At 53.5% G+C, this 60,097-nt stretch overlaps 1 protein-coding gene and 1 long non-coding RNA gene across 4 annotated transcripts; both read left to right on the forward strand.

Moving 5' to 3' along the window:
• The first annotated feature begins 1,366 nt into the window (after window positions 1-1,366).
• On the forward strand, window positions 1,367-3,548 carry LOC106043456 (uncharacterized). Its single transcript, XR_001211691.3, has 4 exons — window positions 1,367-1,672; window positions 1,806-1,903; window positions 2,860-3,149; window positions 3,415-3,548. It is a non-coding gene; the product is annotated as an uncharacterized lncRNA (long non-coding RNA).
• Window positions 3,549-6,830: 3,282 nt separating this feature from the next.
• Window positions 6,831-51,963, forward strand: CREB3L1 (cAMP responsive element binding protein 3 like 1). 3 transcript variants are annotated; one of them, XM_048065190.2, is made up of 12 exons: window positions 6,831-7,212; window positions 30,249-30,477; window positions 35,182-35,342; window positions 37,042-37,120; window positions 38,053-38,213; window positions 38,730-38,879; window positions 39,724-39,782; window positions 41,995-42,063; window positions 44,416-44,515; window positions 48,478-48,592; window positions 49,024-49,270; window positions 49,687-51,963. In XM_048065190.2, the coding sequence occupies exons 1-12, from the start codon at window positions 7,105-7,107 to the stop codon at window positions 49,721-49,723; spliced, it is 1,515 nt and encodes a 504-aa protein (XP_047921147.1). In that variant the 5' UTR covers window positions 6,831-7,104; the 3' UTR covers window positions 49,724-51,963. The 3 variants fall into 3 exon arrangements, with proteins under 3 accessions (XP_047921147.1, XP_047921146.1, XP_047921145.1); XM_048065189.2 differs by having other exon boundaries at window positions 6,832-7,212; window positions 38,056-38,213; window positions 48,478-48,598; XM_048065188.2 differs by having other exon boundaries at window positions 6,833-7,212; window positions 48,478-48,598.
• Window positions 51,964-60,097: the final 8,134 nt, after the last annotated feature.

Raw genomic sequence — 60,097 nt, forward strand, 5'->3', positions numbered from 1 at the left:
CCCTGCCACCAGCTCTCCAAGCTTTCACCACAGTTCAGCACTTCCCCTTCCCAAACCACTGTCTGGCCATGAAAGGGATTTATTTTTAATCGGAGGCCAGCAGCGGCTGCAGGGGTCTTTACTTTGTGACCTTCAATTCTGTTTCTAGGAGGAGACAGTGGGTTTCAGTACCTTCTTGCTGTGGCCGTCCCTGGGTCAGCCCTTCCCAGAACAAATGCCACTGATGCAGGAGGGCTCGCTGCCTCCCCTTTATTTAAGTGCTGGTTACATAGCTCCGCCAGGATCCGTTGCAGTCGTAAACCACGCTCCAGGGATGAGCAATTTAGGGTTTGGAGTCATTGTGGACCAGCCCTGGAGACCTCATGCAATTGTTTTTCATCTTTCTTACACCCACAGATTTGCTAGAGGAGAGTTGCAGCAGAACCCAGAGAGTTTCTGACTTGAATTTGAGTTGGGAAAGACACACAAAAGAAAGGAATTTGTGTTGTAAATTAGATTTCTCAAATTTCAGTGATTTGTCATGGAAATGTGGTTCAATCTATGCAGTCATAAAAAACATTTCACATGTTCAGCCCCTTCTTGTGCTATTAACTTCCCCAGTGTGGCATGGTACAGTGACTGTAGGAGGTAAGGTTACTTTCAAATCGGCTGTGGCAGAACACAGACTCAGCACCCCAGCTGGGGAAGCATTAAACCTGCAAAATGAGGATTAACCTAGAAAACATTCCTCGGGTCTACTGATCTATGCTGGAGGACTGGATTTTTGGCTTGAGTTGTTTTCTGCCCCTTCCGAAGTTTCCAGTGGGGCACAAGCCTCTGCTGCTCTGGTTTGCTCCTGGCTGCTCCCCCTGCAATTGCTGCTCCGGAGTCGAAATGACTGCCCCAGCTGGAACCTGCAGCCCTGGCGTGACTACGCCTTGGCGGGGGCAAGGCTGACCGAAAGCCTTCCCGCTGCACTGCGCCCCAAAGCGAGATCTGCCATTCACGGCCCAGGCCGTGGGGGTGGTCTGAAAATAACAGTGTTGAAAACGGTGAGCGGGGATTTCGTGCATCTGCCTGCGTCGTGGCTGGGAGCGCACCTTCAGCCGGGTCTCTGCAACCATCAGAAGTGGCCTAAGGGAAGAGCGGGGAAGGTGAGGAGCTCCCACACTGCCAGGCCTCCATGTGCTCACCCCTTAGGAAATGCACTGGATGTCCCGCGACTCCCAGAGAAGGCAAAAGATCTGTGGATGCCGTTATCCCTGTTCGCCACCTGGCCCCGAACCTCTCGTTTCTCTGCCTTTGCCGGCGCAGCTGCCCTTGGGTGTGCTTGTGCATCGCATTCGGGCTTTTTGGAGGCGAGGCCAGCGCGGAGAGGGGCAGGGGAGCTGGCTGCTCCCAGCGACATTTCTGCGCGCCCGCCCGCATCTGTCGCCATGGCAATGCGCGTCTGGGGCTGAGCAGAGCGCGTCTTCCCTCAAGTTGTGAGTGGAGCTCAGCGTTATTTATTTAAAGCCAGCCGTAACGAGCGATAGAGAGCGGAGAGGCACGTTACAAATCCCCTTGCGCAGGCCGTCGCCAAATGAGTCAGAGGCACCGCAGGCTGTAATCAGCCCACCTGACGTCAAAGCTCTCCATCAGAGGAAAAGTGCCGCCTGGAAATGTCAACATGCCCAAGTGGGAAGGCCAGAAGGTAAATCTTTTCCTGTGCTCACTCACCGAGTGGGAAAGAACAATTAAAATCCAGCCAGGTCCCCAGACGCATCTGAGCAGCAATCTGATTGAAGGCTTTTCTTCTCCCCTTCCTCCCTCGTCCCTGCCTTTAGCCGTGTGGGACGGGGCTCTCAGTTTATAGGACCTTGCTGACACAAGCCCCAGGCCTGGCCAGAACGAGGTGTCACCACCAGGAACAGAGGCTCTTCAGGTAAACTCCTGCTACCGAAACCAGCCCTCCCATGCACACTGAGGCCAGCATGCCACCACGCGCAGCCACAAGCTCACGTGTGGATGCCCAGGGGCGAGGACAGGAACTTTGTTTGCATCCGTGTCCCTCACTGACAGCAAGTACAAGGGAGGAGGAGGAGGAAAGCAGCAGGAAGGAGACTGCATTTGCCACAGAAGGTGTCAGCCCCCCGCGGAGAGCTGCGCCACAGCAATGGGCACAGCCGTGCGCCGTGGCAGAAGGGATGTCCTGCGCAGGAGTAAATGCCTTCCTAGCAGAGCTGCCTGTGGTACAGGGAAGACAAAGTGAGAAGGAGCCCTCATCTCTGGATTCTGGAAGCCTGCTCTTCTGCACGTGTCCTAACCACAGCTTAGGTGTGCAAAGGGAGGGGGCTCGGCCACGGATGCCATCAACTGGCCTGCCCCTCCCGAGGAGAGCCATCCCTAGGGGCCCCATCCCTTCCTCGCCCGCTGGTGATTGCCAGGGGTGACAAAGGGACACGCACAGGCAGCCGGGGACACAAGCGAAGTAGGAAGGAAGGAAGAACATCAGATGCAAGCCACAGTGCTTAAAACGAGGGTGGCTCGCCAGTTTCGCCAAAGCGCTCCCCGCGCCTGGCGCTGTGCAGCAGCCAGCACAGTGGGCTTCTAATCTTCCCAAATCACTTAACACTTCTCCCCCTTTTATTTTTGTGCTAAATGTAAGCATTCTGCTTTGGTGGCTGATCCTGGCATCGTGCCCCAGACATTACTCTGGGCTTGCTTTTGCTCTGGGAGATAAGCCTGTAATGAAGGTTTCCTCCACCATGTCTCTCGTTCCCCCGTTAGTGAAAGTCTGTAATTACCAGCGAGGGGCGAGGCAGACAGGACTAAAACAATGTCATTTGAACTGGGGTGAGACATGCCCGAATTGCTGGTTTGTGCTTTTCTCCTCTGCAGTGCTGCCTGTGGATCCAGACCTCGCTGTTAACCCCTGGCCCCCCGCTCCTGCAGACCCCTGCGTGCCCGCTCTGCTGGCCGGATCCTCTTCTGCTGTCCTGAGTTTCTCACGCACCCAAATTTCCTGAAGGGAGGTTATTTAGAGCATTCTGATAACGGGTTTTGCCTTCGGCTGCCAGCAGACTGCTGGAGGAGATGCCCACACGCCAAAGTTACCCTTCCCTCAGTTGTCACCCTGAAAGTTGTGTGGTGCTCCAGCAATGAAACGGGAAAGCTGAGCTACAGACCAGGTGAGGCAGAGGGCTGCTCTTACTCCACCATGGAGAACTGAAGGAGGTACAAACCAATTCCTCCCCTTCATCGATTACCTCCAAAGTAGCAAGTTTTCAGTCCCCACCCTCCGCTATTCACCCCTTAACCATCTGGGGGCTTTGCTTTCTGGCCTGCCTGATCCTGCCACCGGCAGCTCAGCTGCCTTCATGAGGGGCTGAGGGGCTCTGTGCTGGAGCAAGCCTGGGCTCTCTGGTCTCATGTTCAAGGCTTTCCTTTCCCCAGGTCTTGGACTCCCTGCTTCCTTGCCTGCTGGCCCAGAAGACTGATGGGGACCTCTCCGAGAGCCCAAAGTTCACCCCAGGAAGAATAATAATTGCGGCACCGAGCTCTGCGGCTTCCCTTTCATTCCCCACATAGCACCAGGGTGCTCACTGAAACCACAGCATTCATGGATCCCTGCCATATGCAAACATGCAATTAATACGCTCTTCACTTTCCCCTGCACTTCCCAGGCGAGGGGGGAAAGAAAGCACGAGCTGTGCTGTACGTTCCCTTCACACACGCGCGCATGCGTGTGTTTGCGCCTCGCTCGAGTGCTCCGGCACGTCTTGCACCTAGCTGGGCTCAGCAGTTCCCCGTGAAATGTGTCTGCTCGCAGGCAGAGCTTCGCTTTGGTGCAGCACCCGCTCTGTGCAGCTGCACGCAAGGCAAGGCGAGCGACGCGACCTGCTCCCTCTCGGCACAGCGGCAGCAGGTTCACAATTTCACGGGTCTCCCCCCGGGGTGGAAAATAGCGGAGCTAGGTGTGATTTCCTCCCTGCTGGCAGCAGGAGCAGGTGCTCCGGTACCTGCCTGGGAGGCAGGGAATAGGGAGCAGCTGGAGGGAAAAGTGTCTAAACACACCGCTGGAAGGAAATCAAAACGGAGCCGGATTTCCCGGATGAGGCGGGGCTGTTGAACACAGGGCAGAGAGCGACTCTGGCATCTGCAAGTCCTTCCTCGAAAGTTGCCTCATGCTAGAAGATGATTCTTCTAGACTCCTCACCCCCTGCCGACACTTTTTCACAGGTTTTGAATTGTTCCCACAAAAACTACATGAAGTCACAGCCTGAGAGCTGGGTCTAGAACTACTCGTGTCCTCACACACCGTCCCAAGGGACCGCCTGGGGACTGCCGTGCCTCTTCCGTGGACGAGGCCAGGTCCTGTTTCCATCCTCACCATGTTCTCCACGAGAACCCCGGCCAGAGGATCCCTCCTGTAGCACAGCGGTGCGCATGCAGCAAACCAAAAACCACTGACGTATGCAGTTCGCCCCACATTCCTCAAGAAACACTCATCTACGAGTTTGTGAAACCTCCTGGCTCGCTCCGGGGGAAACAAAAGCTCCAGCTTTGCAGGCTGCACGGTGCCCTGGATTGCTGCACACGTGTCCCAGCCCAGAGCCCGGTCCCCTTGCCTCGTGCAACAAGGGACTTGCACTACCCACACTCTCCCCACAGCCGTGAAGGTGTGCAGAGGCAACAAGACAGGGCAGAGCAGAGTAAGAGAGAGCTGGATGCTTTTGTCATGAGAACGGGGCTGAGTATTCCCTTATCAGCAATGATAAAATGATCTTGGGCATCCATGTGCATCCGCAGCATCAAACGCTGCACGGCCAGGAAGGCTTATCTGCTGTCGGTTTGAGACTTGATCAGTCTCAGCACACTCAGCTGCTGTTTCAGTCCTGTGCTGCAATCAGATTGCAAATAAATCTAAATATAAGATCAGAGACAATAGAGCTGAAAAGGAATTTGAGCCATCACGTGGTGCCGCCCCTACCCAAAGGCTGGCTCCAGATCAGCCTTATATGTGTCCCAAGAGAAGTCTGCAGGACTTGCTTGTAAAGATGCTCCGGTGAGGGAGACATTGCCGCTTCCCAGACACCTCGTAGTACCTTTGTGTCAGTTTTTCTGGGACCTGATCTAAAGTTTTCTTACTAAGGAGTGGGTCTGTTACCGCTCAGCCCCCCAGCGTGGTGATAGAGAGAGACGATGGTCCTCCTGCCTCCCGCAGCTGTCCGAGTGCCTGCAGACTGCAGGCACAGGAGCTTTCCTCCTACGCCAAAGCAGCCCAATTCCCTCCGTCCATTTTTAGGGCCCCTTTTTCTCCACTGCCTGTCATTCTCTCTGCCCTCCTCTGGCCTCTGCCCTGATATCCCCATCTTGCTCCAGGTGTGGCACCCCCGATGGGTATGGCATTTTGGCTATTCCACACCGGTCCTCAGCAGAGCAGAAGGGGACGTGTTAAAGGTTTTGCAGGAGGATCCCTACATTTATACCCCAGCGTGCCACTTGTCTTTTTCACAGCCGCGCTTTTGGCTCCCGAGGATCAACAGCAACACTCAGGGAGGTGACGTTTGCACTGCCCAATTTCGGTGTTTAGAGATCTTTTAATCTTCAGAACAGACCTTACAATTCCTGTCCGAATGCGTCAAAGCGTTTTTCCCTTCGGGCGCTGACAAACGAGCGAGGTTTTCTTTGCTTGACCTTTGGGCCTGCCCGTGCTGCGCACGCAGCAGCCGCAGCTCACAGCACCTCGTCCTGCCGGCCTCGCGCCGAGGGCAAACACAGCGCGTGTCCCGAGAGGAGGCTGCCTTGCGCTCGTGTGGGCGAGGCGTGGAACCAAACATCCGTGTTTGGCCACGGATTTTACCATTCCTGTACTGTTAAGGAGCAAGCACAGCCCTCGTCTCCATGCGCAGGGAGTGTGCACCCGTGTGGGGTTCACCCTGCGGGGACGGGGCAGCCCGGAGAGGTGCTCGTCCTCGGTGGGAGAGCTCTGAGGTGGCCCTGTGCCGCAGCCCATGGTTTGTTCCCAGTTTGTTACCACCACCACGGGATACAAATGCCACTCTGTGGGAACAGCGAGCATCTCACCTGTTTAGACGATGATTTCCAAATGCCGTTCCTCCCTCGCATAAGTAAGAAATTAAAAGACTTTGCGGGAACAGCAGCGCGACTCCATCTTGGCTGAATTTATGTCTTTGACCCTTTCACCCAAAGGCTCTTTACACTTGACTGAAACATGAGGTAAAAGTAAATGTGACTGAAAGAGCCCATTGTGTGTGCAAGCATAAAGGCTTTTGTGTGCAGGAGGCAGCGTGCGGCCGGTTGCGCGAGGAGCAGCCCAGGAGTGCCGGGGTTGTGCTGTCAGTGCTGGGACCCGCGGGGAGCACGGAGCACGAGCCTGTGGTGGCCGTGCAGAAGGAACCCCAGGCCTTGGCCGGGGGATTTTCAAATGTGGGTCTGGCCTTGGGACGCCGGCCTGTTCTCCGCAGAGCCATGGAGCCGGGACACACTGAGGCAGCACCGGGGCTCCTTCGGCGGGATCGCTATAAGTGGTTTTCCCGCCGGTGGTGGGAGCAAGGCTCAGAGGGGACGGGGATCCATAATCCCATTTACCTGAGGCCACCTAATCTGCCCGAAGCGCTTTACCGGTGCCCGACTCCCTAATCACACAGCAGCCCGGGGGCTGCCTCAGCCGGGCCCTGCCCGCGGCGCCTCGCGGCCTGGGGTCGCCGCTCTGCCCCGGGGGGCTACCGAGGGGTGCCGGGGGGCTACGGGGCCGGGCGGGGACGGCGTGAGGGGGGAGCCCCGGCGCCTCCGGGCCGCCTGAAGGGGGTGTCGGCGCGCTAGGGCCCGCCCGCCGCTTCCCCAGCACGGGGCGGGGGCGGGCCGCCGCCGGCCGCCGGCGCTGCCCGCCCGGCCCCTGCGCAGCGGGGCACTGACAGCTGCCCCGAGCGGGGCACCGGCACGGCTCGGCTCGGCTCGGCGCTCCCCTGGGCGGCAGGAGGCTCGCCGCCCGCCCCGGGCCCCGCCGCCCCATGGACCGCCGGCGCCTGGGCGGCGGGACCGAGCCGCCGCTGTGAGCCCGGCCGGCGGGGAGCGGCGGAGCCCCCTCGGCGAGCGCCGAGCCCCCGGCCCCCGGGCACCATGGACAGTATCCTGGAGCCCTTCCCCGCCGAGCGGCTCTTCCCCGCCGCCGGACCCGGCTTCCTCGACCTCGGCGACTTCAGCGAGGCGGATTTCCTCAGCAATGTGGTAAGGGGCGACCCCGGGGGTGTGTGTGTGTGTGTGTGTGCGCGCTGCGGCAGCCCCTCGATGCCTGCCCGGCACCCCGAGGTGCCCGCCCCGCTGCTTTGCCTTCGCTTCTTTTTTTATTTTTTTTTTTTTTTTTCCCTTTGCAATGGGAGCACAGTGCGGTGGGACAGCGGCGGGGGCACGGCCGGGTGGCAGCGGGACCCCAGGGACTTGGGGCTCCCCCCCCCCCCCCGTGCGCCCCTAACCCCCGCGCAGGGTGGCGGCCGGGCACGGAGCATCCTCCCCTCATCCACCTCGGAGCGCAGTGACTCGGGAGGGAAGGGTGCTGCCAGCCCCGAGAAACCAAAGGGGCATTGTTCACCTCCGAGGAAGCTGCCCGGCCTCTCCGAGGAGTCGGGCGAGTCCCGCGTCTGGCAGCTCCCTCTGCGTGCACGGGCTCCTGTCCTGCCCCAGCACCGCGAGCCGGGCTCTCAGGGAGCGTTGGTGCTGCAAACCCTGCCTGCCCCTCTGCCCTGGTGCAGGAGGGCCCCACCTCACAGGTGGCTGAGCCAAAGGTAGGCGAGCGTCCCATCCGTGCCCCCATCCCACCCCAGCACCTCCTGTGCTCCCGGCGTGGCAATGTGGGCACCTCCGAGCACCGTCCTTGTGGCAGGAGCAGGAGTGATGCCAGCAGCACGACACCAGAGCAGGAGACAGGGAGAGGAAGGCTGTAGCTGTTAAGTGCCTGGTAAAGCCACTTCTTCATGCAAGATACCCAAAGATACCCAAGATACTGTTTTGCGCTGCCTCCGGTGTGGAGGAGAAAGTAGAGATGGAGAATTTGCATTTATGCTGGGTGCACCGTGCTTGGTGTGTGGAGGCACGTTGGCTCTGGGAAAGAGATTATTCGGGCGGTCCCATGCCTCAGACATCTCACCAGCTCCTGCTCTCCGGGATACTGCTGTGCCTCAGGGACCGGCCGCGGCCGGGCACTGCAGGAGGCAGCGGAGCCCGGCTGTGTGCTCGCAGCTCCCACTGGTGACTGCAGGGCCTCAGCTGCTCCGAGACCCATCGCAGGGAGCCTTGCGTTTCCCCTCCTTCCTTATATGCCCTGCATGGATGCAGCTGTGCTGCTACAGAAGTGCTGTATGCCAGGACCATTTATTCTCCTACCTGTGAGGAAATACTATGTCTCGGCATCCCCACTTTGACCTAGTTGCAACAGGGGCTGCAGTCAGAAGTCAGGAAAACCCTTGTCTATATAGGTGGTACCTCCTTATAGTTTAAATACAACTTCTGCCTGCAAACAGAGCATGAGAAAAAGAAGCTTTTGTGTAAGAGTGCCATCTGGTGCCACCTGCCAGGACAGTGTGTTCAAAATGTGCGGTGACCAGGGGTAGGCTGCCGCCAGGTTGGGGTGACTCTGGCATCGTTGTCCTCCGCTTCCAATTAGAAAAAGAAGTACTGTGTGGATTTTCCCCTAGCTGCCTGCACCACAAACTTCTGTGGGAGTGTGCGAGTCAAACTGATGCCTTCTCTTCCCAGATACGATAAACAGAGGAGGTTCTGTATCTGCTTCCCACCTTCCAAATCTGTTGATGATACGTGCCCCAGAACATAATACATCAGCCTCTTTGTTCTCTTGATGCATGACAACACGGGGGGAAGGAATATACTTACATTTTCCTACGAAATCCAGCAAACCTCCTGGGGTCTGGAGATGTGCTGAGAAGTTCTTTTTACACAGAACTGTGTGAAGCATCACCGTGCACAATAGATTGCAAAGTTGCCAGTGCCTTTGCTTCAAAGATGGGCAAACTTTTCCAGATATTGTTCAGCAAGTATTTTTCTTAGAATAGGCCGGGAATTTTGGCTATAAAATGCCAGTATGAAACTTTTTTTTTTTTTTTCTGAGGATGACTTCTTCTGTTCAGAACAGAAGCGGAAAGAAAGGATGGGTGAACCTTACTGCAGAGGCTGTGCTCCTCTGGGGCAAGAATTACGTGGCTCTGAACTGCTCGCCTTTCCTGAACCGTCACTCCTCATTAGTCATCTTGTTCTTTTGAAAATGGCTCTCTGCATTGTTCATCTAAAGCTGTGAGAAAGGAGTAAGGACAGTACCTCTGTAGATGCGTCCTCAAGGAAGTCTGTGTGCTTGAAACAGAGAAAAAAAATATTGACTGGGGGGGCTGCCGTTCAGAAGAGCCTAGGCAGGTTGTAGGAATGGCTCAACAGGAGCCTCAAGAGATGCAGCGAGGGCAAAAAGCGACTCCTGCACCCTTCCTGGGGCTGGCTGGGAGAAGTGCCGCAAAGGTCCTGGGGGTCCTGGGTGGCAGCAGCTGCGTGCGAGCCAGGGGTGTGCAAAGAAGGCTTGGAGCTGCCATGGAAGTGTGGCTGTAAGGGAGAGAGGGAAGCGATCGCCCCCTTTTCCATCTAAAATGTGGTGTCTGGTTTTGTACGTGGGATATTTTGGACATTGATAAATGTGCAGCCCCCCTGCACCCGTGAGGAACTTGCTGAGAAGAGGGAGACAGGCTCTGTACATCAGTGCATGGCAGGAGGATGAGAGACAGTGCTCATAAATCGGAACAGGGAAGGCAGAGACTTGGTATGAGGAAAGGATTTCTCACTGTGAGGACACTTAGGAGTAGGAAGAGGCTGCCCAGAGGCGTTGTGGAAGCTCCAGCCTCGGAGGTTCCCAAGACCAGTCTGGATAAAGCCCTGAGCAATGTGGTCTGCATTTAGCGTTGGCCCTGCTCTGAGCAGGGGCTTGGATTAGAGACCTCCTGAGCTCCCTCCTAACCTGCACAGGTCTTGTGTGGTTATATGATTTCTGTTTGGTTTGTTTGTTTGTTTGTAAATATTAAGGAGAGTGGTGTCTGCTTCATACTTGGAGTGGAAATCTCTGGGGGATACAAACTGCTTCTTTTACTTCACTTACTCTCTGCTAACCCGACTTATATACGATGACTTCTAAAAACACCACCAGCTCCTCTTGCTCGGGAGGCTGCCTACTGCTTTTAAACCGAGACAACTTTGTTCATCTTTTTCTACCAGAAAGGACCCACTGTAAATGAGACTAATCCGTCATGCGGTGATTGCTTATCGATTCCACCTGTCCGACCCCTGTCCAGCCCAGCACTTCTGGTTGTTCCCATCTATCCACTTACCATCTATTATGGCTGCACTCGCAGGGCTCTTACTCTCTCCGCTCTTATCGGTGTTGTGAAACTCTTCAAAGGGCTTATCTTCTGAGTCAGATCCACCACTGTGCTTCACTGGGTCTGCGACACTGATGTCAGAACGAAGCCAGAATAAACCAGCCAAACAGGAGGCATGTGTTCCTTTTTAACCTAGTACCCCAGAGGGTTTGTTTCTTCCTTGTGCTTCTGTATTTTATGGTATGAAAAATACCTTCAGAGATGACTCTGGAGGTTGGATGTTCGTGTAAACACAGCTCTGTTTTGACTCTGTGCTTTTCAAAGCATATTCTGTGTCTCCTTCTGAAAGGGAGATATCAAGGCAAAAAAAATAACCTACAAGTTAGTTGAGGTCTGCACTGTTAGAAGCTTGTTAGAAGCAAAATGGCAGTTCAGACTGTCTCCGCAGTGTTCACCCAGCTGCGTTGGAGGATGCACAATAGCGTGCTCTGTCACTGTGTGACCTGATGATGTTCCTGGGCAAGGTGACGAGCGGTACCTGCTGGAGCCCGCTGCGATGCCACAGAATGGGAGGGGAACCACTTGTCTCTGCAGGTTGCTCCTTGAGTGCAAACTGGGTTTTGTGCCTCCCGTTTGCTCTTTTCTTCGGCATTGTCACAGCCTGCAGAAAGGAGGAAAGCGGCAGAACTGTACATAGTGAGAAAGCCAAGAGCAGTGCTGGTGCAACTCAAAGGGGAGCTTCCTCTGAAGATAAACACAGGCTACTCACCAGGGATGACCGTCACTCCCATGAGAATCCTGTACACATTTCTGTTCCTCCTATGCCTGCTAGAGGGACATAAATAGCACTTAAGTGTTGCTTAGGTCCTGGACTGGTCTTTGGTCTGGGAGAGTTTCATGCTGTGTAGGCTCCCTCCCACCACCTCAGCACGCAGTGAAGACGAAGAGCTCAGCAGGTTCGGTCATCCGTCGTCCAGTGGGTAGCAAAGGGAGCTCCTGTGCCGGGAGGCTGGGTCTGACACTGCTGGTAGTCCTGCACAGGGACACATGCACAGAGCATTTTGGCCCTCTTGTCCCTGTGCATGGTAAAATTTGGTCAGTGGTGCATCCCTGGTTGTGCAAGGCAGGACTTTTTTCTTTAAATTTTGCTTGGAACTTGCTGGTCAGAGATTCCTGTGCGATCTGGAGCACAGATACAGATAGACCTGATGGGGCTATCAGATCTGTTCTGATGGAAATAAATCTCAAAATAGTAGTCCCCAGATCTTCCTTATCTCATTAGTCTCTTTGGATCCATCTCACGGCTCCTCCACTTCATGCCCATGCTGGTCCTCGCTGTCTCACAGCTGGACTTGCACCTGCAGAGGTGCTAGCCGCAGGGTGAAACCACAGCTGAACACAACAGCTCGTGGGCCTCTGAACCTACAGCATCATCACTGCAGAGTCATCACCAGGAAACATATTTCCATTTCAGTAACGAAGAGGGGGAGAGATGTGAGCTCCCTTTGGAAGACTAGGAGAGCACTTCCTCCGCAGAGACTTGGGGATCACCTGCGCGTCCTTCCACACCAGAAAGAAACTGAGAGACATTTGGGATACTCTTCCAAAATAAAAAAACGTTCATCTGTAGGACAGCTGGCAGCACATGCTGGGGATCCACCGGCCAAAATGAAAATCTCTGACGAAGTGGGAGAACCCTTTAGCCACGCAGGTAGGCCGGGGCTAGGAGAGAGGCTGTAACTCAGAGCAGGAGTGCAGGAAGGCATCTGTCCGAAACAGGGTTAAACAGCAGAGACAGAGCCACCGTCTTGGTGGGGAGAAGCAGGAAGGACGTCAGTGAAGTGCTTGCAGAGCAAACAAAGGGCGTGCTGGCAGGGGCTGGAAGCACATCTGTGCCTCCTGTGCGCTCCCACTGAGGGAGGGCATCAGCAGCACCAGCTGGGAGGTGACACCCACAGCTCTGACAGGTGATCCCCGTCCCCTCTGGCATTAGGCAGTCATTGGTGCTGCCATCACTTTCTGAGATGCGGAAACCCAGGGGTCACACCTGTATGGACCAGACTGTAGAAAGCCTGAGGTGGTCTGTGCTCCATTGCATCTGCTTCTGGTCCCAGTATGAGTCCCTAGGCATGGCTTGGTTTGACTGGAACAACTAGGGAACATCTCTCAGCATTGCCTGCCCCCTCCCATAGCCCAGAAGCAAGGTTGTCCTCCATGCCCAATGCAGGAGGCACAGCAAATGTGGTGGTAGGGGGCCAGGCTTGGTGGCCTGCCAGCCCCTGGAAGCGCAGTGAGGTCCTGCCACGCCACGGAGAAGGAGCAAACAAGCTGCAGAGAGGTTTGGAGGCGAGAAAATGCACACCCATCATTTGGCCTTCCACAGGAAACTTGGATCTCTTAGGAGATTTTAGCAGTGTTCCCAGTCGTTGTTATCAGAAGGCAGGTCCTGAGGGGCGGCAGCACACCGGGATGTATCGTAGTGTCTAGTGGCTTCTTCATCCTGCGACAAGCACTGGCTTCATCAGGGTAAAGTGCCTCCTGCTGCCCAGGATGGCCCCATCCAGCGCTGCCCTTGTCTCCTCCAGCCCCGCGCTGGCCCCATCCGGCATCGTGCTGGTTCGCTGAAGCCTGGGATGGAGCTGTCTCTGGTAGGGAGGGGAATTTCCTTGTGCTCACATATGGGGAAAGAAGACCTTGTTTTGAAGCAGTGCCTTAAAGGGAAGTATTACAAAGAGTGACTTCGCAGCCACAGTCCCGCTATTCAAAACAGAGCCGTGCTGACACCTCTGCAATGTACTCCCATGTTTCCTCTGAGAAAGGTCTAGTCCTGGGATCACTCTGTTTTTTTCTCAGCACTTCTCTGTAAGTTTTAAGACCGTAGGATTTAGTTAGCATATAATATATTAATTATTTGTTATTTAAAAATTCTCAGTGTTAAAGGAAGGGAATGAAAACATTCCACTGAGTTGTCTCTGTGATGGCCACATGGCAGGTTCTCTTCTCATAGCCACACATTGCTTGCTATGAAGATTTGATTCCCAAGATTGACTCATATCAGCGCATTTTAGGGAAGGGATGAGTCCCCAGTGTGTCCTTTGACTTGTTGTGGATGGTCCACTGCAGGACACCAGATGGGAACAAAACCCCGTCAGTGTCCTTGCTGCAGTTGCAGGGCAGCAGGTAGGGCCTAGGGGTGAAGCGGACCATTACAGCTCCACTAAGAAATGGCCAGGAGCTGTCTCTTGGCCTGATTTGACCAGGAGACTTCCCAGGGAAGTGCCAGCTCTGTGCTGCAAGGTGAGGTGCAGTCACCAGCGCCTGACAGGCTTCTTTGTGCCAGCTTTGTTCCTCTGCAGGGGAGGCATCTGTTGTAGGCCAACTGAGTCAGTCTTCACTGCAGGCCAGTCTCCGTCTGGGGTTTACTACATCCCACAGACCTCAGCTTTCTGCTGGGGACTTTATTTTTCCTTCTTTGCTCATCTGAGCCTCTGGGACTTTGTGTCTCCACACGGAAATGAGAAGTGAGAGCGGAACCAAAGCCACGTTTCTCGGTGGGCTCCCTTGCTGGCATCAGGGCTGTCCCACTGAGAGGAGGTGACTTCTGCACTAATGTCGTTTGGTGTCCTCTGGCTGAAGTCATCGATCATGTTTTCAGTCTGGTCTTCTGTGGGTTTGCACGTTCTGCATCACCCCTCCGAGGAGAAACAGCTGAAGGGGCGTGAGGAGCCGAGGGCAAGGCCAGAGCAGCAGGGGGCTGCAGGTAGCGTGCTGAAAGGCAGGCTGTGTCTTTCAACCCCGGTGCTCCCCACAGATGCCGTGCAGTGTTTACATCTGTCTAACTTATTCCCAGCTGCTTGAGAAAACAAATGTTTGCTTCTGCTTTCCTGTAGGGTCACGTCGTTTTAAGGAAGATTTTCCTTTTCTGCAGTCACCCGAGCCTACCTGAACACCCCAGCCCTTCCCCTGTCACCCATCCCTTTCTGACTAATTTATCCACCATTTTTTCTCTTTCCTTGCGTGTCTCCTTTTATTCATTTTTTGTTAAATCTTTCCAGGTCTGTCTGCCTCCAAGTCATTTGGAGCTGCTCTGGTCAGTGTCCAAGCGATAGGTGCTTGACACTGATCTTGACACGCTGTTCAGCCAGAACAAGGTCCCGTGAAGGTTGTAACTGCACCATCCCACATACTCTTTCACTCCTTCCTTTCTACTGCATGTAGAGGCACATCCTATTTCATCTTCTCACTCCCTGGGATTGCAGAAATTCTTTGTACGGGATGGAAGCAATGTGCATGGCTATTCTCACTGAAACTAGTATGTAATTTAAAGCAGTGCTGGGTTGGATGGGGCTAATCAGTACCATCTTTAGGGATCTAAGGTGATGCTGTATATGCGGTCATTCATTATGATCACTGTCCAGCCTGTTTCAGAGGACGCTCACCCTTGACTACCTCTGCAAAGTTGCTTTTGGCTTCCTCACACTGTGACTTTGTCTTGATCAGGAAAAGCGTTCGTTTAGGTTGGTCTGGCTGGCCCGAGTTAGCAAACCTGCTCAAAACTCAGCTATCAGTTTTCCTAGAATAGATGCAGAGTAACATGTTCAGCTCAGCGAGCTGTGTCAGGAGTTCCCATGCAATAGGAATATCAGGTCTCCCTTGGGAGGAATCTGGCAGCTGGAGCTGGAGGAGGAATACAGTTTGGGCCAGCTACCAAGCATGTTACACAGGAGGGAGCTGGATACAACATCCACTTTGGGCACTGATAGTTGGACTGTCAGCATCCCCCCTGCGGGCAAACTTCCTTAGGCCAGTGCCCAAAGAAACTTCGTCGTGCCGAGCTTCCCCACCCCAGGCTGCTGGCTTCTTCTCAGGGTGCCACGGAGAGTCCGGGTGGGAGCACCGCGCTCAGGAGCAGCACATCTCTGCTGGACGAGGGGAAGGGGTCTCGCCTTGCAAATACGCTCCTCACCCTGCAGTGCTTGTGATGGTCCCACCCAGAGGGGTGGCTGAGGCACAGGGAGAGAAGGATGAAGAAGAGGACCCGGGTCCGGAGCCTTGGTAGTTAATTGCTGCGTGTCAGAACAGCTCAATGCTGTTGCCATAAATTCATGACAGTTGAAGGAAGGTGCTGGGCAGGTGCTTTTGGCTGAGCTCGCTGCTGCCTCAGGGGAGGGACTGCAAGCCAGGCAGCTCAGGGAGGAGGAAGCTATCGCTGACATTTGTGAAGGCTGCTGATGGAAGGTTTCTTTCAAAGCCTTTTCAGTCTCTCGATCTGAGAGCTCTTTGCCCAGGGAGTGCTGGAAATCTGGCTCTTCTTTCTGAGGAAATGTGCAGACTGTGAGAGTTGATGAGGTGCCGTTGAGCCACAAATACTGAATTGCCAATCGAATGATGCTGAGTTTGTTAGTTTGTTCTTGGTTGTTGTTTTTTTTTTTTTTCCATATGGGCAGTGATGCAGCGACTGGGCATGAGGTTGTCAGGAATGGGAGAACGCTAGTCCCAGCTCTGCCTGTTGCTTAGCATGCTATCTTCAGGGTGTCTCTTGGTACGACACAGCTTCTGAGGTCTAAAAATTAACGCACAGCCTTATTCTCACTTGCACGGTACAATGCCATCAGTGGGTGAAGCAGACCCATGACAAGTTAGGCTGGGGCGGTGGGGTTGTTTGCAGGTACCTGCCAGGAATGGTCTGTAGGAGCTCTTACTTTGTTTCCCCGGTTAGTCTCTTTGAATTCCTTTGCAGCTATAGATGATATTTGTGACATTTTCAGTTTGGCAGCTCCATCCTCCACTGACGTCCCAGCTATCCATTGCCCTTCTCCCGTTCATGCCACCTATGGACTGTGGATGGCTGATTTTGACCTCAGACACTTAAGGTTAATCCAGAGTAATCTTTCAGTGTCAGTCTGGATGACTAAGTCGGTCAGCGTCAGGATTTAAACTGAAGTACTTGGCCCATACTGTTGCTGGCCTGGCTTCCTTGGGCCATACTGAAAACCAAACAATTTGTGCTTTATAAATCCAGTGAATGGGCTGTACTCATACCTCATCCTCCACTGAACAACCAGATCCTGGCCGAGCTGCAAAACTTAACTTCACCCTGGGTTTGGGCAACTTGCTGAGAGCACCCCATTACATTTCTGCCCAAAACTGCTGCTTGGTTAGGGCTGTGCCGAGTTCCCAGGCTCCCAAAGTATGTGTGGACTGGTTTTTGTCTGAGGAGATCACGAGCTGAGAGTACCAGAGTGCCATGGCTTTGTCAGCCCGCTAACAGGGCGTTAAAGACCCGTGGCAGTCCCTCTCGGTCACTCCTGCTGCTCAGTGCATGGTTTTGTGCTTTCCCTTTCTCCTTGGAGGTGCCCTTTCCCCTCAGAAAGTCTGCCTGAACTGCTTAAAGTTAGGGTTGCTATTGCGCACTGGGAAGAGCAATGCTAAGGTTGTTTTCCCGATCTCTGCTGCCTCTCCTGCTCTTCAGGATTTGTCAAAGATAATTGGCAGTGGTCCGACAGCTGGATTAGCATTAAATAACAAGCAAATGGCCTGCAGCCCTTTTTCAGGCCCGGCAGAGCGCACACCTTTAATTCCTTCCTTACATGTCTTCGAGCCCTGTTTTTATCCCACTGGGAGACAGCCGGGGAGCAGCGCTGGCCTGGTCAGCTCCGGGCACAGAACACAGGGTGCTGCGCTCGTTTCCTTGTCACTAATTAGTGCCTGGGTGGCAGCTAGCAGCTGCAAACTCCGACAGCAAAACTGCTTTCTCCCTGCCCCTGGTGCTGCAGTCACGGCGAGCAGTCCGTGGCAGCTGCGAGCAGCTGGGGTACGCTGCAGCAGAGCGGCAGCAATGCTCATTTCTTCATGCTCCTGCGTGCTCCAGGCTCCAGGGGAGCTGCCCTGGCAGCATCCTCCCTTGCAGCCAGGGGCTGAAGTCCCCGGTGAGATGAAGGCTCACATCACTGTGTCAGCCCCAGCGTGGTGCAGTCATCCAGCAGCATGGGCATCGACGAGCAGGAGCCAGAGACCCATGCCCTGAGTAGTGCCCATCCACCGTTCTCAGATGCCTTTCTGATATTTGATGAAATTGGATTATGTAGAGTTGCCAGAGTTTTTACTTATTTATTCTGGGAAAGGGAAGAGGGAAAGAGGCCAGGAGGGATGGGGAATAGGGAAAGAAAGAGGGAAGAAAAAGCAAAGACAAGAGAGAGGTAGCTATGCAGTTAGCATTCCTGAGCCATCTGGACCTGTTGGCATGGCCCCAGCTGGACGGGCTCGCAGGTTTATCCACAGCATGATGTAATCTCCATCGTCCAGCATTTGATTTTTCTCCTTGCTCTGGATGGCCTCGTATCGGGTGCATGTCTGGAGCGGGCATTTTGATTTCCTGTTGCTATTTGTGGACTTTTCCTGGCCGATCCTCAAGAGCAGCTCAGGCGGTTTGCATTCCTCAAGCCGAAGAAGCAATGCCACCCGGCAGAGGCCAGCAGCAGCCAGCCCGTCATTTGGGGAGGGGTCCGGCTGTGGTTCGCGCCGTGCCGCATCTGGAGAGAAGCCGACACCTCTGCCTGGTGCTCAGGCAGCTGCAGCTGAGCCCAGGAGTCATCTCAGCCTTCAACAGTGGCGCAGAGAGGGCTCTGGAGAGGGGCTGGCGGGCCACCCCTTCCCAGCCGCTCATGGGCTTCCCTGGCCCGCTCAGTCTTGCAGTAGGACGGGAGGAAGGAGAGTTTTATTTGGCCCACGACCTATTCCTCCCTTTGGTTGATGTGAGCAAAAAGCAACAGATGATCTCAGTCCTGCTCCTCTGCTAAAGGCAGCACCGGGGCTCTCGGCTGCTCTGTGAAGCAGGTGGGCTTCCCATCCCTGCAGGTGGGAAGGGGAGAAGGTGAGGACAGTGATCCCCTTACCTCCATCACTCGGTGCCACTACCAGGGCAGGGCCGTGCTCCTGGAGGCAGGGCAGTGTGATGGGACAGATTCAGACTTGCGTTCCCCACATGCTCTGCCGGAGATGGCCGTGCCTCACTGGAGCAGGCCATTTCTTTCTTCCCGAGTCCTTCCTGGCACACAAGACGGAGAGGGTATGCACTTCAGCCTCCATAAAAAGCGTGCTGTTTGAACACCTCTGGTGTGATTTCTCTAGGTGGGATTTCTCTCCGTACAGTTCACCCCTGCTGCAAGCAAACTTCACACCCAGCCATACGAGGGGCCTGCTTCAGAGCACACTGCTCTCCGCTCTGACTCGAGATGTGGGAGCTGTGTGATGGGCCCATTAGGCAATAGTTTGACAGTCGCAGACAGTATTCCCTCCCTCGCGATGCCTCATCCTGCACACATGCCTTGCCTAGCTTTGTTTCCTCCAGGGCCCAGGGGACGGGGAATTGGAGAGCAGTGACCCCCAGGGAGCCAAACGCTGTTCAGCAGAGGATCCCAGCGCCTGGCTCAGAGGTTGCCCTGGTTGCATCCGGAGGGAGCAGGGCTCTGCTTTCAGTAACACCCCGGAGATGGCCAGTCCACAAGGGCTGGGATGGACTCACTGGAACCGCAGCACCGAGCTTTTCCACCCGACTCAGCTCTGCTGAGCGAGAGAGTAGCTGAGGAAAACGATGGCCTCTTTATAAAGCAACTGGCAAAACTCTTGCATCTCTCCTGGGAGCAGGCCAGGGATTCTGAGTCACTGCTTAGGCTGGTTGCAGCCAAGGTAGTCTTACCCAAGACATTAAGTGAGAGAGGAGAGATCCACCCAGGAGTGCCAGCAGAAAGAGAAATAGTCACAAACATAATTAATAATAATATAATGATGAAAAGATGCAGAAATGCACTGCCCGCTCCAAAAATAAAGTCTGAGGACAATTCAAATACTGTAAAGAAAAGAGGAGAGGAAAGAGTCGAGAAAGACCGCCAAAGCCTGCATGTCAGCTGCAATGCAAGGAGCCCCGTCCAGCTGGCTTGGGTTCAAAGAGCTCCTATTGTCCAACAGCATTTCCAAGACACCATTCAAAACTTTCAGAAAATGAACCCAAGATGCAGGGTGAGATTTATCGCACAATAAAGGCAACCCAGATGTGTGCACCCTTTCAGAGGGAGGAGATGGGAGCAAGGCGATGGAGGAGCGTGAGGGAAGAGGGTTGCATGAGGTCTGGGGCTGTGAGCACCCAGGCAGGAATAGAGGCTGGGTGCGTGCGTCTGTGCTGGGACACGCACCGGGCACTTGTGAAGGATTTCGTATATATGGAGAGCTCCGTGCTTAGGGAAAGTCACTTGGCATCAGGATTAAGGTACAGAGGGGTAAGATTTCACTGAAGCTTCTTCTCTTTTGTTGCGCATAAAACCAAGATGGATACTAAGAGCCTGCCGTTGCTTCTGGTCCTGGATCATACACATGCAGAATAAGGCCCTATCTGAAAGGATGCCTGGAAGCCAAACCACTGCAGATTCCATCTTGGTTTTCTCACAGTCTTTGTTACTGTCTTGCACTACAAAGCCACTGTGGCAGGGCTGTAACTTCTCTTGCCACAGGAACCACTCACTTCCACCTGTGCTTTGATTATGTTAAAACCTAGTAATTAATTATACAGAAGGCAGTTTAATCTTTGAATCTGCTGCTGTCATGGACTTACATGACTACAGCCTGCCGTCATTAATCAGGTATCCAAATTCTCCCTGCCTGCAATGAGACCAGTGGTGTTTCTGCTGCCTGCAGAACAACCTGGTAGAGTGGCTATGCCATGCCACACCACGCAGATTAAAAAGTGACTTGGTTTTGTTTTCAGAAGGATCTCTGGTAGTAACGGTTTGCTCATCTAACAGCAAAAACCCCAAGAAAATGCTTTGTCTGGAGATTTAAGCTAGAGTCAGTGTTTGAAATGACTCATTTGTTTGGTGAATGTAGTTAGCTTCTACAAGATTTATTTTTTTTGTTAGAAAGAGGTGGATTTCTCTGAAGGCTTTTTTACTGAGACTAGATGTTTCTTTCTGAGAAGCTCAGTTAAAGATAATGAGTTTGAAGCAGGAGACGTGAATATAGTTCCACCACTCAGCTAGGTAAGGATCTGTATATTATCACCAGACTGATTCCCCCAGGCCCTAAGACCTGTGAAGCCACCCATCTGCTCCTAGTTCTGCTCCAGGCGTATCCAAAGAACAGATTCCCAAATCCACACATTTCTACAGACACTCCAGCACTGATCCCAGGCATTTTCAGGTTTCTCCTTCTTTTCACCAGCTACAGGGAGCTCAGCTGCTGGGCCTTGTCATAGAGAAGTCCTTGGAGAGCGGATGGCTGGAGAGCCAGGTGTTGGGATAGGATTGTCAGAGGCTGCTTTTCTCCTTCAGCCTCGATTTTCATCCCATGGCTGAAGTGGCTGCGTTATCTCTGACCAGTCAGATCTCCATCCCCGTCTTTGGAAACGTGGGGCCTTGACCCCTTGCTCAGTAACACCACACCTCCGTGCTCCCCGAGGATGGAGTTAATCCAGGCTGCCCCAGTAGTGAGGAGTGGCCTGAGAGGTGTTGCTGCCCTGAAGGAAGGATTTCCCCATCCTCCTGAGACTCTTGTTTCTACAGCTCCACTGCTGAGGTGAAAATGATACCCTCAGCACTGGAGCTGAAGTTTAATTTCCTATCTGTTGCTCAGGGCACAGATTTTCCACCGGGATATTGGCAGCAGGTCAGAAATCTGCATTCCAAGCTGAACTGCTTTGAAAACAGTCCTGGTGCCCAGAAGCAGGAGCGTCTCACACACATGCACGCGCACAGACAGCAAGAGACAGTGCCCTGTCCCATCCCAGCTCACGCAGGGCTCCTCCAGCGCCGGGACGCCTGCACATATCACATCCGTAGAGACAGCAAGTACTTCGGCAGCTGGTGGGACCCCATTCAGCATGCTGGTCATAAAACCCATCTCTTGCCCAGCCTTGCCATTAAAGAGAGTCCCAGCTCTCGATCTCTGAAGATTTTGAGTCAAAACCCCTCACATCCCTGAGTCATGAATCAGCTGGTCCAGATTTACTTGATCTGTAATTGCCCTTTCCAAAGGCCCAAGGAATGAAACCCACCAGTAATGTTTGGTATTAGCTGCATGCCTCAGCTTTTGGACTTGAACAGAGTACTGCTATCATCCTCTTCCAAGGCTTTTCTTTATGGCTCTCCAGGGACCTGACAGGGGACAAAATGTGGATTATCTCTGATTTTGTTCTCCGAGTGTTAAAGAGAAACGGTTTCAATGAGAGAAATGAAGGTGATTGTAAAGATAATACAGATCTTTCTTCCTGCTCTGGTTGTCTTACAAAGCAGATTTCCTCTATCTCCTAGGGCACCTTTCCTATTGCTTCAATTACCTTTCATGCAAGATACAGAAAAAAGGCCCATAATAACATGGGGATGAAGAGCCATGTAAGAGCAGAGATCTGCCGACTCTGGTGGCTCCAACCCAGTCCTGGACAGGGCCAGAAGCTTCCAAGAAAGTTGGAAGAAATGTTGGAGTGGTGTTTATTCTAGTTTATTTCAGTTACAGAACAAACTTCCCCATCCCCCCGACTAGTGACTGGCTTGAGCAGTTGTACCCTTTCCAATTGATTTTTAATTGCATTGTTCATTCATGCTTTATTTTGTGTCTTTCGGGATACCGCGACCTCGGCTTCCCTGCAGCACAGCAGTGTAGTTCACAGAGTCACGCAGAGCAAAGCAGCACTTTCTTTCTCTTGCCCTGCCTGCTGCCTTTCATTGCACCATGGGTCCCTCTCCGCCAGGACCGTAGCGAGACACAAACAGGCACTCCCAGGTGACTGCCCTGGAGCACAGGTTCCTCCTGGTGTCCCTCAGCAGCTCCAGTCTTTCTGTGCAGACCTCCTGGACCTCTACTCATATGAGCCGATGCTTTCTGCACCTCTGTGACCAGGAGGGAACTCAGATGAAGCCCTGCCATAGCGTGGCATAGCCTTACTCACGGTATTTTTCCTTTTTTCTCACACGTTCTAGCCTTATGTTTGCTATTTGGACTTTTGCAGTGCATCAAGATTTTTTCCCTAAGCTGTCTAGGTAGACCTGCCACACACAATTAAAATGAGGGGGCTTTCTCATGGTACGTTTGGCTCTAGATTTTCTGGGCTGGGCCTGAGCTGCACCTCTAGGTTGCGCAGGGGTGCTGCACGCCAATGGGCATGGCTGCAGAAACCCAAGTGTGTTCTGGCTGCTGTGGCTCTGCGGGGACTGAGAAGGGATATGTGTATAGGCTCTTTGCAAAGGGTAGGTCTGGCTGGAGGTGGATTGGGGTAACATAGCAGATGGGGCCTTCCCAAAGCTGATGCATTGCATTTTCACACCTAATGAGAGAAAGTTCACATTGACCCCCTCCCAAACTACAGCAGCTGAAGGACTCCCGGGGCCCCATCACTGAGTAGTTACGGTGGGTTTGGAAGCCTGCTGCAAACTCAGCAGAGGCTGCCACGTCAACACAAAGAGGTAAAGCACCAATTCAGGGAAGGGGACAGAGACCTGGAGGCAGGGACTTGTTTCTCTTGGCACTACCTCAGTGTGAGGAGCAGAGGAAAAGACCCCAGACGGCTTGCCCAGGGGGTACCTGCATTCCCGTGGGGAATACCCCCATCTACCTCCATTCGAGTGCAGCCCACCAGCCGCCACGATGGCTCAGAAATGCAGGCTGCTTTTTGTAATAGGCAGGTATCTTTGGTTCTCAGAGCTCAAAAAAAGACCTTGAAAGCCCCGAACTTTTTAATTGCCTTCCACGGACTCCTAGAAATAGCCCCCCGTATTCTGCCAAATGACAGTTAAGAACAGCTGATCTAAATGTTTCATTCCGAGGGGGTTGCGTCCACTTCTGTACACCGTTTAAATCCTGCTCTAATTATTTTTTTTTACCCGAGTCAAAGTAAGCCAAAGGAAATTTGGGCCTACGTAGCGCACACGCAGCGCGAGCAAGCTGGAAGGCAGAGGCATTCCTCTTATCCTCCAGGGCGCTGCTGCTGGGAGGAGACGCTCCCGTCTCCACAGGCTCCGCGAGTCTCGTGCAGAGCCGGCAAACGGCTGCTTCCCACCCCGGAGCGTGTGGAGAGCCGGGTAGCAGGTGCCTGTACGGGGAAAATGACTGGGTAGACGAGGCCGCCCTACGGCCGCTGGGTAGACGAGGCCGCCTACGGGGCAGCGCCGGGGGTATGAGGGGGCGAGAGGGGGGTGCAGCCCCCCTCTCGCCCCCTCATCCCCCCGGCGCTGCCCCGTGAGGTTGCCTCAGTGCCCAGCCGAGCCGTGAGGGTGACGAGGAAAAGGCAGGGGCAAGGAACCAGTGCCGGTGGCGGCTCGGTGCGCCCCGTCGAGGCGCTGCGTGTGGCGGCGGCCCGCGGGCCGCTCCGTCCTAACCCTGCACTCCTCCCGCCCGCCTCGCCGCCGCCGCCGCCGCCCGGCTCCTGGCAGCCGCCTCCCATTGGCCGCCGCTCGGCGGCGCCGGCCAATGGGCTGCGGCCGCTGCCGGCCGTTGGAAGCGCGCGGCGGCGACCGTTAACCGCCGGTGATGGCGGGGTGCCCCCCCCCCCCACACAACCCCCAACAGCACCCACAGTGCGCCCCCCTCAGCACCTGGTTCCCCCCCCCCCCCAGGGCGATGGCGCCTCATGAGGGGGCTGCGGGTCCCCGGGGACCCCGGCTGCCCTCGCCTCCCTCGCTTCAGGGCCCCAAGGGAGCGCCTCGTGTTGGCGCCGCTCCCGCAATCGCCTTCCCCTGATTGTGTCTTGAGCCTCCGTCGTCCCTCCTAGGTCTTGTGGCGCCTAGCGCTGGAAATTGTAAATCCAGGCCCCTTGGCACAGGTGCTCGGTGGAAGGAGGTTTCCACAAGGAGCTCTGCCGGGACTCCGCGAGGCAGCGGGGACATGGCTGAGGCTGCTTCCAAAGAATTACAGCTCGAAGCACCTTCGCTCTGAGGGGCTGTGTGCCCTGCGGGGATGGCACAGCTCGGCTGTGGGGAAGCAGGTCCCCTGCCTTGCTTTCAGTGACACTACACCCCACCTACCCATCCCTTTTCCTGTCATTCTGCGTTATTCTACAGAAGGCAATAAAATCTTGGGCTGGTTCCAGATAAGGCTGAGCTAAGCCCTCTGCCGCTTGGAGGCTGGGTGTCAGGGAGGTGTCTGGTTTATGTGCAATCCGAGGTCACAAAACTGAAAATCATCTTGGGTTACCTGGGCATTACTGGCAGTCTCAGGAAGACAGGACTGCTGCTGCTTGGAATGCTGGAGGGAAATAAATAGCTTTGGGGTTTGCAGATGGTTCAGGTTGAAGTGCTTCAGCCAAGCCATGCAGAGATGCAATAACAGCAGGGGGGACACAGAATAGGGGCATGGGCTGAGCAGGAGTGGAGCAGCAGGGAGCTGTGGTACATGAGGGGTGAGAGGAGACACAAAGAGCCACGCAGGTCAGGACACAGGGGCACCAGAGGGGTTTGAGAGAGCCGAGAGGTGGTTGGATGGCCGCGTGTGCCCCATGGGGGTGCACATGCACCAACTAGACCGTGAGGAGAAGTGTGCACAGCATCTGTCCATCCTGCATGGATCCTGTTAATGCTCTCAAGACCTTCACTTTCATAAGCTCTGCAATTTGCTGCATTTTAAAGCGAGCAGAAGGACTGTCTGGAGTGTATGGGCTCTTCTTTCCTGGAATGTAAAGGAAACCTCGGCTGTGAAGCTGGAGTGCAGGGGGCTTCATTCCTTAGTGAAAGCAGAGAAGGGAAATGCAGATGTCACAGCTGGGACAGAAGATTTATCTTGGCAAGCAAAGAGGAAAAATACTTTCAAAAATAAAAGAGAAAAGTCAGAAGAATCCCCTCCTCATCTGCACTGCCTGCCAGCACAAGCAGAACCTCCAACCTGCAAAGGCCCTTCGTCTCCTGGGCCTGGGCTGCCGCCCAGCTGGATTAGCCCCTTGCTGCTTTCTCCTTGGAGCGAGACCATCATAGTGGGAGCATGGAGGCTGTGAGAACTAAACTGATCCTGAAGGGAGATTGTCTCCAAACAACTCTGCTGGAGGTGGGGAGAGGAAAGTCACCATCAAAGGATGGATGTGTGAAAGGGAAAGGGAGAGACAGAAGTGACCACAACGCAGAAGAGGATGTAGGGAGAGGAAAGAGTCCCCTCCTTCATCTGCCTGTGGGCCACTGGGCTACCGTAGTGGCACCTCAAGGTGTCCCATGCACAGCTGGCAGTGGAAAAAGCTCAATGCTTCAGTCTCTGCTTGGGGGCCCCCAGAGGTCCAACACCAGCTCTGGGTGGGGGCAAATAGAGAGCTTGCATTTGGATGTCTGGATGCCTTACATTAGCTCCCAAGATAACTGCTGTACAACAGGAAGGGGTGTTCGAATGAGAAGTGCACGCACGCACACGCAGTTTGCTATTTAGACAACCCTAAGCATGAGGTCAGGATGAAAACATGTGGTGGAAATATGTTTGGAAGATTCGGTGCCTATGTCGGTCACCAGGAGTGGGAGGGAGCAGGAGCCAGCAGCTGACAGATTCGCACTCTCCCTGCAGCTGAGGTGGCCTCAGCCCGAGCGGATTCTCCTGTGGCATCAGCTGCCTGGAGATGGGGGGCGTCATCGCCACCCCTGTACCTGTACACCCAGGTTTGTCCCCTTTGGGCACTGCCTCCCCATCCTCCCGGAACCACGCTGAGGGGGATGGGCAGCTAGAAATCAGGCTTGGATCAGGAAATCCAGCACATCCTCACCATTGCGTTTCTGTCCCTTGGCTGCCCCCTCCCTGACCGCTCACTGGTAATACAGCTTTGGAAACACATCTCGTGCTATTTCTTGGCTTTTGAGCATAGTTAGAAGGAGAAGGAAGGAGGGTGTGAAAGGGAGGGGGAGATAGCAGGAGGGAATAATGCAAAATGAGACTGTGCTGTGAGCTCCGTATCCCATCTGGAAGCTGTTTTCCCCCAGTACACTTCACACCCGCTCCCTCTGGCCCAAGATGGTAAGGAATCACGTTTCCCAGTTGACTGGTCCCTCTTGCTCAAGCCAGGCCCGTCTGCATGAAAGCTACTTGAGATATCTTAAAGGACGATCTCAGCAGAGTTGCAGGTTCCTTCACTGTCACTGTTAGAAATACTTGGCCAGTTCCCTCAGGAGCGGGAGCTGGCTGGAAGATGCTCTTGAAGAGAGAGCCTAGACCGTGTGAGGTGATGAGCCTGCCCTGCTTCTGCGTCTCTGTACATCCCACCATCCCTACCAATGCCTGTGCACTCTTTCTTGGACCTTCTACTTACACGTGCCCCTGGTCTGCTGAGATGTTCATTGCCATGGTGTCACAAAAATCTCTCCACAGCCCCACAGCAGTCATTCCATTCAGTGGTAACACGTGCAGGCCTTCAGCTGTGCTTGCCCCAGTCCGTGTGGGAAGGAAGGGCAGGTACAGCACCTCCCTGGGCACATCAGCTTCCAGCCTGCGTAAAGCTACAGCTCATTTGGTCGGGCAATTAACCAGCTCCTGTTATCTGAAACTAGGTGCTGAAACTATCTGAAACTCTAGTGCTCCTAGAAACTAGGAGCTCCTAGAAACTAGGAGCGCTGACTCTGCCATGCTCCACCTCACCTGATCCACACAGCCCCAAGACACTGCACCCTGGGACCTGCAGTTATCCAGAGCATTCACTCACACATGATAGGGAAGAGAGCAGCTGAAGCCTCCTCTGAGTTTTGCCAGATAAGTGCAGCTCTCCCGCTGAGAATGGGTGGCACAGAGTCTGCATGATCTGGGCCAGCAGGCTCGATCTAGGCTAACTCGCAGTGGTTTTGATGACACTGTCCAAAATAGCTCTGGGCTGCTCTTCACTGTGCCCACCACAGTTGGATCTGGACAAGAGGACACTTTTTCCTGTTACCATGTGGTTACACCCATGGGTACCATTAGTAATCAGAAGTTTATCCTAAAGCTAATGATACCTGTTGGCATCAGGAGGGGACAAAGCCCACCCAGCAGACACAGCAATCTTCTTGGGACTTTGTGGCGTAATTTCCTGCTTGTCCTGTAGTCTCTGTTGTGGATTTAGCCAGCTACAAAGCCATGTTGTTATCCTTGGTTTACCCTTCCTTCTATTTTCCTTTGCCTCTTGCCTCCTTTTCTAAATAAAATAGCAATCTCTAGCTCTGTGTGATTGATGGGAGATGAAAAGGGGCTGCTTTGTCTCTGTCTCTTGGGAGAGAGCGGGCTTCAGGGGAGCTGAGCTTCTGCATCGCTGGAAGAACGGTGCTGCCTCTTCATCCTCACTTGGATGCAGGGAGGTCCTCCGGACAGCCTGCTGTGGGGTGTCTAAAAGAAGAACCACAAACCCGCAAGGACTTCTGCTGATTTTTGTGCCTGAGTTGGTGCTCAGCTCCTTGCTGTTATTAGTGATGTCTCACCCCTTAGCCACTGCTGGGGCAATTTTTTGGTTTCAGAGTAAACCCAGAGGCACATCTCCTCCTCTTGCCTCTGGGTAGGTTTGTCCTACAATGTCAAGACTGTTGACTGACCAAGAAATCCTTGTTCTGAGTGTGGGTGGCAAGCTGCTAAAAGACAGTGAGTGGAACTAATGCATAAATGCATCTTCTCCCTGACTGTCTTCACTCCCACCTCTGCCTTTGTTAATGAAAAGTTGTGAAAGAAATGTGAAGCATATGGCAGAGTCACAGACGGTTCTCCCTGCAGCTGTCCATCCAGCCCCGCTTCTCTTAGAGGGTTATGTGGTCACTTGAGTTTTGATGGCTATGACAGTACGTATATGATTTGGAGGCCTCGTGTCAGATCTCGGCTCTGCTGTGGTCTCGTGATGCACTGGCAGCCAGAGGTCCGAATCCCTTCACTTTTCCGCGGTTACGTTCTCACCCTTACCGTAAGGGTATCATGTTCATATCCTGTGTTTGCTTGTGTTGTTTGGAGAGAGCAAGACAAAGAACAGCTGTTACATGAGCAGGCACTCTCTGGGGTTAATGCTCAGGACTCCAAACTCTCTTACCCCTCTGTGCTGTAGGATAGGCCAAAACGTGGTTTGCCAGGGCTTTTTAGATAAATATCTAACCCAATTCCATCTGCTGACTCAGCTCCCTCCGAAGAACGGTTATGCTCAGCACAGATGGGAGGTGTCTGCTGTCACTCAATTCAAGCGCAGAAGTGCTTCTAGGCAACTTGGAAATGGCTGGGTAGCTTTTACCAAGCTGCCTCGCCAGCCCTGCTTCCGGCATGGGAACAAGTGGAGGAAACTTCAGCCCCGGCATCCCAGGGAGGGCCTCAGCCCTGGGATTTAGCACGAGTGCGCCTTTGCCGCCGTACCTGCACAAGCAGTGTCTGCCCTCCCTGGGATGGCAGTGTGTTGGGCTGTCTGTCACTCCAGGCAGCAGAGTGGGCATCTGGTTTTCAAACTGAGTGGCTGAGGGACGATGTTAGGGTGTGAACGGCACTGCCGTGATGGAAACTGCAGCAGCTCACTGCCTCCCTCTCCCCCTCGGTGGGAAGCGTGGGTCTGTTCAGCTGCAGCCTCCTTCGCTCCCCAGCCTCACCCTGCACTCTGACAGCCTGCGTAATGTTGACAGAGCGATATTGTGCTCAGGTAAAACAAATATACCTTCCTGTAGGAACAGGAACCTGCAGGCTCCGACATCCGGGGTCCTCTGGCCAACACCTCCCTCAGTCCCAGAGGGGGGGAAAGAAAGGCCTGTGTGCACCCCCTGCTCCTCCAGGAGCTGGGCTCCTTCCCGAGCTCGGCTCTCCCACTGGAATGCCCTGGCGTTCATGCCTCTGCTCCAGGACCTGCGTGCTCCCTCCCACTCTCTTTCACCCATACCCTATTGCTCTTGGTATTTCAGTATGCTGCTTTCAATGCCTTTCTGCCCACCCAGATGCTTTTGCAGGCGGGGGGGGACCCAGTCTGACTCGGCTGAGCTCTCTCCAGTTCATTTAAGTTGCACAGTTCCGTCTGTGTAATATAGTCACTTGAACGTATCTGTCTTTTCTTTCCTCTCTGTGAGCCAGAAGCCTCAATCTGCCAACAAATGGGATAATTTTTCAGCTGGTGTTTGGCAATCATAATTTTTCTCCCTGCCCAACCAGTGCTTTGTTGTAGCAAATGGAAAAGTGAGCGATCTGACTTCTGAATAGGAGGATGTGCCTCAAAGGAAGCAGGTTCCCTGTGGCATCAGGAGCCCAGCTCCACAGCCACCCCGGCCAGATTTACTGGCTGTTACTGGAATGATTAGTGGAATGATTGTTTGTTGTTAACAGCCCATCTGTAGTGTTTAAACTTCATCGGGGAGCAGAATTTCACAGGCATTATCTGGCTGAAGGACAGCTTCATATGGTCCACAGAGGGGCTGTGAAGTCCCAGAGGAAATTAAATACAACAGGGGGCCTTCCTGTTATGTTGATCCAACTGATCTTTTTTTTCTCTGATAGAAATCAGCAGCTGGTTTGATGTTCTCTGGGGCATCAGAGTGCCTATTGCTGCTGGCAGAGAACATGAGAAAGTGTCTGTCACCACAGACAGGTGCTGAAGACCATGATTTTCTGCCACACTTGCATTTTGTCTTCACAGGGATTTCTTGCCTTGTGCTCTGTTTGGCTAGATGTCGTAGTGAGATGATGCTGGGAAGCTGAAGATAGTTACACACTGAGGAGGGAGGGGATGTGAGAGTATAGAAGAGTTTCGTGAGTGTTTGTGGCATAGATAAACAGGCAGAGAGGCTGAACAGCACTTAGGCCCTTTCTATCTAAATTTGTAGTGTTTTTAACAAACTGATGCAAGGAAGGGATAGCAAATGCATTTTCCCATCCAGAAAGGGCTGTCACTGAGGTTTGGCTCTCAGCGCAGAGGAAGGCTCTAAGATCCATCCTGGACTTGACACTAACAATCCCTCTCCCTCGGTCTTTCCTCAGCATTTCTCCGAGAACCTGGATCACTTCTCCGACAACATGGAGGATTTCTCCAACGACCTCTTCAGCAGTTTCTTCGATGACCCAGTGCTGGCCGAAAAGAACCCGCTGCTGGACATGGACCTGGACCCACCCACTCCAGGCATCCAGGCAGAGCACAGCTACTCCCTCAGTGGAGACTCTGCTCCCCAGAGCCCCCTCATGCCTGTCAAGACTGAAGATAATGCTAACGGTGAGCAGGAGACGTGCGCACTGCACAGCTTCAGGCACATCTGTTAGCAGAGGCTCTGGCTGCCTTCCATATATAAGGACAAACTGGCTATTCCTTGGGCTTGCGCATGGCTAATCCAGGGAAGAATTTGATCTGCCATTGTCAAACACAGCCCACATTTTTTCCTTCGGTTTGTGCTCTGACGGCCACATTGCTCCTTTGACGGGCTAACATACTTACGAGGATAATAATTGGCTGTGGTTCTGCATGCTGCCAGCTTCTGGCAAGCAATAGGCAAAGTCTTTTTAGGATCTTGCAAGCCTGGGTGTGGATGCCCCAGATCCAGGTCTGTTTTGGCATCTGTCAGCAGGGTTTTGGCTTGGATAGAGGAAGCATGCGTCTCTGGCTGCAACCAGTGCTGGTACATGTGGAAAGCTAAGTGGCTTCTTTACCAGCAGATCTTTTAGCAGGAGACAGAGAGGAACAGTCATTTCAAAACCTATTTTTAAAACAATTCATTTCAGGATAATTTATGATGGCTGGATATTTTTAGAGCCGTCCTTGCACAGAGTCCTGTAATTTGCGGGACTGTGTGGGTGTCCCAACAGCTGATGGACAACCAGGCTGCCTGAAAAAGCAGTGGCACAGGCTCAGTATACACAGAAGAAAGCCATTACTTTGAATGAGAGTGAGACCTGGGACAGAGGCTTCCCTATTATGGCCAGGAAGGATCCCAGCTCTGTGGTACAAAGGCAGGAGGGGTGGAACTGGCCTCCACTGCCTCTTTGGTCCCTGCAAAGAGCACAGCCATTCCCACCATGTTCCGCAGGGGCCACTCGGAGAGGTGCTGGGAGAGAGGCTCGTGGCAGGCCGAGCAAGCTCTGCCTTGGTATCAAAAAGCTTTCCATTTGCACGGTTCTTTTTTCCTAGCTTTAACCCCAGTGCGGTCTTGGAGAGCACTCAGCCCAGACAGGCAACCAGGCAACTAACAAAAAACAAACCGGCGTGAGCGCACAGACGAGTCATTATTTTGCCCCTGCAAATGAACACAAGGAGGATGAGGCTTGGGAATGAGAGAAGCAAAAGGCATGAGTTGTAGAGAGCAGTGAAATGCTCCATGAAGCCTGGCTGCTTGAAGCTACCTCAGGGACTCCTCCCTGGGACACTTGTCACCACATCCGCTCCTCTGTGTCTGGGCATACGCCTGCTTCAGCTGCAGTCTCTCCAAGGCAAGACCACGAGTCTCCTGAATGGAGTGTGACATTCCCCCTCGGGCAGAGGCCAGCACAGCGTGAAGCACATAACCCAGGAGAGCTCCAGGCGGGCCTGACACTTGCTCTCCGAGGGTGCAGATGAGCTCTATACAGGGAGAGAAGCCTGCTGTCAGTGTGGCAAGCTCAGGGGTACCTATGCACCCCGTCCTGCAGTGGGATAATTCAGCCCATCTTTCCAGGGCTATCTTGGCTTGTAATGGGATGTGAGTCATATTGTAGTGTAGCCCTGAGTCAGGTCCAGTATTTGTAACACTGTGCAGTCCTTTTGGCACAGCTCCATCCAGTCTCAGTCCTTTTAGACACTCAGCTCAAATTAATTACCCAGGAGTGGCTTTTCTTTAACATTAACCAAGCACTGCTTGGTCTGCAGAGCTCCTCAGGAATGCCCGGGCTCTGTCTAGGCTTGGAGCTGGCTGAGGATTGCTGTTTATCAGCTTTCTCCCAGCTTTGCTGCAGACCTCCGGCACTTCCAAATCCTGCCCCTTCCCACATGGTTCCCACTAACATGGGTCAGCTAGGGCAAGCTGCTGGGTGCATTGTGACCCTGTTTATCAGTGGAGTCTGCTTTCCAGATGGTTTGCACACACAGACTGGCTGCTCCAGTTCTCAGTACCAGCCCTCAGTTCTGCAGGGTGTGATTCAATGCCAGGAGCGGGGAGAGCCGGGGTCGTGCAAAACAGTGGGTGCTGAACCAGCCCCAAGGCTAGTGACTGCACTCCTGTCCAGGTCCTGCTTCCTCACTGCTCTTTGTCTTACCACCTCTCCAACCCAGGGCAGCTGTGGATATTTCACAGCCATACTTTTTCCCATTACGTACAGAGTACCAACAGCAGAAGATGACCTTCCTGGCGTCCCTCACCCAGCAATATACTGTGGATTCTGCAGTGGTTACAGACTGGCCATACCTCTGAAATGCTCTCTCAGACGGCAGAACTTAGATGTGTCCACACAAAAGGCCTCGTTCTCAGTCCCACATTGACCCTCTCATGGCTTATATGTTTGAGTCTGCAACCCAATCATTCCCCAGATAAATCTCTGAGGGTGGGAAAGAGAGCAGGGTCAGAATGTAGACAGGAAACGGGAGGACAGCACATACTTATTTGGGTGTCTGCTCCTTGGGCTGTCTGGGCTGACAGCACAGGGGGCTGCTCTCTTGCTGAGTCAAATCTGAACGGGGAAAACCCTTGGTGGTCTGCTCTGGTAACTTGCTTCAGCAGCAGCCCTCCCAGATGGAGGTTGCCTCTGAGAAAAAGAGATGTGCAAAGTTTTGCAACAGAAAGGGAGGATGAGGAGAGTGAGGCTTAAAATCACAGTAAGGGAACTTCAGATTAGCCAGTAGGCAAAACCTTCCCATCATGGCCATAGTGAAACCCTAGAAAAGATTTAATGGGGAAAGCTGTGGACTCCTAACCACCTTGCAGAGGGATAGGATCAAGTCAGACAACGCTCTGCCAGGCCTGACACAGGTTTAGCTGGACTTGCCTGCAGTGGAGGCACAGACTGGAAGAGCTCTCAAGATCCCTCATCTCTGTAACAGGCTGTGGTCAGACAGAGAAAGTCCAAGGTTTTTTTGTCTGCAAATACTTGTGGCTGTGTAACACCTTGCCTCCTTCTATAAGAAAGGGCTTGCTTGCATACCAGAGGTGACTGGGACTTCATTACCAGCAGTGGTTTTGATGTACATAGTCGGACAAAGAAAGTGCAATTCAGTCTGTGTCTGCTCAGCGGCCCCTCAGTTGTCACGGCCATGCAGTGCACCCCGCCTGATGTGCTCCCCAGTGCTGCTGGCCCTGCTGCAAGGTGGAAGCTCCAGGAAGCGATCCAGCAGCACTGGGAGCAGCACGCTGAGCCACTACGCACACAGAGCAGCCGCAGCAACTGGTGTCTCAGCTCGAAGGTTTCCAGCTACACAGGGAGCTGGAAAGAATGGGCTTCTGCTAGGAAGACCTATCCAGGCAGCAAACAAAGGGGTGCCAAACCAAAGATGGGAAGGCGACACATGCCACTGGAAAGGGGCAATACTGTGTTAACTGATGTAATTCCTGCCCAAGCTTTGGCACCATCGTGTCAAAGGATTCTACCCTGTCCTCTCCTGAGGGCAACATTGCAATAGATGCCATGCATCCAAAAAGATGCCTCTTTTGTGCCCTACTTTGTGCAGGCTTTCGTGGAGCTGAGAAGGACCTTTCTCCCCCTCTTCTCTTGCCAGGATGTCTTCTAGACTGGGCCCTGCACTGCAGAGCTGCTTTGGGCAGCAGACAGCTAGGCAGCTCCCCTGGGTCTGTGAGCGCTGTACGCATTGAGAGAAGTGCAGGGGGCCGGCGAGTGAGCCTGAATGTTGCCTCATGCTGAGCCAACTGGGGCACTATCTGGTGACATACTTAGCAAAAGTCTGTCCTGTGTCAAGACAAATGAGTTTCTGGTTGTCAGATAAAAAGGGGAAGGGAAGAGATGAGGATTAGAGAGGAGGATGCAGGCTCCAGGCCAGCTAGAAGTAGCTTTTTGGCAGGCTGAAGTGTTTGAAGAGCAATAAGGGGACCAAAACTTCAGAGCAGAGCCCAGGCAGCTCTCCTGCTTAGCAGCTTTTTTTTTTTTTCCACATCTGAGCTGCACCTCTGCCTGAATCCTAGCTCCTGGGATCTCTGCTTCCAGTGGCGAGCCCGGCTCATGCCACAGACGTGCATGGGACAGGGGCAGGCAGGGACTGAGGAGAAGGCCCCCACACAGCTCCTTTTGGTACTCTTCAGGCACTTGCTGTTCTTGCTGCTGCTTGTGCTCCTGCCAGCAACGGCAGCGTGGCAGGGCTACATACAGCCTCTGAGCAGCACGGGGTGGCGGAGGTGAGACAGGGGAGCAGCACCACAAGCAAGGTGCCACACCAGACTTCTTTCATCCTCTCCTCCTTCGTGCAGCAAAGCTCTGGTACTCAGCACAGCATCGGCAGGAGGTCAGAGCAGCACGTGTGGACCTTTCGCTGCCTTCACGCTTGCCCTCTTTGCAGCTCGCTAGCACGGAGGTGGTGCTCTTCTTGGTAACACAGCTGGCAGCTCTGTGATGCTGCCCATGCTGCCCGAGGAGCCCAGCCCAGCGTCTTTCTCACACAGAGCTCTAAATACAAATAGGCTCCAGAGGATAGATTGAGACATCAGTGGGGAAGAAACCCTGCAGCTGTCCTCCAGCACGGGCTGCACAGGGAGAGCAGAGAAGAGCAGAGACACAATCCCTGTAGCTCTGTCCTGTCTGCACCCCACAGGCTGGGGGCTTGTTCCTTTTTGTTCCCTCTGTTGTGGGCTTGCACATGCTTGTGTGGTGACAGTGCTAAACTTGGAAAGGCAGCCTCCCTGGGGGAGGGGGGAGAAGCTGTCTGCATGGATTTTTTTATTTTATTTTATTTTATTTTTACTTGTCCTGTTCTTGCTGGAGTTTGACTCTCACGTTGTGCATGTTTCAGAGCTGGAGAATGGAGTGTGGTCTCTGGGGCCCAAACTCTGCTCCATCATGGTGAAACAGGAACAGAACCTGGCTCTAGACCTGCCTGAGTCCCAGCTAGCTGCCAGCTCCATACCAGTGCTGAACCTCAACCCTCTGCAGAGACTGCCAGTCCCCGAGGAGGTGAGCCCGTCTAAGATCCATCGGGAACCCAGGCTCTCACACAGCAGCACCCCTGCTGGTGTGGACCCAGCCTTGTGACTGCAGGGTCCTGCTAGGTGATTTAGCTGCTGGACAGACGGAAGAAGGTGATGCAGAACCCAGATGGCGCATTATTTGTCATTCCTCTCTTGAAATAGCTGTCAGAGCAGCACCAAACCTTAGGCTAGCTAGAACTGTCTTCTTGATTCCTTCAGCGAAGCTACAAGACAGTTTATCCTTCCAGAGAAAGCGATGGAAGGAGGGTTTTCTCTGGCACAGAAGGCTTTACAATCTGGGTTAAATACAAGCGTGTTTCCTTGGCACAAAACCCAAAGGCTTTTAAGCTCGCACATGCTGGAGGCCTGTCCCCTCCAATCTGCCAATATTTCTGTAACCACTCTTTTGCTTATTTTCATTGACTTTGGATTACATTTTTTCTCAGAGAGCAGTGTCAGTTAATGTGATGCCAATGACCCCACTACTTCTGAGTACAGAACCCTGCCCTGCCACTGTCTTTTTCATGGTCTTGGGCTTATCGTATGGCCTCTCACTTTTATCGGCTGCTCACTGGAAATGGAAGCCCCACTCCAGGTCCTCCTCGCATTTTCCTATGAGGAAATGGGAACTATTATTTAAGAAACAAGGGGCGAAGTCAGTTGGTCATATCTAAGTCCTTAAGAAGTCTGTTTGTCTGAAGGAGAGTCACTCGTGCCACTGCTGTGTGGGAGGAAGCTGGGGGCTCAGTTTGGCTGTCCTTGAGTCCAGCCGTGTTGGACAGGAAGGTCTGACCAGCCTCACACAAACCTCAGCTATCTTGTAGCAGCTCAGCAGATAACAGGAGAGCATCTCTGGGGTTCACTTCCTTTTTTCACTCATGCTGAGCATCTTCCCATTTAAACAACCTTCCAAAACAAATGTGTACTTCCAGCCAAAACTGTGCACAAACTTCCTCCACTATTTACACAGCTTGAACTTGCTGTGCCCTCGAAGCTCTGCTGTGTGTGCTCGGCAGCCATACCATGGCGCTCTCTCAGCTGTGTTTACAGTCTGGAGGAGTTTGCAATGTGTCTGTTCAGTGTAAAAACTCCCCCAGCCTGTGGTGGCCTGGGGGCTGGTGAGCCAGGGAGCTGAGGGGCAGCACAGCCCAGATGGAAAGAAAAGTACTCTTTATTTAACTCTCAATCCCCTCCAATTGGAAACAGATGCCCAGTGGTCCTGGTGAAGATCATGTGAGCAGGATGGGGGTTTTGTTCTGTTTCTTTTTCTGTACAACCTCTATACTCCCATTTCTAATGAAGGCAGATCAAAGAGGGGCTTCCCATGATAATGCAGAGGTTGGTTTAAATTGCGCTGTCTGGGTCTAGCAAGGGAAGAATTGCCAAGGATAAAAGTAGTCTCCCTCTCGGAGGTACTCGGTGCACGAGTTGGCAGCACATCCATCTGCCACTGCCTGTTCCTCTGCAAACATGTGTTTGCACTCTTTCTGCCCAGCGACACAGACTTCAGGGGGTTATGTTTGGACTTGGCTGCTGTTGCGTGCAGTGAGAGGCTGCTTTGGGGCAGAGCTGTGATATGGGGCAGAACACAGAGCGGGGAGCAATGGCTGGGAGCAGAACTGGTGGGAGCCCCTGGGCAGGGGAAGCGACAGCATCCAAGAACTCTTTCTGCTTCTCTTCCACAGACTCCCATAGAAATGACTCCAGCACCTGTGATCAAAGCTGAACCCAAAGAGGTGAACCAGTTTCTAAATGTACCTGCAGGTAAGAAGATAGAATTTGCTGGTTGACATAAATTCCTCTAAATTGCTCAGATATAGATCATCACTGTACAACACCTGAGAGCAGAGCCACATATAGTACTGAGCTACAGACCAATAGATGAGTGGGCACGGCACGGTTCCAACTCAGATCTGTGTCTGGACCGACAGTCACACACAGAATTGTTCAGACAGGGATTCCCAGGCAAAACAGGCTACCTCAGAGCTGGAAATATGCAAGAGTGCCTTTAAAATCCTCAGAGGGACTGCAACATTATCCAAAAACAACCATCTGAAAGTCAGGATATTCAGGATCCAGTTTAATTTGAAAGAAACCCAAGCATCTGAAAGTCCACCGATGTACAAATGAAAGCACTATAGGAACTCCCACTCTGCCTCAGAGAGACATTCCTTAGGCATATTCCCACCTCCATGAAGGCCCCCAGGGCTCTCTAGTACAAAGTGGGGACAGTTTTCAAGTGCTTGGCAACCAGCTGAGTGACCAGAGCCCCTTTGGATCAAGTGTGCTGGCAAGCGTGCGAGCCCTGTGGTGCTTTTGGAAGAGCTCTTCTCCTACAGAGCTTCCTGTACATGTGAACAGGCTATGGAGCAAAACATCACGGGCTTTGTACTCCATTTTGGTTGACACCAGGGCAGCTTATTGCTTTGTAAATACCTTCAGTGCCTTGGCAAAGCCCCTGACAATTCTCTGACTCCTGCAGTTCCTAGTTTAGCACATTTGAGGTCAGCCTCACCTCTGTCTTGGGCAACACTCAGTCCAGCCTTGTTCTTAGAGCCACCCCACCTTTTAAAACTCATCACCCTCTCCTTTCAGTCCTGTTTTATGGCAGTGCCTTTTCCTGTTGCTACTCAGGGCACTGTGACTGTCCCAACAGTTGACGTGACAGCCATTGACTCAATATCCTTAATTCTCAGTAGATGACCTGGTGCAGATGCCTCCAACTCCGCCCAGCAGCCACGGCAGTGACAGCGACGGATCCCAGAGCCCCCGGTCCCTGCCTCCCTCCAGCCCAGCCCGACCCGCTGCTCGCTCTTCCACTGCCATCTCCTCCTCACCTCTCCTCACAGCACCACACGTAAGGAGGCAGCAGGAGGTCGCTGAGACACGGGGCTCCTTGGTGCTCAGAGGGGGCTGGAGGTTTTCTGAGGCTCTCGTGGGGGATCCTGTCCTCGTTAAGGTTTCCTAGCTGAAACACCCTGCCAAAGCAATGTGATGTCCCGGCACAGGGGTCTGGGGACAGGGTGGTGTTCACAGGAGCGAGGAGAGGCCCAGTGAGTCCTGCAAAATGCCTACCAGCAGCTACCTTGTTTTAGCAAGTGCTGTCTTTCGGTCCATACTTTGGGGAGTGGCCTCTGCCCTGGGGGATTTTTTGAGGAAGTTAATGGAAGAGAAAGGAATAACTGAGCAGGTGACCTTCCAGGTAAAGAGGAAAGCAGCTGCTGAGTTGTGTCCCCAGGATCAGGGTGACAGCAGGAAGGAGCACTGCACTGTGCCTATTTGTACTGCACCCCTAGCTGCTCTACAAGACTTTAAGGAGGACCGCTGGGATAGGACTCCTTGCTGACGCTGATAGCTGCTCTCTGTGTTTCAGAAGTTACAAGGGACCTCTGGCCCTCTGCTCCTGACTGAAGAGGAGAAACGCACCTTGATTGCTGAGGGCTACCCAATTCCTACTAAGCTGCCCCTCACCAAAGCAGAAGAGAAAGCACTGAAGAGGGTCAGGAGGAAAATCAAGAACAAGGTGACTTCAAAAAAACATAACCGTGAGGTTCCCTTGATTCCAGAGCAGCTTCATCTGACCACTGCTATAGTTATCCTTGCCTCCTCAGCTGCGGTGCAGCTCAGAAGAGGTGGGATCCCACCTTTGATGCACTGGCACAAGCCTCCCGATCCACATAAATGGTGCCATGGGTCACAGAATGGTTTGGGTGGGAAGGGACCTTAAAGATCATCTAGTTCGTCTCTGTAGGCATGCTGTGCATGCAGCTGTAGCTGGAGAGTGTGGCTTCTAGCCCATCCCCTGCAAGTACATGGCCTGGGATGGGGCCCACAAGCTAAGACATCATGGATCAGACTGATTGTCCTGGTCAGGCCTCTCTGTGGGGACAGGGAAACAAGAGCCACTTGACAGCATAGGACATGAGCGGTTAACAGAGCTCATTAGCCAGGCAGAAGCTATCAGACTGTGATTGGAAAGCATCTTGTGGGAGAAATTAAATGAGACCCTGAATTAGTCACCCAGTGACTCAGAAGTGGTCTGGGGCAGAATCTGCCCAGATGGCCACAGCACGTACCCGTGTGAGTCAGAGGAGTTAAATGCAACCCAAAAGATGCTCTCAGCAGCAAGGGGATCAGGCATACTGCAACAAATGGTTGTGGTCTACAGGCCAAAGAAGGCTGTATGCCTGCAGCATCCATCCCTCCCAGAGACCAGTCGGAATAGCAGACTGGAAGATGCCTTCCCCGTTTACCTGAGGGTGCTGTATATGCAGGGAGCAGACAAGACAAGGGGACCACAAATAAGTGTCTAGAGGCTCCAGATACTCTAGATACTGACTCCTCTCTGATGGCTGCCCCTCTCACAGATCTCTGCTCAGGAGAGCCGCAGGAAGAAGAAGGAATATGTGGAGTGTCTAGAGAAAAAGTAAGTTTCTTCTTTTCAGTCTTACCTTTGACAAAGGATCCCTGTTCCTTCAAACCCCTCTTTCTAGTGCTTTTGGCTCTGACAGCCCCCTTGGTCCCATCCATTTGTAGTAATGCTTTCCCACAGCTCCTCAGTTCAAAGGTGGCTGAGTCAGGGTCAGGGCTCCCCCCTCTCACTCCCAGTATGGTACGAGGGTGGGTGCAGAAGCTCCACTCAGCAGTGACATCGTGGCTTAGGTTGGTTCTTAGAACCTCTTCTTACCAAGATGATGAATTTTAAAATGCCAGAAGAGCAGCAGGAATTTCTGCTGTCTCCGTATGAGACTCGGTATCTGCCCGTAGCGGGGGGTTACTTATTTGACAGTGGGAGGCAATCAGCAGTCACCGGACTTGCAGTGGACTGTAAAAAAAAAAAAAAAGAAAAAAAAGAAAAACTTATTTTCAACTCAGAAAACTACTGACTTGCTCAAAAAGCACAATTCCTTGCAAGGCTGGCTGCACAGAAGTTTGGTTTGGGATCCTGCCCCTACTCCCCTCCCTCCTAGAAATCCTCTTCCAGGATGAAGAATGCTCTAGAAACCTAGTGTTTCCAACTGCTTAGTTTGGCTGGTCCCCTACAGAACATGGGCCATTTTGGCTGCCAGCAAGGTGGGATTTGGGGTAAGAGTTATGTTCCTCACTAGAAGTTGCTCCTAATTTGCCTGTCCCATAAGGAGTAAGCCCTTGGAGGGCAGTGACTACAGCTTTTCCCCTTCTCCCCATGAGGTGGAGACACAAGCATCTGACAGCAAGAAAAACACTGCACTGTTGGTATTACTATCTTCCCTTCACTTTCCCTGCATGAGCTTTGTTTTGCTCCTTGCAACCCTCAGGTCCTGCAGGTATGACAAGCATAAGCCTAAGGTGACATCACATGACAGTGACATATGTCACCGAGGGTTGAAAATAACTCCTGAGGGCCTGATCCTGTGATCCTCTCCATACTGGCAGCCCCAGTGGACGTTCCCAGGGAAAGAAGAATGCAGGGATCCAGCTGTAAACTCACATTTCTGTTTAAATACCATCTCGTTCCCTGTTATTAACACCACCTGAGATCAGCAAAATGGAAAAAAAGTCCTCCAAACCCAACCTTAATTAACTCTTCCCCCGATGCTATTTGTTTATCTTGCCTAAGTGCGCAGAAATGCTGAACGAAAACAGATGACTCAAGGCACCTTCAAGTTCTCACGCCCTTCCACCAGCAGCACCTCGGTGTGTGTCCAGACATCAGAAGGCATCACCTCTAGCTGGTGCCCCACAGTGCCACCCCGATCCTTCACGCCGGGGCTGGGGAGGTGGCCGGCCTTGTCCAGTGGCAGGTCCGGGGCTTTCCGTGCTGGGGCCTCATCCCCAGACGTGGCTGCGGTGCCTGTGCGCGCTCAGTGCTCTGTAACGCTAGCGCATTGCTGTGACAGATGGCTTTCAAACAATGCCAGGTTTAAATGCAAACCAAAAGGAGCATTCAGTGAATTATTTTTTTTTTTTTTGAATGCAACAAGTCGGTCATCTTGGCTTTCTGCAACGTCCGTACTTGGGCCCTTCAGCATTCGGTTTGACACCTTTGCTGTGAGCCCAGTTTTTACACGGAACGCCTGGCTTGGAGGTGGTGCTGGAAACCCTCAGCACGACCAGGCTGTGTCCCTGGGCCTGGAGATAACTTGTCCCGAGCACAGCACAACCACTTTCCTCCCGGGAGCGGTGGGAGGCAGCCTGCAGGTTCTCTGCTGCCCTCAAGTGCCTGCAGTCAGAGCTGGCCCAGCGTTTGCTCAGAGCTGCCCGCTTGCCCTGTGCAGGGCGCCCAGCCAGGCCAGGTCCTCGCTCTGGGTGGGAGAGGTGTGAATTTGTACCCCCCGGTTCCTTTGCGGTTCCTCCAGCCCCAGAGGGGGTTGGAGGGGATGGAAACACCTGCATACCCCCGTGTCCTGGGTGCAGGGGGTGCTGCCGGCTCTCAGGAAAGCCTGGGCCGTTGCACTTCGCTGTCCACCCGCACTCGCATCCCCTTTTCCCCGGGGTCTGGTGGCAGCCAGGCAAGCCAGGAACATCCGGCTCCAAGACCACATCTGCAGGCAATGGATGAGGCCACTGAGCCTCCCCACTGCCAGAGAGGCAAGGCCAACGTCTGCTTCATCTGACCGGCCCGTGTAACTAACCGGCCGCGGGTTTTATTCCCACAGGGTTGAAACATACACGACAGAAAACAATGAACTCTGGAAAAAAGTGGAGACCTTAGAAAACGCAAACAGGTAAGAGGGGCTAAACCTGACCTCCATGTGTGAGGTGTGCAATGGAAGGGAGGCCAGGGGAGCGCTGGGGCAGGAGGGAGAGGAGAGAAAGGCAGCACCCCAGCTCCTGGCGGGGCGGGCGCCGCGCGGCGAGGCGCTGGTTTTCAGCCCGTGGCAGCAGCGAGGCAGCTGGGTTTGGTTAGCGAGCTGGAATGTTTGTGTTGGGACGGCCAGGCCGCGCCGCAGCGAGGGGAGGGAGGCAGGGAGGGAGTTTTCTCCCATCTCTTCCTCCTTCTCCCTGCAGCCCTTCTGGCTCACGCTGCCCTCCCCGTAGCCCTCTAGGCCTCTGGCTGTCTCCAGGGCAGCAGCTCCACGGGAGACCCCGTGCAACAGCCTCTCAAGTCCGCTGTTTCTGCTCTTCTGGGCATCAGGCAGCTGTTTCAGGTTTCTCTTGAGAAACAGCTGAACAGAGTTGGTGCGTACAGGGAAAGCCCCTTCCCTTGGTACAGGCATGGATTCCAGCTCCCTCCACATCCAGGGCAACTCCCTGTGCAAGTGGTGCCAGTGGGAACTGTGCAGTCCAGTCCCCCAGCCCTTGCCATGCCTCATCCTCTGACAAAGCAAGGCTGGAGGCTCTCCCTGCAAGCCTGGAGATTTTCCTTCCCATCTGCTGCTGCTGCCTGCCTGAAAGGAGCAAGCTGCTCCCACAGCCCCGGAGCAGGCTCCTGGCTTCCTCAGCCAAGACCAGAGTCTTGGGTGAGCATTTGTGCCCCAAGATGCAGAGCCGGCCAACAGAGCACGAGGGGAATTTGCTTCCTCGGAAGCAGATAAGGAAGATTCGTGCTGCTGCGGTGGGGATGCACAGCAGGAGCTGGAGGAGAGCCCAGCCCCGCTTCCTCTTACTGGGCGCAGTAGGTGTGAGCAAGGGCAGGGGCTGCTGCAGGGCTGGTGAGAGGGAAGCTCATTTCTATAGCCCCATTTGCTGCCTCTACAGCTTGCAAAGATCTGAAGCACTCCTCAAGGCTCTGCCAAACTCCTTTACTCCCATCCGTGACACAAGGGCTGTGTCCCCAGCTTCCAGGCTAGCCACTGCTGCTGGGGCTGAGGGCTGCCATTGGCCCAGCCAGAGTGCCCTATCTGCCCGATACTGCTGCCTGGCCACTCATGCCCATGGGGCACAGCCCACCGCCTGGCCTCTCTGGGACCACGGGCAGCCCCGCTGCTGAAAAAGCATGAGCCCCACCCTGCAAAATCAGGAGATTGACCTAAAAGCCAGGGAATTTTTATTTTATTTTTATTTTTCGAAATACACACTGTTCTTTCTAATTGGGTTTGGTTTTCTAGCACAGCCAGGAGGACACTCTGTGCTTCTCTCCACATGTACAAGGAGCAGAAGAGGATTTGAAAAGAGATAAAGCTGGGATTCTCCTGCAACCTCCTGGCTCTATGACCTGGCATTTTATAAAAGCTCAAACATATTTGTGTAAAACAGCCAGTGATCCCAGGGGAGAATGTTCAGTAGTCCGTAGAATTCCGTAGACCGGAATTTGGTGCCCTTGGGAACTGCATGCTCTGTGGTTAGTCTCCCTTGTCCCACATTTCTTCACCAGCCAGTGAAGGGTTTGGTGGCTCTTTGTACCACACCTACCACTGTTCTGTGTTTGTATGTGCCGATGCCTGTGTTCAGTTAAACGGGGCAGAGAGACCTCAGCACGTGTTCCCACCAGAGCAGCCAGAGAGTGAATTAATCGCTGAACTCAACATTTGGCTTTGCCCACATCCCTCTGCAGAGTTTGCCAAGACTGAAGAAGCTGGAGGGGATCAGAATTGTTTTTTATTTCTCTCCACCATATGGTTTGGGGCATGGGTCGAGCTGCAGAGCATGCATCTCTGAGGGAAGTGGAAGCAGGCAGGCCTGTGCTCAAGGTCTGACTTGACTATAACATTCAGCCTCCATCCCAGAGGGTGATTTTCATGGTAGCCTAGCTCTACAAGGCTTTGAGAGATGGCTGGCTGCACTTGAATGTGACATTCATAACTGTGGGTAGTTGTACTGAAGGTTGTGGTGGATCTGCTGGTGAGAAGACTGAGGGAGGGTGCTGCAGCGAGTTACCTCAGCATAATGCACATCGGGGCATTTCTCCCACAAGTTCCTGCACACCTCGTGTCTCAAATTCACCCTTTTTTGTTTGTTTTCTGCTTCCCTAGCCTGTTTGGTGGGAGAAGTTAGGCAAAATATAGCAACAGGCAGAGATTTGCTTTTACAAAAAAGGAAAATCAGGGTAAATTACAAAAGGGGTAGTGGAAATCTTGCATCACTCACTGTCCGCTACTTCTTTATCAAATTCTGATTTGGGTTGTTTCCTATTCCAGGACTCTGCTCCAGCAGTTACAGAAGCTGCAGGCTCTGGTAGCTGGGAAAGTCTCCAGACCTTACAAAATGGCTTCCACACAGACCGGGACCTGCCTAATGGTATGAGCATCGTTTCCATCATTTGTTACTGGCCATGCTATCCCAGACAGCTTTGTCAATTGCCTGTCCCTCCTCTCTTCCCCACTGTCCATCTCTGTTGCCAGTTACGCCTACTCTCTACTTTTGTGTTAAGAGTCACTAGAACTAGGCCTGTGTCGTACACACATCAGTAGTGTCAGCTGTTTATGCAACAGCATGAGAATAATTCCTGTGCTTTCACTATCTTGTTCTTTGGACAAAACAGCACTTTGTTTACTTTTCATTAGCTATTGGATATTCAGCAAAAAAAAGTCTTCAATGAGCTTCCATCTTAATGGGTAGATTTTTCTTTGCTGAGTTGGTAATGCTTAATGTTTAACTCAGAAGGGTGGACGAACTGAGTATTCCTCCCAGTGGGCATTACCTTGTGTTTATCAGCAAGAAATGACATCTGCTCTTGCTGTGCCTGTACATCAGGCATTGTTAAATCCAGCTGGAATTCTCCTCATTTGCTCTTTGACTAACCAAAATGATTCGAGGTCATCTGTTGTTTTTGGTAATCCCTGTTTGCCTCTCATTTCTCGTAGTGGGGGATAATAGTTAAGCAATCTTGGCTTCACTGTGGAGTTTTAGCGCATGCCACTGTGTGGCCATAAGTAGAGTCAACTGCTTATTCTTCATCTTTTTTTTCGTCGGGGGAAATTTTCTGATCCATGATAAAAATACAGCCTCCAAACCTGTGATGTCTTTGCAGGATTGTCATAGTAGGTGCTTGTGACAAATATGTCAGTTATCTATTTATCTAGTTACTGCTTCTGTACTGCTAAGAGTCATGAAATACAGACAGATGGTGAGGTGCTTGCCCCACTTTCTCATCACATTCAGTGTCCTGAGGGGTTGTTTTTTTTTTCTCTTGGTTCAATCAGTTTCTCTGGTTCCAGAGCCCCTGCTTTGTAATTCCCAGCACTTTCTCCTTTCAAAATCTGCTCAGACTTTTGCTACTCTTTGCTGCCCCCATGTCAGATCAGATTTTAAAGACAGACTGTCTTTTCTGTTGGCTGCTCTGTTGCTTCATTCCCGAGTTTTTTCCACGTTTTTGGGTGTGACCCCACTGGGCCCAGTGACTCATTGCTCCTTAATGCAGCAGCTCATCAGAGCACCCCTGGCTCTGGCAATTCTTCATCACCACTACCTGGAGTGAGCAAGTCCAGGAGAGGTGCCTCCCAGGCGTCCCCTGTGCTATATAAGCTGATAAAATACCTAATTTAGCTTCCTAGCAATGTCTTATCTCTCCTTGCTGCTCTCTTCATTCCACGGCATCCCAGCCCACACACCAACTCACTCAGGCTTCTGAGCTTTGAAGCATTTCAAGAATTTGTAATTTGCTTTTCTATCTTTGGCCAGTTCCTCTGATAGGCCTCCTAGTTCCCATTTTCCATTTAGTCTCCAAATAGAGAACTCCTTATCATGACAGATATGTAGAATAATCATGCCTTGCAGCATGGGAGTGGAGCAGAAGACCCTCTTCTTCTCGCGCTGTGTCATTCCTGCTGGATATTTTTCTAGCCAGTTCTTGAAGGCCTCCAGTGGTAAGCAGTCCTCAGCCTCCCCACGCAAATGTTTCCAGGGCTTTGTTATCTTTCCCAGATAAAGCTTTCTTGATATCTCATCTGAATCTTCCTTGTAATAGCTTAAGCCTATTACAACTTCTTCTGCCCACTGTAAGCAAGATCAGTTTACCCTCCCTTTGTGCAACTGCATTTTACATATTTGAAAACTATTGTTTTCAGGTAACACCCTTCAGTCTGCTATGCTAAATCACCAGTTTCTTCAGTCTTCCTTTGTAGGCTGTTATCCTCAGAGCTCTCTTCCAGCCAGGCTTTCTCCAATTGCCCCACATCTTGTTGGAAGTAGAGGGCCCAAAGCTGGACACAGAGTGACACTGACTTGTGCTCACCTTGTGCTCCATGTTCACTCCCAGATCTTCTGTAGAACAGCTGCCTGGCCACTTACGTGGTGCCATGTCTCCTCTGCTAATCAGTCCTGCCACCTTGCTGATCTTAGCATTTGTCTGTATGGATCTGCCCACTGTTCTCTTGGAGCATTCTCCCCATGGTCAAGATCATTCTGAATTTGAATCCTGACCAAAATCCAGTCTGCTTGTGGTCTCTCCCATCTGTAGATTTGATACAGTCCATCATCCAAGTCAAGCTTTAAAATGGTGTATCTTGCCAGAGCCACAACAGATCTCTTTGCTACTCCATCTGCTACATCCTCCCAGTTTGAGAATGAACCATCTGATACCTACATTCTGAAAACATCTTTTTTTGACGAATTTTGCATCCATCTTTCTAACTGGTTTTGCAGTATTTCCCTCTAGCCTAGTTTCCCTCACTTTTTAAGAGGTCAAAATGGTGAGGGTGTTCAAAATCAGGGAGGTGAATGGCACTCAGACTCAAACTAAGAGCTACTGTTAGAAATGTTTTAGAACTTGAACCAGATCTGAATCAGAAAGCCAATATCAGAGTTAAACTGAAACAAAACAGAGTAAAACAATGTTGTTTTGCAAAGCCCCACATGAAAGCCTTGTTAAAGCAAGATGTTAAGTATACTGCTCTTTCCTTGCCCATAAAGCCTGTTTTGTTTTCAAACTGAAAAAGAGGCTTCAGAGGGCCAGCTCCATTTCTGAATGCTGTGTTCTTGGCTGTGATAATTCCAAGCAACATCTATTCATAGTTTATTTTTTCCTTTTTTTGTTTTTGTTTTTGTGGAATAAGGAGTCTAAATACCTTGTGCACCCAATATGATGTGCTCAGCAGCCATGCTGTCCACAGGTAGTTTTCTTACTTCAAAACTAGTTATGGATTGTCTGGAAAGCTAAACTCACCATTTACGTAGTATAGTATCCCCGTGCATCTCCCGGAATACACAGGTAGTCAGTATTATCTTGAAGTACCAGCTTCTGTATGTTACTTAGGCATGGCTATTCCAAAATAGTTGCCCATTCTGAAAAGCAGTCAAGAAATTGCTGTCTGTCCCCACAGATGTCCCCACGGGTGACACTTAGCTTTGAACGTAGGTAGTAGAAGTCATCAACAGATGCATTTCCTCTTCAGACTTTCTCAGGCTGAACCCTAGGCTGGAGGCAGAAGTTAATATACCACCCACAACATGTGGGTATTCAGGTAATAAAGATTTGGCTCTTTATCATTTCCCATGTGTCCCCTCTTGCTTTGTACTATTTAGCTCCCTAAACTTTGCAGAGTCCCTTACGATCAGCACTGGCATCTCACTCTGAAGCTTTACCATTATGGCAGAATTTACAGACAGGTGCAGACCTACCAGAGGGAGATTTCCAGGGAGCTTTCATCTTTTCTCCTTTTATCCTTGTCCAGTAGCTCTGATTGGTCTGCCCAGCAGCCGGAAGGCACAGACACATCCCAGAATATGTGCAGGCTAAGCATAAATTTAACCCCTTCCTTGGACTCTCCATCCTGTCAGATGGGCTGCTGCAGTTCTGCTGCCACTTCTGTCCTAGCGTGGAGGGTAGTTTCACTTTGCTATGTGCTGTGGTATCTTACAAATTTCTCCCAGTGAGCATGTTTTCTTGCAGCCCACCACAGCTCCTGCTGTGCCAATGGTCGGGTCCCCTCTGGTAAAGGCAAACTTCATCTCTTCTGTTGAGCCTTCTTCCTTCCCAAATTGTTCCCTAGCTGTGCGCATCTCTCATCAACTGGATAGGCGAGTTCTCACCCATTGAACCATAAATACTTCAGAAAAAGTAACACAAGGCAGCTTCTGACTTCCCTTTCTTAGATCTCCAGCAGAGATTAGCAGAGCAAGCCCTTTCCCTGTCTGGGGGACCTCAGTGACCCTGTTGTAAGCCTGAACACATGTTGGCTCTCAGCCTCGTGTCTGCGTGCTGGGAGGGGTGTTTCCTGGTGGCTAGTGGCACTGACTGCATGCTGATATCTCCTCGCTAGGTGCTGGCGCTCTGCTTCGTTCTGATCCTCGGATCCGTGATGCCCTGCCTCCCGGAGTTCTCCTCAGCATCACAGACAGTGAAAGCAACACCAGCGCCAGACATTTACACAACTAGTAAGAGTGAGTCTAATGTGGTACCTCCCTTTAATCCTGTCAAACCATTTTCAACTCTTCTCCCAACACACCTGGTTCAGCGGTGGCATCCTCCCTTCAGTGCCTGCCCCATATGCTCTTGCACGAGGGGATTCCTGGCCTGTCAGTGGTACGAGCCCTGATAACAGCATCTTGCTTGGGCCTGTTTTCATTCTCTGCTAGCCATTGTCCTAAAACATGACAAATAATAAAGGCTATGGAGAAATGAGGGAAAAGCCCCAGGGCAGACCGATTGCCCTCTGGAGAGGCGGTGTGTCCAAGGGAGCATTTGCCCCCAGGGTATCTTGCAGAGCAGGCCTCCTGTGTGAGCATGTGCTGAACCACCACCACGACCCACACCCTTTGCAAAACACCTCGTCCTCACTATTAACCAGTTCTCTCCTTGTTTCCAGTTCAGTCACGGAGCCTCCTGTTCTATGACGAAGGTGCTGGCTCCTTAGAAGAGAGCTATAGCTCCTTCCTAACCATGGACCATCCTGAGGGGTGGGAGGCCGAAAAAGGGCAGTCTGACGAGCCAAGGCCTCATCTGGCCAGGACACATGAGACAGCCAAATATCTGAGCAAAACCCGTCTGGAGAGTCCTGAGCAGAACCAAACTGACCCAACTCTCACTCACCTCAAAGAGCAATTCCATGAGAGGTAAGCAGGTGGGGGCCCCACTCCCAGCCCCAAACCACAGCATGGCATGCGGGAGGGACCAGCAGGCACGTCGTCTTCACTGCAGACTGAGGGTAGCCAAGCTCCCTGGGACAGGCAACTAGCTAAGGAGCAACAGCTGGAGGAGGCCAGTGCTGGAAGAGAGCATAGGACCAAGACTGTTTTTTAGAGCAAAATCTGGGACTCTGTAAAGCGGTGTCCCACTGGCCTAAAGCTGAGGATGGGTGACTCAGGTGGTCCCAGGTTTCCTGGATGTTCTGTGTCCCAGGGAAGAGCTCCGTCCTGGTCATAGCAAAACAGCTGGGCAGAGAGGTGAATTTGCCTAGGAAGCTGCAATGAACCTTGACTGATGTCTTGTTTTTTGGTTTTTTTTTTTTTTTGTTTGTTTTTTTCCTCAGGGAGACAAGCTCCAGTGAGACAACTGAATACTTGTAGCAGCTGCTGGACCTCAAGGCCTCATCTGTCTGATTGCAGGATTCCCTCCTCACCGAGCAACTGAGGGGACTTGGCAGGAGAGGACACTGCATTCAGACACTCCTAAACCGGCCTTGGGTTCAGCTCCTCCCCTTCCCCATGGCCCCCTTTGGTACTGATCTGTCTCTCCGAGGGGACTCGCAGGACTGCCAGAACCAGCAATAAATGTCTGGCAAAGTCCTGAGACGCCCTCTCCTCCCGGCCTTTTCTTCTGCTTGAATGAGCACTACCCTATGGGTGTGGGCTCACCTTGGAGTGGAGGGAGGTCAGGGGGAGGCTCCCAAACTATTCAGCTCACTCCCCAAAGCCTCCAAGGGGGCTGTCCCCAGGCATGTACCCCTTGGCTACATCAGATGCACCTGAAGGAGAGAGAGAGAGAGAGTGCTGGATTTTCTGCCCTGCCTGAGGGACTTAGGAGTGGGTGATGCTGGGGCTAGAGAGATGACTCTGGAGAGTTTGAGCTCATTCCTTCCCCTCCATCTGTTAGTATACTTCTGCCTCTGTTGAGAGAAAAACTAGTTCTTCCTTGCTCTAGTTTTCTCTTGATGGATGTGCCTACATAACTTCCACGCCAACTATCTGCAAAGATCTGCACACAAACGGAGTGGGGGAGCCAGATCCCAGACTGAGATAAACCACCATGAAAATTTACTGGCAGCTTCTGGGCAGCCAGAGCTCTGAAACAGAGAACAATTTTCCCCCACAGCCCACTTCTCCCCACCCTCGGCACCCTTGCTTTGGCAGGGGTGGTATTTCCCTTTTTGTTCCCAGCTTGGGCCCCGCAGTGCAGTGCTAACCAGGTCAGTGGCTTTCCCACTTCCCGTTCTGCACACCCCCTTGCTTTGAGGGCAGGTGCCAGAAATTCAGTCCCATAACCTGCTCCTTATCACAGCTCTCCATCCCCACTCCTGCTTCATGCCAAATGGGGTCTTCCTAGGAACCATCGACAAGAGCTCTGGAGGGCTGTCAGAGAGCCATCATTCCCCTCACATCCTCTGTGTGCCCAGCAGTGTTGTGAAAGCCACTGAGGACGTGCTGGCATCTCTGGTGACGGGTACTTCTGTCAGCAAAGAGGTGGCATGTTGAAATTGGCCAGGGTAACCAAAGACTGTTTTAGACCTCCTCCTTCTCAGTGCTGGCACCAAAGGTACCAACCTCTTGCCATACCACCCTTCGGGCCAGACTCGCCAGGTTTGGTGCTGAAATGACCTCATCTCAAGGCTGTTCTGTTCTCTTTAGCACCCAGACATCCACTTCTGACCCTTCTTCCTCCCTTTCTCTGCTGAAAGGCTCAAGTGTCTCCCCACTCCGTTCGCTCAGCTGCTCTTTGCTGGAAGGACAATGTGGGACTTGAGTGCCTGAGATTTGGGACGCAGCAGATTGCCCCGTGTTTGTACACGGGAGTCCCTGTGTGCTCCGCCAGGTCTCACAGCAGACACCCCCTTGGCTTGTTTCTCTTCAAGCACCCTGGACTCGCTCCGCATTGCCCCAGCCTCCCCACCAGCCTCTCCCCTGGAGAGGAAGGATGGGACGGCTCTTACTCAAGGACTGGAAGAAGTGAGGGAAGGGCCCTCACATCCCTCTCTCTCCTCTCTTTTGAAAACTGCTTTTGCCCCCCCGAAGCCGTTTAGGACAAATTTGGACACAGCTAGCTGCCACCACACATGCTTGGCCAATGGGAGGGACGAGAAAAAGCCTTCAGCGCAGCTCCTCTCCTCTCAAGGTTCACACAGGACCCGCTGGTCACCACATCCCACTGCGTTCCCCGTCCTCTGCCCCAGTGCAAAGAACCACTGCCGGGTCCAAGCATGCCCTCCTCCACCCCAACACATCCACGTGCACGTCCCCGTGCCTCCCACTCACACCGTTGTACAGAGACCAAGAGCAGAACTCGTTTGTACATAATGAACCTTATTTTGTATTATTGCCGATCCCTTAAGATATTGTATTTTGGAGACTCTCAGATCCTATTTTCAGTATTGTATTTTATTAAGAATTAGTGCGGGCTTGGCATCTATGGACTTCCTTCTTGTTAGCAGCTCACTTTCCCCTTATACTCCAGTAGCTGCCTCTTCCCTCCAGTTTTTTTTTTGTTTTGTTTTGTTTTGCTTTTCAAGCCACCTTTTCCTCTCCTCCTATCACTTGCTCTGCATTCGCTTAGAGAAGCAAAATAAAAATAAAATAAAAAGATGCAGCATCAATCCTGGGTTGTCGGATCCTTTCATTCAAGCATGGTTGTCACAGCAGCCCACGCGCACAGCTTCTCACCTCGTGCTCCCCGACTGTCCCGCTCGCTGGCTGCATGCAGAACTGGTTCAGCTCTGGGACCTCGTACTCAGCGTTTGGGCTAGAAGCAAACTTGCATGTTTTATTTCCTGCAGCACCACGAGGTCTTCTGCAGTTCTGGGCATATCAGAACTGTTATGGCTCAGTTTCTTCTCCCTCTCCAAAATATTGCTAACGTTGAAGAGCATGGAAGTAAGTTCATGGGGTGCAGTGAGCTCTTCTGATGAAGGGTCTGTGCAGGGTCTGTACAACAAAAGGCATTGCTCGTAGCCCCGTGGCTCTGGTTCTATCCCAACTGAAAAAAAGGAAAAAGAAAAAAAGAAAAAAGAAAAAGAAAAAGAAAAAGAAAAAGAAAAAGGAAAAGGAAAAGGAAAAGGAAAAGGAAAAGGAAAAGGAAAAGGAAAAGGAAAAGAAAAGAAAAGGAGAAGGAAAAGGAAAAGGAAAAAGAAAAAGGAAGAGGAAAAGGAAAAGGAAAAAGAAAAAGAAAAAAAGAAAAAGAAAAAAGAAAAAAAAGGAAAAAAAAAGAAAAAGAAAAAGAAAAAGAAAAAGAAAAAGAAAAAGAAAAAGAAAAAGAAAAAGAAAAAGAAAAAGAAAAAGAAAAAGAAAAAGAAAAAGAAAAAGAAAAAGAAAAAGAAAAAGAAAAGAAAAAGAAAAAGAAAAAGAAAAAGAAAAAGAAAAAGAAAAAGAAAAAGAAAAAGAAAAAGAAAAAGAAAAAGAAAAAGAAAAAGAAAAAGAAAAAGAAAAAGAAAAAGAAAAAGAAAAAGAAAAAGAAAAAAAAGAAAAAGAAAAAGAAAAAGAAAAAGAAAAAGAAAAAGAAAAAGAAAAAGAAAAGGAAAAAAAAGGAAAAGGAAAAGGAAAAAAAACCCTTTAATCCTTCAGTTAACTAAAAGCAGAACAGCTGCACTTAGATCAGAACAGCTTGAGACCTGACTGCCTGTTAGCCTGCACCTCCAATAGTCCATTTACATCTGTGAAAACTGATTAGTTTTGTCATGATTTTGTGTGAAACAGAAGGCAACGGGTGGTCTAGAAAATGAATCTTCGTTTTCTAGAGAGCTCACACTGGGTTTGTTAGGCTCTGGGCATTGAAATGACTCCATCTCACAATCAGCACCTCCACGGCTGGAAGGGAGCCCAAGCAGGAGGCAGTGGGGCTTCAGAGATGCTCCAAGGCTCATTTTTAAGCACCTCGTCCAAAAGCAGCCTCCTGCCTGTGTCAGCGATGCGGAGCCACCTTCCCGCTGCGTGGCCAGGCTCTGCGTGCATCTGCCAGGCTTCATCCAAAGGGCTCCTGCCTGGCTCGCCCCTGTGAAACATCCCTGAGCTCTCGGGGCATTGCCTTCCAGGGAGAGCCTGGCTCGAGCCCTTCACTCGTGTTCTGAAATGCCAGGGGGAGGCTCTTAAAAGGAGGATTTATCCGGCATCGTCCCTTTAAACACTGATGCAGCCAGAGCTACCAGAATCCCCTCTGTCACAAATTTCCCTTCATCCAGACAAATCCTCTCAATTCTGCAGTCTACCAGATAGCTCTGAGCCTCTCAAAGCAGGCACATTAGGATCTTTTGATCCTTGCTATGCCTCCCAAAACACAGCCAGCCAATCGCACCTACCAGTTTGGCTACAGCAAGTAATTAGAGCAGAATGAGGGAATTAGCAGAGCGAGGGGGCACCTTCTTTACAAGTCACCTCCAGCCTCACTCCGTTGCACTCGCTCTGCTCCAAGCGCCCACGGCCAACCTCTGCCGCCCCAGGCCGGGCTTTTTCCCTTCCAGGGTCGTGTTCCTAGCAAGGCTGCACGCTGTCAATACGTACAGGCCCTGCACAAAAGAGCACTGACAGAACACGGTCTTCCTTTTGCAGAGACGAGTTATTCCCAGCTGCTCTCTGTTACCAGGCCAACTTGGGAAAAAAAAAAAAAAAAAAAAAAAGAAAAAAAAAAAAAAGCATTGCCTTTGCAGCTCACCGCCGGGCCACCAGCGGTCCCTGGGAACATCGATTTGTTACAAGAGGACGTGAGCTATTAGAGCTTCCAGCAGAGCGTCCCCGCTCCCTGAGCGCAGCGTGTTCCCTCTGGGTGTCACTGCTCGGGGCTGTACCTGACCGTACCGCCCGTCCTCGTGCTGATCCCTCGTGGGACGTGCAGGCTTTGTTCCTGCTCTCGGGCAAGGAGCCCGAGCTTTCGGTTACCTTGCGGGGCGATCGCACCTCCTCACACCCCCTGGTGCCAAGCACTTCCCGGCAATGGAGCTGGGGCCGTGAACCCGTGTGGATTTTCTGGCCTGGTGAAGGTTTCTCTTCCTGTGCCCGGCAGAGGAGACTGCGCCCTCGCAGAGCTTTCCTCGCTGCAGATGTTGCTGCCCAGGGAGTGCTCGCCCTGCCCGTGATGGGAGAAGCTGAAAGGAGGACGGGGTGTGTGTGGCAACACCGAGCTGTCCTTGCACTGTCCCACATGCCCACACTGAAGGATGGAAAGGGCAAAATCCCCTGCTCCCTGCTTCGCCTCCCATAGAGGCTTCCCCTAGCACAGGAACGGCCCCGCAGGCAGGCCGTAGGCACTCGACAAGAGGCACTGCAGCTCCGGGGGTGCTGGGCACGTGTAATAAACCCCACAGGAAGACCCACATCCTGCACCCCTGGCTGGCCAGGCCGGGTGAGGGTGATGTGACACATGTAGGGGGACACCCAGGCTGTGAGCAGGAGGCACCAGGCACGGAGCTCACCCAGGTGCCTAGGAGACGGCTGGCCCCACAGCACAGCGTTGTGGGGGGGAACAACAAGTCACGACTGCATGGGTTCGGGGCCTGGGGGCTGTGGAGACAGCCCTGGAAAGCACACGGGTCCCTGGGGCAAGCGGGCGGCTGCCACAGACCCGAAGCACCGATGTGCCAGTGCCCAGCAGATGCGGGCTCGGTGCATGAACAGGGGGCAGAGCAAATCCAAACCAAGATGCCAGGCACATATGGGAGCCTTGCAGGGGTCTCTCAGCCCAGCTGGCGTGGCTGGGACCAGGGTCACAAAGTGTAGCCCAGGAGAGACAGACAACCCAGCTCTCCTGCTGGGTACCACTGCCCAAAGCCAGGAACCCTGTCCCCAGGTGGATCTTGCCTGCATCGGACAGCGACCCCGAGCAGCAGGCCCTTTTCTCTGCTGGGGCTGCAGTCCCGCAGGTTTTTGGGGTGCCTGCTGCGCACACCCGCTTGGGGCAAGCAGCCCCGGCAGGCTGGGCTGCGAGCGGTGAGGGGCGGCTGTCGTCCTCACCCTCCTCTGCCTCCCCGGCCCCCGAAGGGTTAAGTGCCAGTTTCCGAGTGTCTCTAAGGTGACACCACGCTCCTGTCGCTCCCCGCAGCCCCCCTCCCCACGCACACGCTCACGCTCGCTCGCTTTCTGCTTTGTCTTTTGAGGGCTGCTGCAGGATCGGTGCACAGGCACCTTCCTCGCTGCCAGCCTCTCCCTGCCTCTCCCGCTGCCGCAGGGGACGCCGAGGGACGCGCCTGGCCCTGGTCCCTGCAGCGGGCACCCCAGGCTCTCCTTCTCCCCTGGTCTCTCTCCTGAGACCCCTTTCCCCACCAGCATCGCACTCCGCTGCTGCCCTGGCACCTCCGAGCAGCGGCACCGACGTCGGCAGGTTTCTGTCCGCCGTTCCTCTGCTTCGCTGAGGCAGGGCAGGGAGACAGACGGAGGCTGAGCCCCCCAAACTGCTACCGAGAGGCCGGCAGATAGCACTGCAAAAAGTTGGACGGCGGCTCCGCTACTTTTCCCCTGAGATTTTGCTCCCCCTGGGAGCGAAGCCTCACCGGCATCCACCCGAGGCCCTGGGGAGACCGAGAAGAGCGGGGCTCCCTGCCTGGAGAAGCGTCTCGCCCCGGCATGGCAGAAGGTCCCGGGAGCTGGAGAGACCTCACGCCGGCCAGGGGTGACAGCGAGGGGGCCGGGGGGGCAGCGGCGAGCCCCCTGGGAGCGGCGGGCGCAGAGAGCAGCAGGCGAGAGCGAAGCTTGGGCCTCCGCGGCGTGGACCCGGCTTGGGAGGAGATGAGAGGGGCGGTGGCGGTGGCGGAGGTGGAGGAGCAGTTCCTGCACTTGGCCATCAGAAAGCAGGTGTCCTACAGGTAGGAGCCCCCGGGCTGGGCTGGGGCGGAGGGGTGCTGCGGGACCTGACCTGGCTTTCTCGCTCCATCGGGGTCAGGGCTGGCTCTTGAAGGTGGCCACTGGTAGCTTCCCACTAGAGACGTCCTGCATCGCCATGCCGTGGTTGTTTCCGAGCAGACGAGCCCTGTAGAAGCCTCCTGGGGGTCTCCCTTCCCCTGCTGAACCATGCCATGAGCTCCAGCCGCAGACCCCAAGCGCTGCTCACCCCCGGCACCCTCTCCCACTGCCCTGTCCATGCATGGGGACAAGGGGACCTCCCAGCTGGGAGCAGGGATGTGGAGGTGAAGGGGATGAGGCTGAAAAGCCTCCGGGGGGCTCTTTGCAGCGAGAGGAGCATCTGCGCTGGCTCTCGGCGTGACCCTTCTGCTTGTGCCTCACCCAGCACGGCTGCAGCCCAGCAGAGCTGCTGCGGACGAAGCGTGCCCCTGGGCAGCGTGTCCTGCGGTGCTCACAAAGTGCCTGCTGCGGGGATTTGGGGGCCGCGGGGTGCAGAGCTGTGCTGGGAGGCAGGTTTCTTGCGCTTCGGGACACACTTGGTCACCTCCTGGCTTGGCTCCCAAGCGTGCAGCAGCCCTTCTCCCCCCTTGCAAGGGCTGCGGAGCAAACGGGGAGCGAATTGCTCTCTAATACTGCAGTAATGGGAACTAATGGGAAACCGAATTAGTGCCTGCAGAGCAGGAGGGGCCCCGGGCTGACTCATCCCAGGCACTTGTTATTCCTGCAGTGGGTGGCGAGCGGGAGCAGGGGCGGCAGAGCCCGTACCAAATTAGTGCCTGGCTGTGTGAGCTGGGGCTGTGGCAGCGCTCCTGGCCCCGGTCCGGTGCCCGGGACTGCTCCATGAGGCACCCAGCAGACCCGGGGGGTTTCTGCCCCGCTATGATGCCAAGGAAGAGAGATGGGTATGCCGAGCGCAGCAGCAGAGCAGGATTTTCTTCTCCTCGCTGTCTTCCTCCAGATGTGCGCGGTGTGCTCTGCGAACGGATTAGCCAGCTGCAATTATCCAGCCTCCCCAGGGGAGGAAGGGAACATATTGCAACCTAATTTGATCAGCCTGAATTCGCTCCAGAATTGTCCGGTATTGCAGGGGACTGTTTACATCCTGCTGCTCCCACCCCGGCCACCCCGCGCATGCGGCTCTGCTAATCCTCTCCGACCCTTCCCCAAAACACTTCTGTCCTCCTGTCCCCCCACAGTGGGGCTCCTTGAGGTGCTCCTGGGTGGAGGGCACCCACAGCTACCTGCTGCCCCATGCCAGGGAGGAGGCTGAGCTGCTGCCCCGACCATTCAGTTCAGGCAGCAGGGCAAAGGGAAGAGAAAACGGGAGAGGAAGTATCTGGAGGTGAAAATCTGCTTGTGCCGCCCACACGGGGCTGGGAGCAGCTGCTCCTGGTTCCTGTGCCAGGTGGGGGACAGGCGGTGGCAGAGCTGCTGCTGCCCAGAGCAGCTGGTGCCCAGAACTGGGCTGACCTGGCCCGGGGGGGGCGGCAGAAAACCCCTCACCACGGATCTGGAGGCACTTCCCAACCCCGTTTTGGAGTGTGGGGGCCCTGCTCCGAGGGCCATGGTCATCACCGGTGTGTCCTCAATGTCAGGCGAAGGTGGGAGGCCCCAGCTCTCCCGCTGCCAAGCTGCCTGCTCCTGCTGGGACTCATTAGTCATCATGAGGGGCAGGCGGCATTAGCCACTATATAAAGGGTTTGAAATGAGCAGAAATGATATTAAGCCTATGGAAATAACGTTCCTTCCAGAAATAGCTGCCGTGGTGTACGGAGGCGCCTTGGGCGGGTGGAACAGAGCTCAGCACTCAGGTTATATTTAGGGCTTTGAGTAGCAGTTCCGTGCCAAGCTTATTAATGATGCTGGCTTGTGCACCGGCTTTGCAGATTCTGGGACAATTTTTGCCTGGAGGGAGGTGCCTCTGCGGCGCCGGGAGGGCCCCGTGCTCCCTGTCACCGCTGCAAGCCCAGGACAAGTGCCGGGATCTGTGCCTCACTGCCAGCGCTGCTGGGCCAAGGATCTTGATCAGAGTCCCGTGTCACATCGGCTCCTGCCCCAGGTGTCCCCATGGCGGTGCGGCAGCGGGGCAGGAGCATCTCCAGCTCGCGGGGCGGGTACGGCCTGGGGCAGCTCCAGCCAGGCAGCTCCTTTGGCCTCGGGCAATGCCCAGCAGCAACCCGCAGCCCGGCACTTGCACAGCGCAGCAGCTCAGGGCTCTCTCTTATCTTTCTGTGTTGCTTTGGGGTGAGGCTTGCAGCACTGGCCTTCTGTCACCGGCGCTGCTCCCAGCAGCGCAGCCCGTGGGGGTGTTTACGCAGAAAGGAAACCGCAGCGCACAACACTCGCTGCACGGGCTACACGTATGGGGCAGGGAGCGTGCCGGGAGCCAGACCTCTGCTCTCGTGCTCCCAGCCCTGGCTCCTGCCACCTCGGTGGGGCAGCAGAGCCAGGCACAGGCACCCCGTGGCGGTCAGAAGAGGGGCTGCTGTGCCCCCTGTGTCCCCCAGCCCAGCCTCGGACCCCACGGAGCAAAGCAGGGTTGTGGGGTGCCCCAGCTGCGCTGCACGCGGGTGGATAGGATGCGCTAACACATCTCACAGGCTGTTCTGTGCCGGGGAGCTAAATATAACCCAGAGCAGAGCAGAGGGGCTTTGTAATGTAAATAGAAAGGGAGAGCGAGCTTGGTCACCCTGGGCAGGGCAGGGCAGGGGGGCGAGGAGGGTGGGCTTGTTCCAGCCACGGTGCAGGTACGTGATACGTTTCCCCAATGCTGACTTGCAGATGGACAGGGTGTCAGTCCCTGCGTGGGGACAGCAGAAATGGGGATTTCTGTGCACCCTGGGAGCAGAGAGTGCACAGCACCCCCCTCCCAGCCGGGCAGCGCTGGGGCTGGGAGAACGCCTGGGCTGCAAGGGGAGAGGGGCAGCAAGGCTGCCTCCTTCCCGCAGCCTGAATCCTCTCTGCTGCCCTGTTAATCGCGTTAGCCTGGCTGTGCCGAGCAGCGTAATCAAATTCCCATTCATCCCCACCAAGCCAAGCCTGCTCTGCCTTGACAGAGACATCCGTCTCTGCGTCCCTCCATGCAGGGGGGGAGGAGGTGGCTGGCACCCCGGGCACGGCTGGGGGCATGCTGGCAGCGCTGGCAAACCCTGCAGAGCAGGCAGCTCCTCACAGACCTGTGTAGGGGGTGACAAGCAGCTGTAGGGCAGCCCCAGCCCCAGCCACGTGCCCTGCCTTACACCGGTCAGAGGCTGTGGGGGTGCTCCCGTCCCCCCCAGCAATGCTTCCCTGCCCTCTGGTCTCCTAACCACCACCAACAAGAACTGGACTTTTTTTTTTTCTTTTCTGATTTTGCATGGAGGGAAGGACAAACAGGCACAGCGCGGGTCCTGGGGCAGGGAGGGACTTTGTGACCCCACGGCAGATTATCTGATTCCTTCCTGGGAACTGCAGATTTGCATGCGTACATATGCAAAGCGGCACGAGACAACAGGTTCGTGTGGGCAGAGTGGGACGGTGAGGGGCGAACAATGGGGGCCTGGGCTCCTGCACTGCTGCTCGCCAGGCATCTTCCTGCGCCCCAAATCTGCAAACAGGGGCTGGTGTTACCTTCTCCAGCCCAGGCAGGGGCACAGCAGGTGGCTGCCTCCGTGGCCGGAGCGCTGTGACCACGTGCGGTGTGCTGCTCACCCAGTGCCACCAGCGTGCACCTGGGTACGGGGCTGGACGTTAACACCGCAGGGCAGAGCGTGAGACGTTGAAAGGGAAATGTCTGCGGGCAGAGCGCGGACGCGACCAACCCCTCATCACATGCAAAGCGGCAGAGCCCACGAGCCACTTCGGTGATAGCTGCGGTGACAGAGCCGCTCCCCTCCCTCTGCGAGGTTTCTGAGCTGGAGCTGGGCG

Source organism: Anser cygnoides, chromosome 5 (assembly GCF_040182565.1).
Source record: "Anser cygnoides isolate HZ-2024a breed goose chromosome 5, Taihu_goose_T2T_genome, whole genome shotgun sequence".
Taxonomy (NCBI): domain Eukaryota; kingdom Metazoa; phylum Chordata; class Aves; order Anseriformes; family Anatidae; genus Anser; species Anser cygnoides.

Coding starts and splice junctions, on each gene's coding strand:
- CREB3L1 (XM_048065188.2), top strand. CDS start 7,105: ATGGACAGTATCCTGGAGCCCTTCCCCGCCGAGCGGCTCTTCCCCGCC. Junction 30,478..35,181: donor GACTGAAGATAATGCTAACG/GTGAGCAGGAGA, acceptor TGCATGTTTCAG/AGCTGGAGAATGGAGTGTGG. Junction 35,343..37,041: donor GACTGCCAGTCCCCGAGGAG/GTGAGCCCGTCT, acceptor TCTCTTCCACAG/ACTCCCATAGAAATGACTCC.